This window comes from Solanum stenotomum, chromosome 12 (assembly GCF_019186545.1).
Source record: "Solanum stenotomum isolate F172 chromosome 12, ASM1918654v1, whole genome shotgun sequence".
NCBI lineage: Eukaryota > Viridiplantae > Streptophyta > Magnoliopsida > Solanales > Solanaceae > Solanum > Solanum stenotomum.
The window spans coordinates 28,358,376-28,429,808 of NC_064293.1; the positions used below are offsets into that span (position 1 = coordinate 28,358,376).

Genomic DNA, 71,433 nt, shown 5'->3' on the forward strand with positions numbered 1-71,433 from the left:
TTTGTAGTGGTGTTCTTTTTTTAAAATGACAAATACTTCAAAAGTACAAAAATTATGAAATAAAAGTATTTTGTCATCAAAGAGAAAATTCATAAACAAAACGTGTCAATTAAAATGATCTCATGATTGTAGATCTATTAATGAAAATTTGCAATCTTAGACATTTAAAGGGTTGAACAAGGACCCCTTTTATAAGATATGTTTTGGGCATAACAACTTCTTCAAAAAGTTTAGTGAATTCAAAATTTGAAATTTCAGACCAATTAAAAGATTATCACCAAAGGAAAATGATAGAAATTAATGGCAAAAAGAATTAAAGAAGGGGATAGGGTTACCTTTTCAGACTGAAAGAGAAATGGAGGATGTTTTGGAGGCCATTAGTATTGAAAATCACATGGACAAAGCTTGAATCCGGTGATTTTTATGAGCTTTTCCTTTTCTATTCGAAGCTACAGTAGAGGAGATGACCTTTTGCCGCTCTATCAAAACCACGTTGATAACCATTTCATCCACTGGAGCAAATATCTGCAAAAGAGGAAAAGAGGTCAGAAGAAATAAGGAAAAGGGGAAAAGTGCAAAAGATAGTGGAGGTCCACCTTTTGCAAGCTGAGAAAGATGAATTGTGGTATAAAGAGGAGGAAGATGTTAATGATCCTTTCGCATAAGAAGGAGGAAGGTGGAGTTAGTGAAAGCACCCAGCGGCGACATTGGAGAGGAAAAAAGAGAGCTCAATTTGAAAACCCTAGCTGCTAGGGTGATATTTAAGAAGGGATGGTTGGTTCAATTTTTGGATTGGGCCAGATATTTTTTTGTTTTCTTTTTGGGCTCGTTGGGCCAATTTTGTACGAAATTATTAAGTCAATGAAAGAGCTTCAAGCTCAGATATTTAACAAAAAATGGACTTTTATGGATTTGAAAATGAGGAAAAGACTATGCGGAGGTGATGAGAGTGGCACCACCGCCGTTAATCGACTGATTTGGACAAAAACCGACAGATCTCGTTAAGACTGGTTTAGTTAGGGTTGTTACGTTGTATTTAGACAAGAGGATGAATGTGTGAAATAAGAGTGTTTAAGGCTGATGAAGTTCGTGTAAGTGGGCCGGATCATTTAGACTTCTCGGAGTTGGGAATAGAATGACCTTCAATTTTGCTAAAACTGATAATATTTACAATCTATTGGGAAAAAAGAAGAAGACCAAAGCCCATACATTAATAACCATTCTCTATTTTTAGTCCTATAATTTGAATCTTTTCTCTTAAGTTTTTAACAAAGCCCTTGTTCTTTTCATTACAACCTAGAAATTTTAGCTTACTATAAAACCCTCTTTTCACTTCACTTTAAATTATCGGTGCCATCTACAACCGCCATCACACCATCAACTACAACCTCCGCAACTCCACCATAAACCAACATAAGTTTGATAAAGTTTCATCTGATCAAGATTTTTATCCAATATCAAAAAAAGAAAGCGAAATGACCCAACTCGAATTCAGTTCTTCGTTCAATCATTTTTCAGCGACAAAGCCCTAGTTATCCGAGCCCATTCTATCGACTCGGTAGAATTTATTCATAGTAAAATCATATTGATCACTGGTCTACCCCCATATCATTAACAACTAAGGTATATGGAAGACCACTCCCGAATTGATTGGTACAAACATTGATATTCTATAAGATGTTATGTCTAGAGTAAAATCTCAAAGCGTGACAATACAACATACAATATATAGTAACATAGGATTCAAATTAGGGATCCAAACAATATTAGTATTGCATCCGAAGTCTTTACAAGTACATGGAGTCATATGTGTTCAATTCATCAAGAGTTGCTTATCTCAGGCTATAGAGATCTTGATTTGAGAATCATTGGGTAATTATTCTAGTTATCGCCAAGCTATCATGACTTGTGGTACAAAGTATATTAAAGGTAACTTTCAAAGATTGGCAAGAGCAAAACATCATATCGTCATTTTTCCTATATAACAACACATATTATAATCACCATATGCTAAAACTATCTTCCCAATTTATTTTTTATTAAGACAAATTTATTTTCTTATTAGAACCACAAGGTTCAAATGCAATCTATCTGACAATTTTTACAAATTATTATAACTCTATCATTGTAATTATTTTTACAAAAGACCAGCAGATATGGTACATCGTATTATTTACAACATTACGATGTGATTCAATTATTTTCATCATTGTATACAAAATTTAAATTGTATATATTTAAAATATACACGTACATAATTGTTGAGGTGTATTTTTAAAAAATGAATATCAGCTAATAAATATTTTATTCTCCCTGATTTGTTATGAAGCTCCTCTTTCCAAAAGAAAAAGACTTGTGGGATCGTTTGGCATATGGAAAATAAGAGATAATAATGGATAAAATGTAAATTATTTTTTCTTGTATTTGGTTAGAGGTGTTAAATCGAAGATATTATCTAATTACACAAACATTTCTAATATATTTAATTTTTCCTATATATTGAAATAATTATATTTTATATCACTAATTAGTAATGTCATCCCTAATTTTAAGTCAAGTCAAACACACCAAGATTTATATTTTTTGCTATCGAATACACTGTAAAAGGGAGAAAGGCGAGTGAGAACAAAAGGGAAGCGAGCGAGATTTGTCTATGTATCTCAGATACATACAAATCACATTAGATACACACTGGATACATGTATATGTATGTATTTAGTGTGATTCACATGTATCTGGGTTATCAAATAATAGGAGAGTGGCGAGCAAGATAGGAGGGAGATGAGGGATAGTTGTCTATGTATCCCATATACATGCAAATCCACTTGGATACAGTATATCTAGAACAAATTACGCATAATTTTGTGTATCCCGAGATACGTGCATCTGAACGTATCTGAATGTATCAAAATCTAGTAAGATTCGTAATATTGTAAATTAATGTGTATTTAAATAATTATCCTGTTAAACTAGCAAAATTTCTGTAAATTATCCAATTAGATTAGTCTTGAAATTATTTATTTCCTCATTTAAATTAAAATTATAAAAAATAATAAGTGACTTGATAATAAATCCAAGTTGCTATGCCGTGTTTTTACCCAATTGCCCCAAGACAAGTAATATGCGGCCGATATCTTTCAATACAAACTGAAGCAAAATGATAGTTTATACGTTATTACATTCGTTTTATATTTTTATGTTGTATAAAAATATTTTATGAATTAATATTGGATGATATATTTTAATTAACATGTTGTTGGTGGTGCATTCATCGTCTTCAAATTCTGAATTCGCATCTATCCAGCCCAACAAGAATGCAGGAAGAAAGTCCATTGAACTCATCGAATTCATGCAAAAAAAAAAAAAAAAAAGGAAAAAATTAGCAGAAGGATGACTTACATTTAGGAACGAAAACAAAGAAATATTCAAAATAAGGCCTAAATGTAAGTAGGAATTGTCCTACAGACTTTTCTGGAGGGGGAAAAAACATTATTATACTTAGGCAGCGTTTGGCATAGATATTTCCAAAAATATTTGAGAAAAAACTTGACAAACATTTTGGCCATACAACTTATCGTTATTTGACAAATTTTCTAGCAAACAATTCAAATCCTCAAATACTAGGAAAAATTAGTATTTGAGCCAAGTTCTATTATTTGAGAACTTTTAAAAATTACCAAATGTTTTATATTTATAAAAACACCATTTATAGTTTTGGACTAAATTTCAATCCTAATTCGTAGTACAAAATTTATATAGTTTTTATTCTAGCTTTCTCTTTAAAGTTACTTTCAACTACAAGTAGTAATAGTTGTTTTTCGTATATAAATTAATGATATTTTTCATTTATTTTCTTCCTATTTTTTCGTATTTATATTAATTGTGTTCACTGTCATGACTTTTCACAAAACATATTCATTATAAAATGATAATACAAACTTATGATATTTTAAATAGTTTTGAAAATTTATGAGTAAAAACCAAATTTCTTGACAAATATTTTCCCTCAAAATTATGATCAAACACATAAATAAATTTCACTCAAAAATATCTTGTCAAAAATATTGAAGAATCTATGATCTAACGCTAGCTCAAATCACCTAGAATAGTAGTGATTTAAAAAAATACGGAAAGCTATCCTAAAATCATAAGAAGATTAACTAATTTTAGATGATAACTTTAAAATAATACAAATATATGTCCAGATTTAACAATATTTTTCTTTGGGATCTCCATTTAATATAACTATCAAACAAATATAAACATGTTTTTCAAAGAGTAGCGTATAATCACAAAATGACTCATTATTCATGATAGTTAAACACATATGGAATTAAGAAAAATTAAGGCTTAAGTCATATGCGGCCCCCTAAAGTTGTCCGCATAATTCACTTAGATACTTCAACTATGGCTAGTACCTATTAGACACTCTAATATTAAGGAATATTTACTTATTGAACACAAAATGATAATAAAGCTTTTAAAATGTGGTGTGTGTAATTCACGCACATTGTCTTGAAAAAGTAACCAATAAGACTTCAACATATGGCACATGGGTCCAATCTAATGAATTTTCATTTATTTTTAATTCCAACCTTTAATAATTCAAAAAAATGATAAACAAAAAGAAAGAAAAAAAAGTTTCCTCCCCCAACCCCACAGGAACCCACCCACCTTTCTTCTTCTTCCCCCGTCGGCACCTCCTGCGGCAACAACAACAAAAAAGAAAGAAAAAAAGCAAATCTCTCCCCACCCATCTAATTATTTGCCATTTCTTCTTCTTCATCCGTTGTCACCCACTATTTTCTATTCCTCTGAAGAGATTAACTTTTATTTTTCTTCTTATAATAAATTATGAGCTATGAAAATTAAGTCAAATGCAACTAATGAAATAAATTTTGAAGCATGATAGATTAATGGAGTGATTATTATGATTTTTGTGAAAAATAAGTTGACTTGATAAATTATTTTGAAATCGATGACGAAGAGAAATCGTGAGGATTCAAATGAATTATATCAAATTTTCTGATATTATTTTATAACTTTAATGGATGGTGGTGTTTGTTGATCGAAGTGACCAAAAATAGAGATGGATGGAAGTTGCCTTTATAATTCAGATGTCCGATTTTTTTTTCATTTTTGCAAATTCGATTAGCATTTAGCAGATTCAATTTTTTCTTTTTTATAAAAAGCGAAAAATAAAAATGAAGTACTAAAACAAAGTTTAAAATGATTAAAATGGGCTGAAGAAGAAGACAGTTGCTGGTATAGCCTATAGGGGTGGGGGTGGGGGTGGGGTGGGTTTGTTTTCTTTTTGGATATTATAAGACATCATTTTGGATAAAAGTTTATTTTTAATTATTTTAATTAATGCAATGCCAAGTGTCATAAGAAGGAAAAAAGGTACAAGTTTATTATTAATAAAAAAATATATATATAAAAGCTTGGGACCTGTTCACGCGCTTCAATGCAGTGAAATGCACTTATTTTGCCACATCAGCATTTTGTGTTTAATAGATACATGTTTTGAATAATTTAGGTGTTCAATAGGTACAAATCATAGTTGAGGTGTTTAAGTGAATTATGAGGACAACTTTAGGGGGTCGCAGATGACTTAAGCCAAAAATTAACCATCCAAAATTTAAGGGAAAAAGTGATGTGGTATTTGAATTTGGATAAGAGGATGAATGTGAGGAATTAGGGGTATTTTAGGCTGATTTAATTTGTGTAATTGGATCGGGTCATCAAGACTTTTCGGGGTTGGGAATAGAATGAGCTGCAATTTTGCTGAAAAAAATGACAATATTTACTATTTATTGAGAAAAAAGAGGAACCGAAGTCTATATATTAATTATCTTTGACCATTCTCACATTTTAGTTTTATAAATAGACTTTCTCTCTTTAAGTTTTAATGAAACCTCTTGTCATTTTTATGACAACTGAGAATTTTGACTTATCATAAAACCTTTTTTTTACTTCGACAAGATCTATGCCAATTGTCATTTGCAAAATTGTAACCGTTGCCGCACCATAGAGGTTGTAGTCGATGGTGTGGCGGTTGTTAGAAATTGATCATGTTAAAGTGAAATGGATATTTTTTTATTGTAAGCCAAAATATCTGAATTGTAATAAAAAAAAATAACGAGGATATCATTAAAGTTTTTTAAGAGAGAAGATCTAATTTGTAGAACTAAAAAGTGAAAATGGTCAAAGATAATTAATGTGTGGGTTTTGGTCTTCTTTTTTTTAATTAATTACGAATATTATCATTGAACAAACAAATATTAGTCGTTGATGATTTGTGTATATATTAGTGATCAACTTTATTTTATTCTGAATGACTTCTACTGAGTCAATAGAATAGGCCCGGATAACTAAGATTTTGCCTTTGGGAAATGATCAAACGAATAATTGAATCCCAAAGAGCTCAAAAATAGAAAGAATTTATTACAACTTTCTATTGCAATAATCCTATTTAATTATAAATTGTTGAATCAAATAAAAACATTTATTAGCTTTTTTGAGTTCTTTCTTCATATGTTCAATCCTTTCTTTAATTTCCTTTTGTATTTGTATACTTGCACCTTTCTTGTCTACATTTTTGGCTTGAAATTATTTTAAGTTGTTTGCTTTTTATATCTTAGAAGAATATCAACTGATTTCTCTCTATCAAATATAGTAAATTGATTGTATTATATTTTTAAAGATAGTAGGATATATAATTGATTCTGACTGATTTAGATACTTTGTGTCTTTATTCCTTTCTTGACTATCAAAACTATCATTCATATATGTATGCACAACTTTTATCAATAAGATCAACAAGCATTAGCTTTCAATGCAACTGTTTTATGGTATCGGAGCTAACGCCATGAGACTATTTGAGGAGAAATAAAGTGCAGGACTAAGCGCCTTTTTGGCACTAGTTCCGATATCACAAAGCAGTTGCAGTGAAAGCTAATGCTTGTTGATCTTATTAATAAAAGTTATGCATACATATATACATGATAGTCTTGATGACCAAGAAAGGAATAAAGATATAAGAGGTATCTAAATCAGTTAGAATCAATTATATATCCTACTATCTTTAAAGATATAATACAATCAATTTACTATATTTTATAGAGAAATCAGTTATGATATTCTTCTAAGATTACGATACTCCAAATAGCAATTGAAATTTCTTTCTTTACTTGTTTCAAGTACCTTTCGTTGATCTAGAATAAGTATTAGTAATCGACATTACCTTTTTGTAGCCTAATCCTTGCTATATATTTTCAATATTCTCTTTGTATTTGTTACATTATGTGAACGAGCAGTACATATAGAACAATGTTAAGTGTTAAAGTTCAATCTTATCAATTACGAAAGCAAAAATGTGTGATATTATGTTTATAGTCACTATTATGCATTATGACTACAAAATTTTATCTCGTGACTTGAATAATTGATGTTATTATCAAGTTGTTGTAATTAATGATGGTTATTTCATAACAGTGTAAGGAGGCGGCGGTCAACCATCCACTCTCGAGATTCAATTGGCATAGGCCATAGACAGAAAGGATGAAAAAAGACATAGGAATTTCCCCCTGAAACTAAAGGGGCCTCTCTCCATCCATAAAGGAAGAAGAAGGCAAGACTAAGTCATTTATTCTATTCTAAAAATGATAAATACTTCAAAGGTACAAAAATTATGAAATAAAGTACTTTGTCATAAAAAAATTCAAAAACAAAACGCGTCAACTAAAATGATTTCATAATTATAGATCTATTAATAAAAGTTTGCAACTATAGATATTTAAAGGGGTGAACAAGGACTCCTTATATAAGGTATGTTTTGGGCATAACATGACAACTTCTTCAAAAAGTTTAGTGAATTCAAAATTTAAAATTTCAGATCAGTGAAAAGATTGATCGCACAAAAGGAAAGTGAGAGATTAATGGCGAAGAGAAATAAACAGGGGAGACGGGGTTACCTTTTCAAACTGAAAGAGAGATGGAGGATGTCTTTTAGATCATTAATAGTGAAAATCCCATGGACAAAGCTTGAATCCGATGATTTTTATGAGCTTTTCCTTGTATATTCGGAGCTACAGTAGAGGCAATGGACTTTTGCCACTCTATCAAAACCACATTGGTAACCATTTCATCCACCGCAGCAAATCTCTGCAATGGAGGAAAAAGAGGTCAGAAGAAATAAGGAAAAGGGGAAAAGTACAAAAGATAGTGGAGGTCCACCTCTGCGAGCTTAGAAAGATGAATGACGGTATAAAGAAGAGGAAGACGTTGATGATCCATCGCATAAGAAGGAGAAAGGTGGAGTTGGTAACAACACCCAACGGCGATACTGGAGAGGAAAATAAGTAGCTCAATTTTAAAACCCTAGCTTCTACGGTGATATTTAAGAAAGGATGACCGTTTCACTTTTTGGACTGGGCCTGTTGTTTTTTTGTTTTCTCTTTGGGCTCATCGGGCTAATTTTGTACATAATTTCTAAGTCAATAAAAGAGCTTCAAGCTTAGATATTTAACCAAAAAATAATGGTATTTTATAATTTTGAAAATGAAGAAAAGACGATGTGAAGGTGATGAGAGTGGCACCACTGCTGTTAATCCACCGATTTGGACAAGAATCGACGGGTCTTGTTAAGGGTTGATAGGGTTGTTACACTGTAATTGGACAAGAGGATGGATGTGAGAAATGAGAGTATTTTAGTTGATATAGTTTGTGTAAGTGGGCCAGATCATCAGACTTTTCGAAGTTGGGAATGGAATGAGCTTTAATTTTGCTGAAAAAATGTAATATTTACAATTTACTTGGAAAAAAAGAAGACCAAAGCCCATACATTAATGACCATTCTCTCTTTTTACTTTTTAGTCCTATAATTTTGAATCTTTTCTCTAAGTTTTTAACAAAACCTCTGTTCTTTTCATTACAACCTAGAAATTTTAGCTTATCATTAACCCTTTTTTCACTTCACTTTAATTATCGATGCCATCTACAACCGTCGTCACACCATTGGCTACAACTTCCGCAACTCCACCATAAACCAACGTAAGCTTGATAAAGTATCATCTCATCAAGATTTTTTATCCCGTATCAAAAAAAGAATGAGAAATGACCCAACTCGGATTCAATTCTTCGTTCAATTGTTTTTTAGAGGCAAACCCCTAGTTATCCGAATTCCGAGCCCATTATATCGACTCGATAGAATTTATTCATAGTAAAATCATATTGACCAATGGTATACCCGCATATCATCAACAACTAGTGTATATGGGAAGACCACTCCCGAGTTAGTTAGAACAAACATTGATTTTCTATAAAATGTTATGTCTAGAGTATAGTTTCGAAGCGTGACAATACAACATACAATTCATAGTGAAATGAGATTCAACTAAGGGATCTAAACAACATTTGTAGTGGATCCAAAGTCTTTACAAGTACATGGATCCATATGTGTCCAATTTACCAAGAGCTGCTTATCTCAAGCTATGGCAATCTTGATTTGGGAATCATTCAACAACGTAATTACTCAAGTTATCGACAAGCTATCATGACTTGAGGTACGGAGTATTTTAAAGGTCACTTTCAAAGATTGGCATGAACAAAATATCATATTGATTTCTAACAATATACATATATATATAACTTGTTTGAACTATCTTACTATGAAAAGAAAAAAGAACTTCTGAGGCGTTGCCTGTGACTCAACATGGGTGAAGGGGGCAAAATTGTGCACTTTCGAAGCCTGCCAGTTTTACATACAGTATATTACCCGCAAGTTCATCTTCTTTGATAGGATATTAGATTAGTTAGCAATTCAAGTTCCAAAGATAGATGTGTTTCTCGTTGAACCCCTTTACTTACGATCTAAGTGTACTAAAAGAAGAACATTTTTTGTTGATTATCGAAGGACCAAAACAACTAGGTGTATAATTTTTTAGACTAATACTTAAAATCATTTTCTAATTTTCTATAAAACGACACATATTATAATCACCATCCGCTAAGACTATTTTCCAATTTATTTTTTATTAAGACAATTTTTATTTTTCTTATAAGAACCACAAGGTTCAAATACAATCTATCCGACAATTTTTACATATTATTATAACTCTTATCATTTTAATTCTTTTTAAAAAAGACCAGCATGTATGATACATCGTATTGTTTATAACATTACTATGTAATTCATTATTTTTTTTAATCATTGTATACAAAATATGAATTGTATATATTTAAAATATACAAGTACATAATTGTTGCACTGTATTTTTAAAAAATGAATATTTAATTCTCCCGGAGTTATCTTTTTTCTATTTGTGCAATACAATACATAATATAATAAATAAAATAATAATACATAAACGTAAAATAAAATATAAAAATAAGATATAAAATTCTTAAATAAAACTTAATCAAACTTGTGAGATATGTTAATTAAATAATTAGATATATATATTGGTAAATATGTATATATAGAAGAGATAGTTTAGTCTTGAAATAAATAATTTTTTGCTTCTGCTTTTTTTAATAAGCAAAATTTTTTAGCTTCTTCCCAACAAAGAAAAAACAGTTTTACTGGTTTGCCAAACACCTAATTTTTCAAAAAAAACAATTTTTTTCCCATCAAAATAAATATTTTGGACTCCCAACAACAATGCCAAACATGCTCTTAGATTCATATGTTTGCTACCAGATACACTGAAATAGGAAGAGAGACGAACGAAAACAGAAGGTAGACAGGGAGATTTGTCTATGTATCGCAGATACATGCGAATCAGACTAGATACATGTATCTTTATGTATTTGTTATAATTCATACCTAATACATAGGAGAGTGATACGCAAAATGGGAGGCAGACTAGAGAGATTTGTCTATATATCCCAAATACATGCAAATACACTTAGATATCGTGTATCTAAAACAAATTACACCCTAATTTTGACCTCATGTATATAAGATACATATATCTAAACGTATCTTAATGTACCAAAATCTAGTAATTAGATTCATAATATTATAAACTTGCGTGTATCTAAGTAATTAACTTTTAAATTAGTGAAAAATTTGTAAGTTGTTCTATTAAATTAGTCTTGAGATTATTTAATTCCTCATTTAAATTAAAATAATGAGAAATAATAGGTGACTTGATACAATAAGTAGTATCTTACAAGAGAGATCAGAAATTGATTCTCATATCTTCCTTTCGGTCAAGCATATTACATCGAACTTGTCTAGTGCGATTTATTGAAAAATTTAAAGTTGCTTAGTAATATATTGGAGGCACATACAGGATGGGTGAGTTGTGACCAGACTGGCAAGTGTTTGCCGTATTTTTACCCAATTGCCCCAAGACAAGTAATATGCGGTCGATATCTTTCAATATAAACTGAAGCAAAATAAGTAGAAAAGGTAAAGTAAACAGCTCCTAAAAACATTCAATCAACATCAGCAGTAAAGTGTTTTGTGGTCTGCACATAGAGAGACACCACTTAGGGATCCTTTCAATTGAGAAAAGAATCTGCATATTTCTATGTAAGTATTCTCTTTGTTATGGTTGGGTTTTGGCCATTTATGAAGTAGATCTCTGTTGTTAGAGTATTTGGGGTTTTGAGATTTATGTCTTTTTTATATCTGGTGGTGTGAATGTGCACTGTGGAACAAAAACAAATTGAATCTTTACATGTAAATTGAATTATTGAAGTTCATATATGTAAATTGAATCCAAGGTAGTGGTAAGGTATGCACCCTCCCAAAACCCCACTTGTGGGATTTCAATGGGTATGTTGTTGGTGTTGTAGATTTGTAAATTGAATTGTTGAAGTTCCTTATGTATCTACAAGGGTTTTGATGTAATTCATGATGTTTACCTGAAGAATTAAAGGCTTATAAATGTCATGACTGATCCAAGTATTTGATTTTAAGCAAGTTGCTTTTGTGTATTTTATGAATTGGGGTTCTAACATTATCAGATATATGGTGTGATTTAACTAATCAATTATGTTTTCTTTCTTGTTATCCTTTTTTTTTGGGTCAAAGGAACATAAAAATGACAGTTTGAAGGTGACTGGAGAATGTATGAATTTTCTCTGCCTGTACAAAGTAATTAGCAGTACTCTGCAAGTATATGTAGCTTCCTGATACATTCATCTCATGTTTGTAAAGGAGATCATTTTCAAGTATTCTTTTTCTCCCAATGTGCTAAGACTGATATACTGAAAAATTGATGCATTCTTCTATAAACTGAATGTTATGAAAATCAATTTCTTGTGTGCTTGAGGGAATTTTTTAAAAATAGTCTAGCCTGGTTTGATACTTTCTGCAATCTTTCTTTCTGTCTTGTTTATCTACAATTTATGGTTCCTCTGAAGCTCTTACCGTTGTTTCATTTGAACGAGAGCAACTTGATAAATAAAACCAGTTCACCTAAGCCATTTAAAAGATATTACTAGTAGTTAAGAACAGCAATGAAACAAGCAGAGTTGCACCATATTTTGCCGTTGTTTGACTATTCCACGGTAACTAATAACTTCCTCATTTCCCCTTTAAATTTTTTTAATTTTCCTATCGTATGTTAGTAAAACTTCAATCTAGTTGGAGCATTTTACTTTTACTTCGGGGACCACATATTTTGACATAATAAATCTCCACTCTTACTCTTGCTGCTTTCCTTGTCTAAATTTGACCTTTAAGTTTAGGAGGTAGATACTTTGGGAATAGGTCAAATGCTAAACAATAATATATGGACTTATCGCTTCTATTTTCTTGATTTTTACAATTTCATTTGATATCATATATAAGTTGTTTGATGTTTGCTTGATCAAATACACTTGTCTCATATAAAAAAGGAAATATGCATTGCACAGTTTACCAAAATTTTCCTGGATAATAGTTGCAATGAAGTAGGACTAGCTATTTTTGGTTGAGTTAGTAGTTCTCCAAGAGCACCCTGAAGTAAATATAACATGAAATCTTGTCTGGACTCAATCGTGGAGCTACTTAATTAGTTTAAGTGCCCAAAGAGATGGAATAACTCACCAAGCGCCAATATGTATTAACGAGTAAATTTTTATTTTATTTTTTTTATAAGGTAAAGGTTCATTGACTAAGTACCAAGAAGGTACCAAAACCAAAAGTTACAAAAGACTGCTGGGAATATTAACAAGTACATTTTTTAAAGATAAAATCATCAAATAGCACCTTGTGGGTGGCTATATGATCTGTCTTCTATTTTCTTTATTGGAACTGTTCTCATCTCAATAGGTGCTCTTGAACTTCCTATCAAATATTTCATGTAGAACCATATCTTAGCAGCCTTCTAACTACTTTCTGTTTCCTTTGCTATATCTAGCAATTAGCTGCTGTCCACTATGGTTGCACAAGGCTTCACTGTGGATTTAGATAAGCCACTTGTACACCAGGTAAAACTCTACAATCTACACCTTATATTTATTTTCTTCCGTCCTATTTTATTTGATACGTAACTTCGGAAGTCAATGGTTTTTTAACTACATTTCTTCTCAAATTTGTTAAAAATATTTTTAGTCCACCTAATAGTTGGGAGTTGGGACTATATTTAGCCACATTAATATGTTTACTCTTGGTCTTATGCTTTCTAGAAGTCTCTTAATCCAATTTCAAATATATATGCCACTACAAAATATAGAAACTTCTAGTAAGGATTCATATACCATACTCCATATCCCCAACTAGCTTAGGATTAAGGTGTAGTAGTAGTAGTTGTTGTGTAGTATTCTATTTGCTCCAATTACATGACACTCTTACCATTTGGGGCATTTCAAAATATTTGATGGAGTTCTACTGCTAAATATTATTCTCTATATTATTCTTAAAGTTGCAAGAATTTCAAACTCATTAACTATTTAGCTTTTCAACTCTCATATGATGCTTTCTCTATGAAACTCACTTTTTGGTCATTACTTCACTATTTTCCTCCACTCTCATTAATATAGTACACAGGCGAAATTGACATCCTAAACTCTGTATACAGTTAAGGAAGTGCATTCACTATAAAATGTGATGGAGGGTATTCTTATATGTAGTTTCTAAGAAGTTAATAAAATTAATGAAGCAGACCCTTCGGTGTGGCCTAGTGGTTTGGGCTTGGAACTTCCATGTTGGAGATCTCAAGTTCGAAACCCCTTGCCAGCGAAAGCAAGGGGTTTGCCTTCTGGGTCGAGCTCGTCGCACCGGGATTGCCTAGTGCGGGTTACCTCTCCTATGTGGTTTGTGAGCTATTGCATAAGAGCGGGGGTTTTACCCTGTGCACACCTAAAGGGTAGCGGCTGCGGATTTCCCTTGTCATCAAAAAGAATAAAAAAATGAAGCAGTGTCAAAATGTCTGCTGAAAAGTAGACCATTTGACTGTCATACTCCAAACTTTGTTTTTCTTTTTGGGATGGATGATGAATCTTTTATTTAGATCTGCACATGTGTCTGTAAGGTTTACCTTCTCTCCCTTGATCTTCTTTGCTGGCAATCATCAGGGTTTTTCATTATGTAATTAAGATTATTCCAGTACATACTAGCAGATACATTTGCCTTATCATTTCGTTTTGTTCCATAATGCATTTCTTTGTTCTACTTGTCAAAGTACACAGAAAATTAAAAAAAACAATGGCAGAAAAGAATAATATGTGGTGATGTATTTCCTTCTCATCATCTTTCAGATGGGAAATTATATATGGTTTTACTGTTGCAAGCACTTTTTCTTCTTCCTCTTTTTTTTTTGTTCGATAAAGTTTTTGCAAAGTCTTCTTTGTCATGTCTAACACGTTCCTTGGCCCAAATCTCTCTATTCTGACTGAAATTAGTAAATAAACCGTCTTATTACTGCTTGTATTTTTTGACTCCTCAAATGTGCTCTCAGGTTGGCCACCTTGGAGAAGCTTATCAAGAGTGGGTTCACCAGCCCATTGTCAGCAAGGAAGGTCCTCGATTTTTTGAAAGTGATTTTTGGGAGGTATAGTTACTGTTAGAATTATTCATTTTTCTTTTAGCTTGAATTTTCATTTTCCATACGTGTCTATGTAAGGCAAGATTGATATAAAACTAGCTAGAGTGTGTACCATACAAATACCCCACCCCACGTGAAATAATTCATTTTCACATCATCTCACTATGTACATAAGGTATTGATACCTTTAATTTGTGAAACAGTTTCTGACTCGCACAGTTTGGTGGGCAATTCCTACCATATGGCTTCCAGTTGTGTGCTATAGCATCTCCGTATCTATCCATATGGGTCGTACTGTTCCAGAGGTGGCACTGATGGTGGTTTTTGGCATTTTCATCTGGACACTGATGGAATACACTCTTCATCGTTTTCTTTTCCACATCAATACAAGGAGCTATTGGTTAGTGCTCTCTCTGTTCTTTTTTAGTAACCTGAGAAGGGAATGTTCTTTTAGCCCTCTGCTTCAGGTTCTTTATTCCTGTGTTCTTAAACTCATCTTTTGTTACAGGGGAAACACTATTCATTATCTTCTTCATGGCTGTCATCATAAGCATCCCATGGATGGTCTACGGCTGGTTTTTCCTCCTGCTGCAACGGCTATTCTCCTTGTACCAGTATGTTGGATTTAATATCTTAGCATCATTTTATATTTTAACCTGAGAACCTTTTTTTTTTGTAATTTCACACAAATCTAGAAGATCCCAGTTTCAAATGGTTAAAACCACTTTTCGTGAAATAAAAGATAATTACTCTCTCCATTCCTCGATTGTTGCTACATATGGTTTTCAGAGGTCAAGCAACGTATTGGCAAGGCCATTTTATCTGCCTAATAATTGAGGAAAAACACTAAAAAGAATTAAGCACTTGGAGGGTATACATCAGATATTACATGAAAATCCACTTGACAAATTCTAGTTTAATTTTGGAAAAGTCTACATGGCCATAGCAACTAAAGGAATATAATACTAGCCTACATCAACAGCTAGTCAAAGTTGGTAGTTCATATACAAAATGTTGAAGTTGAAAATCATAGGCTCTTATTATTTTCTTTCCCCAAATGACATTGATCACGACTATACTTATGCTGAATTTTGGGAGTGTGCTAAAGAACAATGATTATTTGCTTTTCCCACAACTTTTGATACTGTACTTTGTAATTGCAGTTCTGGAACTTGATCAAACTCCTGGCAACTCCCACTACTACTCCTGCTTTGTTTGGAGGCGGTTTATTGGGCTATGTTATGTATGATGTAACCCACTACTACTTGCATCACGGGCAACCAACAGTTGAAGTGCCTAAAAATCTTAAGGTAAGAGGATATGTTTGTTAACACCTCCCTAACTGCTTCATTGTGGTTTTTCAGTTAGTTTTTTGTGATGTCTCCTGACAGGTGTAATAATGTGTCAGTTTGAGAAGATGCTTTTTAGACCCTGCTGGTTTCTTTGTTTAACCTTTTCAACTACTAACAGGAGATTTGTTATACCATTGCAAATTATGTTTTCACTTGTGGTACTTGAGAGTTGAGACTATTGTTTCAGGTTATAGTTTGTGGTTCAATCCTGTCTTTAGGGTAATAAAGAAGCATCTACCTGGGGTTTATCGTGAGTTGGGGTTGGGGGGGTTGTGTTGAAGTGATATTTTCATCTCAATTTATGAATCTCGATAAGATGCAGTATTCTTAACATGTTCTATGATCCTAACTGGTGATCTTTTGCCCTTCTTTCACAGAAATATCACTTGAATCATCATTTTCGTATTCAGAACAAAGGTTTTGGTATCACCTCCTCCTTCTGGGACAAAGTCTTTGGAACGCTACCACATTCAAAATCAGCCAAGAACAGATGATTCCCTTTGGATAGGAGAATCACAGCACTAAGCAATTTTTATTAGAAGGGTTAGAATTATTATTTTTTCTTTGAAATCCAGTTCCAGTTTTTTCATTTTGCCACTATGTTCATGCTACAGTTTAATTGGAACCTGGCATTCCATCTTTGTGACAACTTGTGTAAGGGTTACGTAACCGTGCTGCGAAACATTGTGCTCATCAGTCCATCTAGGTTGTATTTATGTTTATGATTGGGCTGTATGTTGGCCATTTATTTGTACCTTGTACCAGTTTGGCAATTAGAAAAATTCTGTTTATGCATGGCAACAAATTCTCTTTTTTTTTTCTCTCTGTGTAGTAACTTGATTAACTGGATGTTAGAAAGGAAACAGAACTATTTTGTCTTCAAAAATAAAAAAAAGTATACTTGGAGGAGTGTGACAATTTACAAGTGGGAGTGCATCAATTCTAATTGTTTACACACACATCACAAATGTAATGGAATTATTTGAGCGTGGGATTATATTTTTTCATATCAAGCATGTGTATCATGAGGCATAATGTTGCTTCTAACCTAATCTTCTCTTTCCTCCTTCACATGAGAGAGAATACAAACACACGCTGTGAAAACAAAAGATATTTAATCCTCCCTCGTTTCAATTTGTCTGACCTACTTTCATTTTCAGTCCGTTTTAAAAAGAATGATTCTTTCCTTTTTTAATTTCAATTTTCCATGTGACATGTTTGATACTACAAAATTCAAAAGTATTCTTTATTTTCTTATATATTCTGTGTCAATTCAAAATAGGTCAATCAAATTGAAACGGAGGTGGAGAGTGTTGCCTGTAGGTACATTGAAAAGAAAAAAAGAGAAAAAGTTTTGGCACCATAGTAGGACCTCTAATTATAGTGTTTCTACTTTATGCTTCACAGCACCTTCCTCCATTGATTGAGAAGTTAAGCATGCCTAATTGAAACATCTCTTTAAATTCTCCTCTCTCCTTCCCTGTTTCTTCCAAAATAAATTTTTATTTTCAAATAGATACGCGTGACCAGACATAAATCTTAATTTCCATCTATATTATTGTCCAAGATCATGCCATGTTTCAACAGTCCAACACTATAATGTCTTGACCCTTGTTATATTCTTGCTTCTTGTCTCAGATACTAAATATTTAGAGGGAATTTTTATTGAGTCTGAATTTGGATTATCTTCAAATATGTCTTTCCCATGGAAGAAGTTGAAGAAGACAAGTATATCTCAATTGGTGAAGGACCATATTCATTCTCAATCTCCTTTCATGGTGGAGACTGGTTTCCCCTCTTCCCTTGTGGATCTTTTTGTCAAGAATCGTCGAAAGTTCATGAAATCCTCCAAGAAAAAGAGGGCTCCTCCAGTGGTGGCTGAACCCCCTTTAAGCTCTCTTTCGACTCCACCTTCCCCGGTATGTTGCATAACTGAGAGGTCTGAGTTAAAGGGGTGTCAGGAAAAAGATGAAAGATTTGATCTTGATGAAGTTGTTGATAAAACTATGGTGTTTATAGCGCTTCTGAAGGTCTTTCTGGTGGTGGTTTTGGTTTTAGGAACAAAGAAACTTGTAATGGGAATGACAATGTCAGCTTTCTTGTTGTACTTCTTTGAGTATTCGGGTAAACGCGTATATAGATGGATCATGCCTGTTGCAGGAGCACAAATGAGGAGTCTTTCGATGGTACAGCAGGGTTGGAGATCCTCTGGAGTCAAAATGGTTGAGTTAGAAGAAAAAGATTGCGTTTTTAAGACGCGATTACAGCAAGAAGAGTTAAGTTCCTCTGTGTCCAGTAGGTATGATAATCTGATACGTGAAGGAATAGACTCAACAGAAGAAGAATTGAGAAGTGACTTGTTGGAATCCAAGAGAAAGAAATCTCAAAAATCAAAGATCAAGAGATTTATCGCAAAGAAGTTCAGAAGGAAAACGATACCAATAAGCGAAAGTGATGTTAAAACTCAGGAAAAGGATAAACTTGATTGTCAAAAGAGCTCTGAGAAAGTGCTTGATGCAACCATTGTTAAGGTGTCTAGTATAGCCAGAAAAGAGCAGAGTTCAGCAAGTATTGACCTACTTTTGGTTGTTCTTGTTGGCCTTATCGGAGGCCGGATTTTCGCGCTTGTGTTTACAGTAACATGGTGCATGATGTCAAAACAAGTTTTGCTCAAAACTTTAGTTAGAATTTTTCAACTTATTTGTAGAAAGCTGTGAATTGCAGACCATTTAGATAGTTTAGTTTGCTTCTACTGAGAAGTGCTGCTTAAGCCTTGGCTGGAGATTTTTGTATTATGTCTTGTAAAGTTTCTGATACAAGAGATTATATTGCATTCAACAACTCCAAATTTTATATTTCCATCACTTAAGGCATTCATTTTTATTTTTTATTAAATTGCACAAGCATGTGTTAAAATAAAAATAATTTAGGTATTTTAGGAAAAAGAAAAGTTGGTTTTAATCCAGAGAGGAGGAAAAATTGAGTATTACAATGAATATACGTTGCTTAAGAACCATCGTCAATAAGCTGAAAATTTATCGAGTCAAACCAGATTTTATTCTTATATGTTTTCTTTAATTACATAAAGGGAGGAAGAGGGAAAGGGTCATGGCGAAAATGAACGAAAAGCAAGATAAGTGTGCTATTTTCAAATCGATCCATAAATAGCCTAATTTGTTCTGATAGATCGAAAGGAAGGGAATATTATGGTACTGATGGAGTTTAAACCTTCTACAGCCTAGATTTCATAAATGCTTGGAAAGTTGGTGCATTAACTTTTTTTTAAGATTTTTATTTGATGACTAATATTTATATAGGTTTCAAGTAATTCAAAACTTTATGTAGGGCTCAAATTTAAAATATTTTTGATTAATAATTAAGAAATCTTAATCATCTCGGTCAGGATTTAAATTAATGGGATCAGTAGCATTAAATTTATTGCCTTATGTGTTCGGATTTAATATTTTATCTTTTGATATCTTAAGAAGATTTTATTTTTAGAATCCGTATAAAAATCATGTGAATTAAATGAATCTTTAGGCAAAAGGCTACATCCATCCCCCATTACGCCCTATTTGATACACGAGTTCAGCGTAAATATTTATTTATAATGAATGTTTACACTTAAAGCAGATCATTTTAACCTTAGTTAACTAAAAAATAAGAAAGAAAATATGTCGAGTGGTCTAGTTTGACTTGGCACGAAGTTTTAGAAAATAAAGAAGACTTTTAATTTTGTGATCCTAAATTAAAGTTATGTAAAATGTACTAAATTGCCTTTTAATCTTGTGGTTTTAAACATGCAACGTGGAAAGCTGAAATTAAAATGTTACCAAAAAAGGAAAAAGATCATTCTTTTTTAAACGGAGGGAGTATCATATCATATATATATATATATATATAAAAGAACCATAGGCATGTCTACGTGGCGCCACCACAAACCAAGATTCCCTTTTAATTTATTTATTTCCAAAACTAACTCTCCCCTTTCATGAAAAGTTGCAACTTTTATGAAAAGTTGTGACTTTAATAAAAAGTTGTGACTTTTATGACAAGTTGTAACTTTAATGAAGAGTTGCGACTTTTATGAAAAGTTGTGACTTTTATGAAAGATTGAGACCTTTTTGAAGGGTTTCAACTTTTTCAAATAGTTGTGATCTTTCCGATAAGGCACAATAAACATTTGCTCATACTATCATTTGTTGTCTATAAATAGAGGGTTACGAAAATTCTGAACTTCTTCTTCTTCTTCTTCTTCTGCACAATTAAATATTTGTGTACTTTGCTCCTATTGAGTGGCTCACTGACACCATTGTTTTTGTATCAATACATTGGTGAATAGAATCATTTTATCATGAAGATCTATTCCTTTAAACCTCGGGTACTAGAGGACAATAATTTCCTTAAGGGGACACTATGCATTTAGTGACTCAATTTTTTCCTTTTCTTTTTTATTCTATTGTTACAAATCCTGACATATATTTTTACAGTCACTAATTTATGCTTATGTTATTAAGGATAAATGATGAGATGTTATCATTTTCATACATTATTTATGTTCCTTACTACGTAATCTTGTATGTAAGATAATATAGTGTTTTAGTTTTAATAACCAATATGTTTTAAGTATTATTTTATAAATTTCATGATATTAAATTTCCACACTAAGCGCGAATAATTTTACTAGTTAGTTATAATTAAGCAATAAACTTGTATATTGAAAGATATAGTGTAAATCATCATTATTCTTTAGTAAAAAACTATTTTTTTCCCAACGCGGCAAAACCATCTTTCCCCTCCAAGTGTTTGTCTAGGGAATAGATTTATTTCTAGAGAAAATAACATATTTAATCCTTGAATTATTGCTATATCTCAACTTTGGCCCATTTGTTATTGATCTAAGCACATTTAATTTTTAATCCGTAATTATATAAATAATAACTATTTAATGATTTTTAGACTTATATAAAACCCTCTTAAAAGAGCATTGAAGAAGAAAACATTAATGGATGAAATTTATTGTTATCGTGGTATTAAGCAATAACCTACTCAATAATTGAGTAGCATTATCATTAAATTCACATACAAAATTAGTCTTGATCAAAATGTAAAGATATAGGAGAAAGATTGTTTGAGCTATAATATTGCTTCATTGGTTCTTCAAATTACTTTAACCATCATTATCTCAAAAATTGTGGTGTGTGTGTGTGTGTGGGGGTGGNGGAGGAGTTAACCTAACAATGTCAACTTCAAGTTAGATTAAAGGACTAAAATTTCCTATTTTATTTAATTAAAAATTAAATGTGTTTAGAATAATGATATAAGAATTAAAATTGGATAACAATAACATAAATCAATGAAATTTCGCAAATCAAATATAGAAAGGTTATAATAAAAATGTATGTACGTACATTTTACCATTACCTCGTGAAGGTAGAGAGAGGTCTAGGACTAAAAGTGCTTTCTTCTTCTTCTTCTTCTTATTCTTCTCTTTTGTATTTACATATACCAATGAAATTTCACAAGTCGGATATGGAGATGATACAATGTAGCAGACCTTACCATTATCTCGTGAAAATAGATATGTTGTTTCCAAATGACCCTCACTCGAGTTCAACAAATCCAAATATAATGAACTAAAATTGGTATATAGCGATAATATTATACCAATTTTTCTAATTACTTGTCCATTTTGACAAATCATGAAAAAACAATTTTTTATTTATCTATTATACCCTCAATTAATTATTTTGAAAAATGTAGAACTTCTTGACAATCTTAAGTTTTTAATTCATCACTTCATAATTAATAGAGCTAAAATGGTAAATTCATAATGTCAAATTATTATTCGGGCGGGGATCTTGAAGGCTTCCTTGCCGCATGCAATGCGGGAAGGGGTTCCCTGTCTGGCCCCCACGAGCAGGAACATCAAAAATAATGGAAAGGCGAATACATGTACATGCTGTAACGACATATTCCAAAATACGTGATTCGATTTGATAGGCTGCCCGCAGAAAGGAAAGAGTTTACCAATCGCATAACAATTCATTCTTGTGTGTAGCGTCGTGGACCCATGTCTCCCGAACGAATTCAGAGGTTGTTTCTCTTAAGACGAAAACGTATGAGGTAATGCTTATTCTTCTCCTTGCCGATACTCATGAATAAGACAAGACTTTTCCTTATTTCCTATCAAAAACAAATAATTATTTTCTTAATAGGTCTGTAAATTTAAAAGTGAAAAAATAATTAGTAACAAAGGAATACTATTTTCTGTTCTTCTTTTTTCTCTATTGTATTTACACCATAGTCTATGAGTCCATCACATAAACCCAAAACCCCTAATAACTCCCATTATTATAATCTTTTCAAATTCCCAAAACCCCTCAACCTCCTTCTTCCTTTTTCTTTCCCCACAACAATCTTTCCTTTATTTGTACCCCTTTACCCCCACCCCCTACCCCTTCTTCAAACTTCACAATTTATGCATGTCACTAATCACATTTGTGTATCTACCTGGCGAGTATTAGGTACTATCTTCTTCACCCTTTCTTGATTTTTTGTTATCATTGCTAGTAATAGCTACTATCTTTCTTGGTTTCGTGTTGATGGGTGTTTGATTCTCACTTTGTAACCCTTCCTCTACCCCCAATTAATTTAAAGGTACAATCTTTTTTCAGCCATTCTTGATTCTCTGTTACTATTTTGCCTATCTTGTAAAGTAAGTCTTGTGGCCCTTTTTTTCTTTTTGAGGGTATCTTTCAAAGATAACCACTCAACCCACAAGCATAACTTTTTGTTTGTTGGTTCGTTCTGCGGATTCTTGAACTCTTGTCATCTGAGTGAGAACCCAGAAACTGATTTTGTTTTGTAGTGGTGAAAGAATGATTGGTTAATGTGTTGTTATAGATGTAATGGGTACTTTAGAAGCAGAGTTTTCGTTAATCATATAAGATCCCTGCTATAAATGCAGTGTGTTTTGATACTGTGTGTGTATGTATTCTATGGTTATTGCTTGGTGTAGAAAGGGTATATGTATTCCATGGTTTTTTTGTCTTGATAATGTTGTGTGTGGTGAAATTAAAAAAAGAATCTATTTTTGGACTCTGAACATGCTGCAGTCGAAAAGTCTAAACATGTTATGATTTCTCTAGTACCTGATTAGCTGTTGAATCAAATATTAACACGTGGATGGAGATTGGTTACTTCTCCTGTTTCTGGCTTATTGTCAATGGAATGAGTATTCAAATCTAATTAGGGAATTGTTGGTATTTACTAGATTACTGTGTTCTTGGCGTTAATATGCTTTATATATGATGCACGATGGAAATTAGTACTGAAACACTTTTTCAGTGTAGGAGTTGAATTGTAATAAGTATTCAATTCTCCTGGCAAAGCTATGGAAAATGGAAAAGGCCCAGCGAGTGGTCCAAAGAAATTGCCTTTCACGCCTAAGGCTATTATACACCAGAGATTTGGTACTAAAGCATGCTATACGGTCGAGGAAGTTCAAGAGGTCGTACAAAATGGATGTCCTGGTTTAGTGATCCCTCAGAGAGGTCCTTGCCTCTATCGCTGTTCTCTGCAACTTCCAGAATTTTCAGTAGTCTCTGAAGTCTTCAGAAGAAAGAAGGATGCCGAGCAATCTGCTGCTGAGAAGGCTATACAACAGGTTTATTCTTACTCTCTGCTCTTGAGCTATTTAAATATTTGACTGACAGGAGTGAGACTTCGCCATAGGAGGTGTGTTTTGGTGATGTCAATGTCATGTGATGGCCAGTGCTAGAATACTGTGTGTTTTGGAGCATTGTCTGACATTAAGGGTGTCCTGTATTAAATGTGTTCTTTTAGTTACTTATGCAATCCATTTTTTTGTCGACAGTGGTGATGTTGAAGTTGAAGTTGATTGACACTCTTTCTTATTTCCTTTGCATTCCATAGAATTAGTTTCTTGGAGTATCTCCTCGGATCAGATAGTTTTAAACGCTGCCTTTATTGTTGACTACCACAATGGCCTCACTGTTTGGGGATCTAGAATAGGTTTCAACTCAAGGAAACAACTTTTTACTTTCTCTTTTGCTGATAATTCAGGTTGTAGAATTCAACCAACTCTTTATCATAAATTCTTCATTTCACTTAAAGTTTATCTATGCTAAGCATGCACTTATGATGAGTACTGCAAATGAAGTGAGCAGTTGATGATTTTTTTTTCTCTCAGCTTGTCTCATAGATATTCAAATGTCTATGAGAAGGTCATCACTAGCTCATGCTTGTCACATAGATATTCAAATGTCTATGAGAAGTTCATCATTAGCTCATGTTTGTTGCTTATCTGGAATTCTGCATGCTCTTGTGATCAGTTTTAACATATGAAGTGGACAAGTTCTGATTTTTGTCACAGCATTGAATCTTAGATTTTCAAATGTCAATGACAAGCTAATGCATTGACCACTCGTGGTTGTTGTTTATCTGCAGCTAGGTATCCAGCCTAAAGAAGATAATCTCACTGTGGAGCAAGCATGGGATGAATTGGTTGGTCGACTATCATATTTGTTTTCAATTGAGGTATGCAACTCTATTCATGTAAAATGTGGTGATGCAATTTTTTTTGGGGAGTCGGCTGAATTATTACATAGTTTGACTAGCCATGGAGATCAAGTGAGAACTTTGACTTATATACATGTTTATCAGCATAAGAAAGTATCTAATGAAATTATAGAAACTTGTCTGTGAAGCTGGTTTCTAACAACCTACTATGTTTTATTAGCGTAGTTGGTAAATGACATGTTATGCATGCTAGAGGTTGTGAGATATCTAATGCTCATAAAGGTTTATTAATTTTTTTCTGTTGCATTTTCATTGAATATGATTACTGACTTATTTGTGTGAGTAGGATTAAATGATGTGAAAAGTTTGACTAATAGGATGTAGTTCATGAATGCAACTTCTCTGCAGCTAATGAACTACCTAACTGATGTTAATTTACGGTTCATTTTTTTCATTTCCGGTTGTTGATGAAAGTTCCTGCCTGCAATTCACCCGCTTAGTGGTCACTTCAGAGCAGCGTTGGCGAGAGAAGGTCACCTCAATGGATTTATTCCTCTGGTAGCTATTGCCACATTTGATGCAAAGATCAATAGCTTATGTAAACATATATCATCTGAAATAGAGTCAAATCCCTTGTTGGTGATGTCACTTATTATTGAAGCTGCAATGAGATTAGAAGATTCCCTCTTGGTCTCTGAAGAGAAGCTGTCATTGAAGAGGCTAACTCCACACCCTCCTGAGATTATACAATCTTTACTAAAGAATGAACCTAATTCCCCAGAGAACATTTCATTTGAAGCAATACGTATTCCATCTTCAGCAGAGAGGACTGTGGAACTTGTGATACTTAATGCCTCTTCTGGCAAGTATTACCTGGATGTTATTGCAAAGGAACTAGGGGTTAAGGATGCTTCTAAGGTTCTGATTTCAAGGTGAGAAAGAGTATACACAGAGCACTGTGCTAGTATCTTGTTTGGCCAGTAGAATGTTGTAATACAGTCTGCTTGATTTATAGCAATCAGAAGTTGATTTAAATGAGTTCAGTCTAAAAACCGTGAAGGTTGAACTGATCATTTTTAAATCCTGTATCGGACTATGCTTCTATCTAGAGCTTTCTAATAAATTGTATGGTTTCTTCTTCCATGCTGCTATGGTATATACTCTATGCATCTTGGAATTTATGTAGTTAAGCTAGACAACAATCTTGTATGACCAAAACTGAGAACATTCCCATAAATTGGTTATATATGGGGGATTGGAATTTTTTTTATGGTTGGTTCAACGTGAGCTGTAAGGTAGCTTTGCGGATATGTAAGAAAAGGCTTGATTAAATAAATAATTGTTTCCATTTGACTCAAGCATTTGCTATATCTTTCATGATGAACCCTTTTTATCTGTTACAGGACTATTGGCAAAGCTTCCTCAGAAACGAGGATGTACTTCTGTCCTTCAGAGTCTACACCAATTGGTTCATCATCAGAGTTATATATGAAACAAGCTAGTTCATTTAAAGGATATGTCAATACCATCGCGACTTACCTATCTGGTCAAGAAATATGTGGTGATGCAATTTTGGCGTCTGTAGGATACACTCGGAAATCTACTGATCTTTTTTATGAAGATTTATCCTTGCGTGCATATTACAGGTATGTCCGTAGCATCATTTTTGAGATTTTAGGCAGCGAAGTCTGGTTGAATCAAAACTTAGTCTGGCTTATTCTAAACCAGATTGACATGTAGGATATGTTTGAATTGTGATGGCTGTTGTAGTAAGTTTCCTCCCTTTGATCTGGGTGTGGTGAGCCAAATAATGGAGACAGCGGATTTGCATGATGAGTTTAGGGTGGCCAACACTCACCTGAAGTCACAATGTTGTACTTCAGGAATTTCTGTTCTTTCTTATTTTTGTGTTTGCCTTTTGGCTTCTTTATTTATCCGTGATGCTCAGTTTCTATTGTTGATTTTGCATAATTATTTCTTTCTTCTTTTTTCATGCATAGTAGTGGGGATCATTTTCTCTTTTCTCTTTTTTTTTTTCCTCTCAAGAGTACTTGCCAACAAGATACCCAGTGGAATTTACAAGTTGTCAAGAGAAGCAATACTTGCCGCAGAACTTCCCACTGCTTTCACAACAAGGAGCAATTGGAGGGGTTCTTTTCCAAGAGATATTCTTTGTACATTTTGCCGCCAGCATCGATTATCTGAACCTGTCTTTTCAAGCGATTCCATTGAACCTCTGCTGGATTTACCTGGACGTAAAAGATTGAGGGATACATCATCAGTTGAAAACGAAACTAATGAAGGGGGTCTTGCTGCTACTGCTGTAGCACAAGAAGGGTGTAATCTAGTTTACAGATGTACAGTGAAGATATACTCCAAGTGCCAGGAATTGATTCTGCTGTGTTCACCAAAGGAATCTTATAAGAAACAGATTGATGCAATTCATAGTACTGCCTTAAAAGTTCTCTCATGGTTGGATATATTTCTTGATAAAGTTGATATGTCTGTGGAAGAGATCACATCATCTGCAAAGGGATTTGATATTCTTATTTATCCTCAACAGTTTGTTAAGGAGTTCACATTATGTCAAACTTTGCCCAAATATCGGTGGGGCAGTGCAACACGAGAAGGAAGTTTCTTGTGTCCTAGCTACTCTAATGTACAGAATAACACACTTGAAGAAGAATTATCATCTGGAATGACTCCATCTAGTGGTTCTTTGGTGTGTGTGACTTACAAGATATATTTAGCCACGGAAAGGGAATGCATTATGGAACATCTTGAAGGGTCTGAAGAGTTTGAGTTTGAAATTGGCAGTGGAGCTGTATCGCCTGTTCTTGAAGCAGTTGTAACACAGATGTCCATTGACCAGTCTGCATGTTTTACTATGGAATTGCCTGCCAAAGAGATTGTTCTAGCAGTGGCTCATGATTCTGCAAATATCATTTCATTATTGTCTTCAGGTAAAGTGTGGCATCTGTGTCATTTTATTCTGATTAGTTTTGCCCTATTTGTATTGGTTTCTAATATAGAACATGCTTTCCGCTGATCACTTATCGTGTCCAATCCATTTAAAGTTTCTGATGTGTTCCTATAATCTAAAGTTCCCCCTCCTCTCTGGACTCTCTGGAGGCAGGTACTTGCTTAATGAAATGTGAAGTCACTTTGCTGCGTGTGACAGTACCCCTGGAGGATAGAATGGAACAGGCCTTATTCTCTCCCCCATTATCAAAACAACGCGTTGAATATGCGGTGCAGCACATTAGAGAATCTTGTGCTGCCTCTTTGGTATTAGCCTTTTCAAATGATTTTACAGTCTCTTTAGATATTTAAAGGGCTTGTTCTGATCTGTAGTCCATTGCAGGTTGATTTTGGATGTGGTTCTGGAAGTCTGCTGGAGTCTTTATTAGCTTATCAAACCTCTCTTGAGAAAATAGCAGGTGTTGATATTTCACAGAGAGCTCTTGCGCGTGCTGCAAAGGTCTGATGCATTCACAGCCCTTTGACACTGTTTTTTTTTTTTTTGATAAAGGTAACATTTGTATATCAATCATAAGCTCAAAGCTGGTATAAAAAATTTACATCATATCCTCCGTCCACACGTGTGTCGGGCATAAACAAAAGATAAAGAAAAGAAAGAAGAAAAAAGAGAACTATCCCTAGATCCTCCTTTCACCTTTATAAGGACCCTAGAATGTCTACAATAGCCACAGGGTCATCTATATACTCTGAACTACACCAATAGCAAAAAGTGATAATGCAGTTCATTTTAATTATCAAAATTCCTAGAATTCCTTTCTTTCCATATGATCCACCAAATTACAGCTGGGACAATTTTCCATCTACTCTTGTCTGTGCTGCCACTGCCCTCCATATTCCAGCTTTCTAGAGCCTGTCCTGTTCTCCCTGGAACAGTCCAACTTATACCTCTGAAGCTAGTAAACAAATTCCACAACTGCCTCTTGGGCACATTTGTATTCCCCTCTTCATAAGATTCTCTTGTGTAAGTACAACCTCTTTCACCACCAACCAAGTAAAAACTACCACTTTATATGGTATTTTAACCTTCCATATATGCTTCCAAGGCAGAAAGTTAACTTGGGATCCCATCTGATTCATATTTCTATATGCAGAACTAACAGTGAATGAACCTTTATTATGACATTTCCATTTAAGAGTGTCTTCTCCTTCCTTGAATCCTAAGAACTGATCAAGTGTTCCATAAAATTCAGCCAATCGTTCCACCTCCCAGTCTTGCATCAGTCTTCTGTAGGTAAGGTTCCATCCATGTTCAGACCAAACTTCATAAAGAGTCGACTCTTGTTGTTGGTTCAGGTGATGAATATCTGGGAACAAGCGTTTGAGGCTTCCATTCCCTAAGCAGTTATCTTCCCAAAACCTGATCTTCCTCCCATTGTTCACATTACATTCAGTTTTTGCATAGAAACCATGCCATCAGTTTCTAATTGATCTCCACAAACTGGTTCCATATGTGGATGTCACTTCCTTAGTCTTACAGGGTCCTTCCTTCCCATATTTGGCCTGGATCACCCTACCCCACAAAGATTGTTCTTCTAAAGGAAATCTCCACAACCACTTCATGAGAAGACTTTTGTTCTGCTTCCTAAGATTTTTGATTGCCAGTCCTCCCTGCTTCTTGGATAGTAGCAGTGTCTTCCATTCGACTAGGTGGGAAACCTTTATATTCCTTCTCACCGTGCCACAAAAAATTCCTTCTCAGAGCATCAATTCTTTCTTCCACCTTTGCTGGAAGGGGAAAAACTGACATTAAGTAACAGAGTTAATCAGCACTAATCTACCACCTCTTGATAAATATTGAGACTTCCACCTAGACAATCTTTTCTCACATCTTTCCACACTGCTTTTTTGCTATCCTAATCTCTCTGTAACTGTCCTATAACTAATTCTTTTACTGCATTTCTTTTTCTTGGCAATGATAATCAGAGCTTGTGCATTTTCTATCTTAACCGTGTAGGTTTGAAACTGAACCTGTTATTCAAGTGAGAAAATTCCGGAACTGCAATGGTCATCTTCTGTCAATCCAATATTAAGATATTATCTTGTGTCATCAACTAAATCCAATTTAGCCTATGATTTCAGTGTGACATTGTACCATTTGATAGTTAATGACATCATATTTGGATTGCCAAAGCTAGAAAGATGTTTCCTGGGCCAAAATGTCAAGGTCCCTTTACCTGTCAAAAGTATCTATATGACATATGTACACACTGAGGCATGTGTGTCTATTTCCTTGCTATATACCTATGTTCATGATATAGGTTTTCTATTTCCGTATTCTGGCGTTGGAAGCTCCGAAGTAGATAATATTCAATCTATGGTGGTATATGGTTATAGAGTCTGGGAAAATGGTTTCATGTAATGAATTGCATGGAAGTGAAAAAGATCTTTTCTCCTTTTTTTCTTTTTGGAATGGCAAGCAACTTCATACCACCATCAATATAGGGTTGTTTTTAGACTATCAGAACCGTTAAACTAATGAGGTCAAAAATGTCAGCTCAAGATGCTAAGAAATTTCTGAAGATCTTAAAAAAACTGCTCCAATTAACTTCTAAATTTTTTGCACTGATGGAGCATAGTTCTATACTTTTCTGTCTTACCACATGCAGAATGTATATGATGTAGATAGCTTTTAGGATTTCCTCAGTTATCTCTCGAATTAGTCTAGGTGGGAACTGACTTTTTGTAAGGTTCCTGGATATGGATACTGATACACTTTTTAGAACCTGATGTGACCCACTGCAACGTGTGTTTTTGTTTATATAAAATGTTAATCATCAAAAGAAGGCCCATCACATGCATTGCCGGTGCCAAATTATTATTTAGACTTTTATTTATGCTTTCACCTAAGATTATTCTTAACTTCCAGATACTTCATTCAAAACTCAATGGAAATATAGAAGCTGAACAACCAATCAACAGTATCAAGTCTGCAATACTATATGATGGTTCGATTTTGACTTGTGATTCTCGGTTGTGTGGATATGATATTGCAACCTGCTTGGAGGTAATCAGTTTCTCTTCTATTGATTGTTACATAGCTTTTAAGATTTTTACTGATTTTTTTTTTCTTTAAAAAAATCAACTTCCAGACATTTCTAGTTTCATGAAATATTTGTGTAAAAATGCTGATGAACTTTATATCCATCCCCAAAATGAAGTCTATGACTGGTTATATGTACAGTATTTTTCATTGAAGCAACTGAGTTGATCAGTGGACTCTGTGATATGATCTGTCAACTTGATCGCTGTAGATGGTTTAGTGTGTTAGATATGATGTACTCATGTATTAGTATTTGAGGTCAGAAGGTAGATATTCTGGAGCAGTAAACAATATGTGATCTGAAGTGTTTATTCAGAGAAAGCTGTTTTCTGAACCTTGCCAGACTGGTATAAGTGGCATCTTCAAAAATTCTATGTATTTGATTTGTAGCAGAGAGCAGACTGATTTTTCTGCTTCCTTGACATATGAAACTGGCAGAGATATGGCACATTCATTCGCCAACCAGAAGAGTACAGAGCTTAGCACTCATTATGAGGGAGGAAGGGAGGGAGGGGAAATTAGAAACTGAGTTTTCATTATGGGTTGCTAGATCATAGTGCTGGCAGATTTCTTCAATATTTCTACTCCTATGTGATGACTATATTGGAGCGGGTGGTTCTTATCGTTATGATTGGTTCAATTTAATCCATTTTAGTTTCACTGTGAATAATGATGTGATGATATTTTCTAGCGGTTTATTAGTGTCTATCCACTTAAACACATAATCTCTAAGTTTGAAGAAATTAGTCTTGCTAGGGAGGTGAGTGATGCATCAATGATGCTTTCAACGTTCTTTATTGGCACTTATGTTGTCCCAATTAAGTGTGAATTTTGGTGCATTCTGCTCCGTATTTTTCCTTTCGTTACTTATTTCTCTTTATTTTTTGATATATGGACCAATCTCCTCATGGTAAATAGACTTGGATGTTATTCTTTGCTTTCAGCTTTCGTGTAGCTAATATTTTGATGAATTTTATATGGTTTACACAAGATTATTTATTTGTCCAACATTTAATGTGTCTCTTTTCTTATTTGTGTTTATCTATGTTATATATGTATCTGATAGTCTATTGAACAGAGGTTTCCACTTCAAGTGGTCTTGCCTTTCCGTATGTGTTTATATGATCCTAAGTTGAGCCATCTCATAGAGGTTTCCACTTCAAGTGGTCTTGCCTTTCCATATGTGTCTATATGATCCTAAGTTGAGCCATCTCATCAGCTTAAGTGGTTAAATGAAACTTTGCTTTTTCTGCAGTATATATTTTTGGGTTGTCTTTTCTTTCTTCCATAAAATCTTTAAAGCATTAACACATTTTTTATCGTGAAATCTGGGCATTTTGATCAACTATAGGTGATTGAACACATGGAGGAACATGACGCATGTTCATTTGGGGATATTGTTCTCAGTTCATTTTGCCCACAGATTCTTATAGTCTCCACTCCCAATTATGAATACAATGTGATTCTCCAGAAATCTACTCCCCAATACCAGGACGATGACCCAGATGAGAAGAGCCAGCAGCAGTCATGCAAATTCCGCAATCACGATCACAAGTTCGAGTGGACTAGACAGCAATTCTGTCAATGGGCATCTAAGCTAGCTTTAAGGCATAATTATGATGTTGAGTTCAGTGGTGTTGGGGGAGAGCCTAACAAAGAACCAGGATTTGCCTCCCAAATTGCTGTTTTTAGAAGAAACGATAGCAGTCCCGTGAATGCAGATTTTACTGAACACTATGATGTTATATGGGAATGGAGTAGTAGCAATAATTCATGATCTTAACTGTAGATGCTTTCAAACACACTCATTTTTGCTGCATTTTGGTTAGTGATGTGGACTCCAGAAGCTATTGAAATTCCCTTTTAACTAGACTAGGTTTGCTTCACAATTTTCTTTTGCTTATACCAAGTGCCGACTGTTGTGGGAAATCATACTTTGTATTCCTTACCTAAATGTGCTTGAAATGTCTAGTTGCAAGATGCAAAATTATATTAATTGTTTAGAAAGGTACAATACTCTTTAACACTTGACTTGAAAGTTTTATACTTGAACTTTAGTTTTGTTCCATTTTTCTTTCACCTTCACTTGTAGAGATGGCCTGTTGTGAGGTCATACTCATAGTTACAGACAAATCTGGTTGAAGAAGTTTCTGTTCATCGATAGGACCATCCTTTTTGTACTTGTACCAGTTGGCCCAAAAGACATAGTTACCAAAGTTGAGCAAGCTAAGGATTGCTAGGAACCAATAGAAAAGCTCGATGTGGTTCTTGTTCATGTCTCTCCCTTGAAGCCATCCTTGCTTGTTTGAAGTGAGCTTTGAAGTGATTGAGTTGATGAGCTCGACAAAAGCTGAGCTCAAGTAGTAGCCAATGGAGAGTGACAGAAATGAGAAAGACGTGGAGAGAGATCTCATCCCAGCTGGAGCCTCGCTGTAGAAGAATTCCATCAGTCCAACGAGTGTGAACATGTCTGCTATCCCAAAGATTGCATAATGAAAGGAGAGCCAGAAGAGGCTGGTGAGATGGTTGTGGTTGTTGAACTCATTCTTCCTCTTCACTTCCACGGCTCCTGCAATGGCCATGGAGATAGCTGAGAGGACGAGCCCAACCCCGACCCTCTGGAGGTGTGTTATGCCAGTTGGGTGGCCAGTGATCTTCCTCATTACAGGAACAAAGAGGAACTCATAGATGGGAATGAGAACGGACATGAATACAAGAGGAATGACCGGAATTGAAGCAGCAGGTACGTCAAACTTGCCAAGGCTAGGATCCATTAGAGTCCCTTGTTGTATTGAGATTGTTTGTAGCTGTGCCAAACATGTGTTCATGATGATAGTACTCAAGAGGATCGGCATCATCCTGGTAAGGATTTTCACTTCCTCCACCTGAGTAACAGTACAGAGTCTCCATTTTCCTTGCTTTTTGGTGCCCTCTGTTTGAACTGCAGCTTTGTCTAGTACACTGTCCATGATTAACATGACAACATAAGATCAACATAAACATGAAAACCTTTTGATCTTGCATTGAACATTAAACACTTGCCTGAATTGTTGGGTATGTGGAAGGCGCTGTTCGGTTAAAGGAGAAACATTTCTGTCCTGCATCTCATATAGTTTATGCTTATCAGTTGGTAGTTGCACAGACCAATTTCGAGCTGCTGCTACCAAAACCTGCACAAATGCAGCTTTGCTTGATTGAGACCTAGCATTAAGGGTGTCACAATGATATACGAGACGAATAGAGAAAAACTCATGATTGAACTGCGTGTCCAGTCAAACTATTGTCACATAAATTGAACGGAGAGAAAGTAATAGTATATCCCTCACCTGTAAAACTCTAAGCAGGGGACTTTCACCAGGAACTCTCACTCTATAAAAAGGCTTCCCCATTGAAACTATACAGAGACCAGCAAAACAGCAAACAATGGAGATAATAAACCCTTTATCCCATCCAACATTTGTATTGACCCAAACCACAATAGTAACTCCAATGGATGCTCCAATAGTTATGCTTAACAAGAACCAGTTGAAGAAACTGGAAATGTTCTTGCTGCTCTGTTTCGGGTCGTCCTGTTCAAATTGATCGGCACCTAATGCCGGAATACAGCCCCGAATTCCCCCTGCTCCCAATGCCGTTAAGTAAACTGAAGTGTATAGCAGCAGTGCCTTTCCGCCATGAACGCAAGTTGATTCTCCACAGGGCTGTGGTTGAAGTTTTTGGAAGTGGGATTGGAATATCAATAGTAAGTATCCCTGTGAAATAACAAGGCGATTACTATTAAACTTTTCGTAGGCGTTTGACCATAAGATTTGGGAGCTTAGTTTCAAATCAACATTTGTTTATAAAAAAAAAAGACCCATAATTTAAAATTTTGCAAAAATAGACTCATGCTCGATGTGAAGAGATTGATTATTCGTGACCAGAGGCGGACCTAGAGGTTGCTGAGGGGGTTCACCTGAACCCCCTCGGCAAAAAATCACGTTGTATATTTAAGGTATTTTTAAGAATTTTTATCTCTATATATTTGATTTTGAACCTCTTAAATGTAATATTAGAGATTGGTTTAGTGGTTGAGGCGTTCAAAACTCACATTGAGCTTCCAAGATCAAATTTTAGGCGCTACTCTTTTTTTTTCGAACCCCCTTAGTGGAAATCCTGGATTTGCCACTGTTCATGATTGTACTATGTGGGAGAATTCGTGATTTATTAATTTGGCGCATTAGGATATCTCAATGGCCGATACTTTGTTTATGAATTATGAATTTGTTCATTAGGTAAGATTTTATAAGAGTTGGGAAGTTTTGATGGTTTTCATGTTTATAAAGAAAAATTTCAGTGTCAGAGTCAGAATTTTTCACTAAGGAGGTTAAATCGAAAGAAGTAGACACAAAAACTAGCCGAAGGAAGTTCAATATTTACGTATAAACATAAAATAGTATAATTTTCCATTGAAGGGGGTTTGGTCATAAGTGGGCTTCGCCTCTCAAAAAAATACAATTTCACAAATCTAAATTACATATTCAAACAAAATTTCAACTTCAAATCATGTTTGAACGATCCTTAATGTCTCTAGATTTGCATCCCATGCAACTAATATACTACAAAATATACTGATGAAAATGTAATTTTACCAATAATTGGAAGATGCCAAAGAGCAAGGTAGTGTTGAGACGAGTCATATATGCATCTGAAATGAAGCCTCCCAAAATAGTGAGCAAGAAAGCAGTACCCAAAAAGTTTGTTGTATTAGTTGCTGCACCAGCTAAATCAAAATGCATAACTGATGCAAAATATACAACAAAACTTATCATATTTGCCACAAATCCTATGTTATCCAACAACATCATTCCTGCAAAATCACATCAAATTAAGTGTGTTATCGTAGAAAATATTTTCTAGTGTTTGGTTTCCCAAAGGTAAAATTATGTACCAAATATGAAGAAAGTGGGGGTAAAGCCTCCTTGTCGATGATTCTTTATGGGGATATAAGCGGTCTCTCTTACACTTTCATCCGATCCCTACAAAAAAACGCATTACAAATTTTATCAGAGTTGTATTTTACTAAACTAACTTTATCTGAATCTTTTTTTTTTATTAACAAAACTTACCATTGTGAAGACTGATTAGCACTCAGTTGTTCGATAGATAATGCAAGATGCACTAAATAATATAGTAGTTTAGAGAGGTTGTAAAATATGTCTATTATATATAGTTATAGTAATAACTATAAAGAGTGAAAATGTATCTTTTTAATTGAGCTTGGGGTGGAGCTAGATGGAGTCTAGGGGTTAGGGTCGATAGAAAATTTATATTATTATTTATATATGGTTATAATTATTTCATACGTAAATATAGTAGATGTTGAAATTCCTTTGGTTTGTTCGTGTGGTTACTTTTCATATTTTGAAATTTGAATCATTTTAGTGAAAATTCTGACTCCGCGTAATAGAATAATAACCAATCAAATTGAATCTTCTGCCGTTTTTAGGTTTTCAACCAAGGATATAAGGACAAATACAAAATATGTAATTACAAAAGTTATAAACCGGCCTTTAATACAATTAAAAGAAATTCAACAAAACTATTCATGATTCTATATAAATAAACTCCCCCCNNNCCCCCCCCCCCCCCCCCCCGGTCAATTTCTTTAGAGTTTTCGAGTAGAGGTGGAGCTGGAATTTTGAATTTATGAATTTTAAATTTTTAAAAACACGGTCTATTAGATTTTTTATGAATTATTTACACATATTAAGTGGTGTTTTTGATAAAAATAAATGCATAATTTGAATCAAAAGTTATTAGATTCTGTCGAACCAGTAGGGGAAATTCTAGACCGCTGAAAAAGGCTGCGATTCATTTTTTCATTGTCTATGATTATGTGATTTTATGAATATTAATTTGATCCATGATGTTAGTGTCACGTATTTTTGTTTTTTGAATTGCATGTTTGTCCATGAAATTAAATCGAATGAGGTGTCAAGAAAGATACAGGAATATTTTTATTTTAATTTGGAAAACGATACTATAAAATAATGCAGCAGCAAGTTGGAAAAAAAGGGTGAAAAATTGACTTATAATATTACTATAAAATAGGTATGGCCTGTATTAGACAGTTAGGTAAGTGATTCAAACTTTAAATTTTGAACTGTGAATTCAGCCATAAAAGCTTTAAGTTTTCAGAAGGTTTAAGTTTTATTCAAAACTAATAAAATTATTCGCGTTGCGCGCGGAAATTTAATATCACAGAATTTATAAAATACTCCCTCCATTCCATATTAACTTAAGCTTTGAGCCCTTTTCCATTTTTCAAATTAACTTAAGTTTTCAATCTTCAAGACTATTTTTAAAATATTTTTCCAATTTTACCCTTTAAGTTAGTATTGAAATTAGTTATTATAATTAATGTTTAGTTATTTTTGACAATAATTAATAAGGGTAAAAATGGAAAATTATGTTCAATTTATGTCCTAATCTACTTTTCTTAAAGAGTGTGAAACACCTCAAAGCTTAAGTTAATATGGAATGGAGGGAGTAATATTTAAAATCTATCGGTCATTAAAACTAAAACACTATATTATCTTACATACAAGATTACGTAGTAACGAACACTAACAATGTAAAGGAAAATGATAATTAATACATTTTATTATTTATCCTTCAATCAATCATCTTTAATTTGATTTTATAATTTATCATTTTTCCTCCAGGAAGTGTTACTATTTGATATTTTTGAGAACTTAGATGAACATCAACATGATATATTAAATTTTCTAATAAATAAATAATCTTTATTTGTACTAACAAATACTTATAACAATAACTTTGCAGAAACATAAACAACAAAGTTTAAAACATATACTCAAAAACAACAATTAATATCATAAGCATAAATTAATGACTTGTAAAAAAATGTATGTACTAACAAATACTAATAACAATAACTTTGCAGAAACATAAACAACAAAGTTTAAAACATGTACTCAAAAACAACAATTAATATCATAAGCATAAATTAATGACTGTAAAAAAATATACTAGGATCTATAACAATAGAATGAAATAGAAAGGAAAAAAACCAACTGAATGTACAATGTCTCCTTAAGGAAATTATTTCCCTCTAGTACCCGAGGTTTAAAGGAATAGATCCTCTCAGGATAGAACGATTCTATTCACAAGTGTATTGATCCAAAAACAATAGTGTCAGTGAGTCATTCAATATGAGCAAAGTACATGAATATTTAATTGTGCAAAAGAAGAAGAAGTTCAGAATTCTCGTTGTTTTAAAATGAGAGTAAATCCCTCTATTTATAGACAAAAAAGAGTAGTTTGAACAAATGTTTATTATGTCTTATCAGAAATGTCACAACTCTTTGGAAAAGTTACTACCCTTCGAAAAGGTCACAACCTTTCATAAAAGTCACAATTTTTCATAAAAGTTGCAACTCTTCATAAAAGTCTCAACTTTTCATAAAAGTCACATCTTTTCATGAAAGGGGAAGGCTATTTTTGTAAATACATAAATTTAAAAAGAAATTCTAGCTAGTGGTGGTGCCACGTAGGCGGGCTTAGGGTTCTCTTTTATATAAATACTAGGTAAATTGCCCGCGCTTCGCACGGTGGTGAACTATGTCAATAATCTACTTCTCAACATTTGGTAATATAAGTATTTTCTAGTGGGTACAGCCCTACGATAAATTGTCAAGAATATTTTATCCAAAGATGAAATGAAATTTTTTTTTAATCTTAAGATCAAAAAAAATTGATTCTAAGTGTTTATGCATTTTATTATTAATTTTTCATTTTACTGTAGTTATTCATCACCAAAGTCTTTAGAAAAGATATGTAATTGTTTCATTGTCTATATTTGTATTTCAAAAAGTGGTACAAACATTTTATTCATCAATTGTGAGAGTTTTTCTCCTATTCAAGGCCCCTACATACATAATCTAAATATTATACATCTTATATAATTAGTTGTGTACTTGATAAGTTAATTAAAATTTAATACATCTCTTGGAGTTCAATGAAATAACGTATGTTGATGTCTTGGTAAGTCCCTTATTCAAAATCATTCGCAGTCGATGGCACTACTTTGATAGCCAAAAGGCATATTTTGTTGTTTATGTTTCGATCAATAGGGTTAAAATTTTATATTTTTGCGACTTTTAATCTAATGTTGTAAGGAGATAATTATTTCTTTAATAATTGATTAATATGGATTCATCCTACTTTTAGGGGTAATTCATTGACTCCAATCCAACATTTGATTGAGGTTGAGTACAATACTTACCGTCCCACTACATTCCTTTATTTTTTAGATGTCACTAATTGATTGATTGCCCTGATAAGATAAAAAGTTGAATAACTAAAACTCCAAGGTAGTGTGGAACCACCATAACTTCTAAACACTCAAAAGTCCCTTCTTGGACATCACATCGATCTTTTAGCTACTGACACCAATAGTCTAATGATTACATCAAACTCTTGATTAACATATTTTTACTTCAACATAATGATCAAAAGCACAAGCATAAACAACAAAGTTTAAAACATGTAGTCAAAAACAAAAATTAATAGCATAAGCATAAATTAATGGCTGTGAAAAACATACCAGGATTTGTAACAATAGAATGAAACAAAAAGGAAAAATCGAGCCCACTAAATGCACATTGTCCCTTTAAGGAAATTATTCCCCTCTAGTACCGAGGTTTAAAAGAATAGATCCTCTCAAGATAGAACAACTCTATTCACCAGTGTATTGATACAAAAACAATTGTGTCAGTGAGCTATTCAACAGGAGAAAAGTACACGAATATTTAATTGTGCAGAAGAAGTTCAGAATTTTCGTTGTTTTAAAATGAGAGGAAATTCCTCTATTTATAGACAGCAAGGGTAGTGTGAATAAATGTTTATCGTGTCTTATTGGAAAGGTCACAACTCTTTGGAAAAGTCACAACCTTTCATAAAAGTTACAACTTTTCGTAAAAGTTGCAACTCTTCGTAAAAGTCGCAACTCTTCATACAAGTTGCAACTCTTCGTAAAAGTCGCAACTATTCATAAAAGTCACAACTTTTCATGAAAGAAAAGACTAATTTTGGAAATAAATAAATTAAAAGGGAATCCTGGTTTGTGGTGCCACTACGTAGACGGGCTTAGGGTTCTCTTTTATATATATATATATATATATATATAATATGACTATTTAAGAAAATATTAGAAATTACAATGATTAACAACTTAAAATATTTAAAAGAGATTAAAAATCCCAAACAAAAATAAACTTAATTGACTCTCAAAATTTTAATTATGTTACATAAATGAGACGGAAGGAGTATAACATAAGAATGGTGCATTTTCATCGTTACATAACAATTAATTTAACACTACAATATGTTGCATCTTTCAAATTTTGAGATTCAAATGAATCTTTCTTTAGCCATAATTTATTTTATAGGTTTTCTAAATATTTTGAGTTCTCATTTATTCCAAGAAAAATCATTTAACGTTGTAACATACCAACTCTACTTGTTTGGATATTTTTATAATGATAACATTAGTTGAGCTTAAAGAAGGAGACATGGTAATTGGTAAGTGGTTATTCATATATAGCCGATCCGATTCGATGTCAACTTATTTGAAATTGAGACGTAGATGTTAATTGTTATTGTTGAGTGTTGACTAATGACTATATCAGACGCAGAATGATTGTTCTGGCGTGCGTTTGGACTAAATTATTAAAAGCCTTCATTTTTTACCATCTTATATATTAAAATACATAAGCTATTGCAAGTCATAACACGGCATTGCCACTATATTTTCTTATATGCAAAATGATAAGATCTTAACACTATACTTTATAACACTTTTTTTTTAATTCCGTCCGATGTCCGTGTTCAGTATTAGGGTCTAACTGAATTCAAATTCGTATAATAAAGTCACATATTTGAGGTAAAGCTTCTCTATGAAAGGCCACTTCATATTCAGGATCGAATATGAGATCTCTGGTTAAGGACGATGAAATACTTATAAATTAAGAGGTTATTTGTTCTTTCAATAGTCCTAACTTCCTTCAATGGAGAATGAAAAAGAAAGACTTCATGTAGTGATGTTTCCATGGCTAGCCATGGGACATATCATACCTTTTTTTCATCTATCCAAGTGTTTAGCTCAAAGGGGCCATAGAGTCACCTTCATTTCAACTCCAAGAAACATTGAAAGAGTAGTTAATAAAGTTCCCTCTGATCTTGCTCCCCTGTTGCATATTCTGAGTTTTCCTTTGCCTAAAGTCGAAAACTTGCCGAATGATGCAGAATCATCAATGGACATACCTTACCAAAAAGCTCAGTTCTTGAAGATTGCTTTCGATTTGCTGGAAATCCCACTAACTAATTTTCTTGAAAGTTCATCTAATCCCAAACCAGATTGGATTGTCTATGACTATGCTTCTCACTGGCTACCTCAAATTGCAGGCAAATTAGGCGTTTCTCGCGCTTTTTTTAGTCTCTTTACTGCTGCAACTATGTCCTTTTATGGACCTCCTTGGGCTTTGTTAAATGATGAAAGGTCAATCCCTGAGGACTATACAGTTATTCCAAAATGGATTCCTTTAGAAACGAAAGTCGTGTATAGGCTGCACGAGATTAAGAAGAATTTCGAAGCACCAGCTGATGAATCAGGTACCTCTGATGGAGTCCGATTCGGTGCTTCAATTTATGGAAGTGATGTTATCTTGTTTAGAAATTGTGTTGAGTTCGAACCCGAATGGTTCAGCTTGGTTTCTGAGCTTTATCAAAAACCTGTAATATCCATTGGTGTTCTTCCTCCATCTGTAGTAGAAAATGAAAAATTCGACAGCAATGATACGACGTGGTTAGGAATCAAGAATTGGCTAGCTAAGCAAAATCAAGATTCTGTTGTTTATGTTGCACTTGGAACTGAAGCAACACTAAATCAAGAAGAGCTGAATGAGCTAGCTCTGGGGTTAGAAAAATGTGGATTACCATTCATTTGGGTATTAAGAGATCAGCCAATACATAATCAAGAAGATTCGCGCATTCAGCTTCCTGATGGATATGAAGACAGAGTCAAAAACAGAGGTGTAATCTACAAAGGATGGGTACCACAGACAAAGATACTAAGCCATTCGTCAGTTGGCGGATTCTTGACTCATTGTGGATGGAATTCGGTCATAGAAGCGCTATGTTTTGGGCGGGTTTTGATTATGTTCCCGGTGTTGAATGATCAAGGATTGAATACAAGGTTGTTGCAAGAGAAAGGAGTTGGTGTAGAGATACCAAGAAATGAAAAAGATGGTTTTTTTACTAGTGATTCAGTGGCTGAAGCTGTGAAGTTTGGTGTGGTGAGTGAAGAGGGTGAGTTGTTGAGAGCTAATGCAAGACAAATGAGTGGTTTGTTTGGAGATAGGAAGAGAAATGAAGAACTTATTGATGATTGTGTTGGTTATTTGATGGAAAATAGGATAAGCATATCTAAATAGATATGTCCACAATAATGAGAGTTAAATAGAAGCGGGAATCTTAATTGCCCAATTGATTGACTATCTAATGTTTATCTGGGTTCGATTCCTTACCTTGCAATCTCGTCTTCTGTTCCCCAAAAAAGGAGTTAAAATGGAAGAAGTCGCAATCGAATTTTTATTTTTTTTCTGTCATATTACACCTTGTTTGGGTGGTTGTTACCGGTTGGGTTGTATTGTATTGTATTGTTAGTTTAAAAATAATGTTTGTTTTGATTGTTATTTAAATTCCATTGTATCGTATTGTTTAAATCCATCTTTAGGTAACGACGAAAAGACTCATTTTATATAACGACCGATTTGGTGTGATCGTTTTTACCTACTTTTCTTGTAAGTTTAACACTCAAATTATAAATGAACAATACAATTTATCCAAACAATGTATTCATTAAAATAATACAGTATAATACAATACACTACAATACGATATATTATGATATAATACATAACAACCATTCAAACAAAGATTAGTTGTAGCAAAATGTATACTCCTTCTGTCTTATAGTAACTTATATGTCAAAAATACTGCTCTAACTTTCATTCAACAGTTGGTTTTATACTCCGTCACACTATAAGGTCTCTCATATCCCTTTGTTTACAAATTTGTGCCGACCACCTGCTCGACCAAATGCTCAGCAGGAGTTATTGCATGTTCTCGGCCACTTATGAGTCCTCTATTTGGTCTTCACCCACATATTCTATCTCGCAGTCTTGTAGTGCCAGTACAGCTGCTTCTGGAACACCTTTAAGTTTTGGAAGAAGAAAGGGAAGAGTTGTTTTCATGGCTGTATCTAATAACAGAGCTAATCATAGAAAACTTCCAAAGAACCTTAGAAATCCTCGACGACCCAAGATACCACCAGATATGGACTATAGTTTTAAAAGGGTCTTGTACGAGGAGGATGAGGGAGTTGCAACTGAGGGTTGTTCTGATGGAATGGATGAAGAATTGAAGCTGGAAGTAGAAAAAGGAAGGATGTGTGATGATGATGAGGGAATCATATGGGAGTCTGATGAGATGGAAGCAATTTCATCTCTTTTCAAAGGGAGGATCCCTCAGAAGCCTGGAAAATCGGATAGAGAGAGACCTCTACCTCTGCCCCTTCCTTACAAGATTCGACCTTTAGGACTTCCTACACAAAAGGGATTCACAAATCGTTCAAGGCAATCCATATCAACGCAAGTGTACAAGAATCCTACTTTCTTGATTGGTTTGGCGAAAGATATACAAGGCCTTTCAACTGAGGAAAATGTATCAAAGGTTCTCAGTAAATGGAGTCCATTTCTTAGGAAAGGATCGTTGTCGTTGACAATCCGAGAGTTGGGTTACTTGGGGCTTCCGGAGAGAGCTCTTGAAACATTCTGTTGGGTGAAGAAACAACCCCATCTTTTCCCAGATGATCATATTCTTGGTTCTACCATTGAAGTTTTGGCGGGGTCAAATGAGTTGAAAGTGCCATTTGATTTGGACAAGTTCACTGGCTTGGCTAGTCGGGGTGTGTATGAAGCAATGTTAAGGGGTTATATTAAAGGAGGAAGCCTGAAGCTTGCTTTGAAGCTTCTTTCAATGGCTAAGGAATCTAACAGAGTGCTTGATACTGGGGTGTATGCTAAGCTAATATTAGAGCTTGGTAAGGATCCTGATAAAAGCACACTTGTTTTGGTATTATTAGAGGAGCTTGCTGTGAGAGATGATCTGAATTTGACACCACAGGACTGTACAGCTATCATGAAGATTTGCATTAGGCTGGGAAGATTTGAGATCGTGGAGGGACTATATGACTGGTTCAGGAAATCTGGTGGTAATCCAAGTTTAGTTATGTATACTACTCTGATTCACTGTCGTTATTCAGCAAACAAATATAGAGAGGCAATAGACATGCTATGGGAAATGGAGGCTTCAAATTGCCTTTTTGATCTTCCAGCTTATCGTGTAGTTATTAAGCTTTTTGTTGCTTTGAACGATCTCTCAAGGGCTGTACGCTATTTCTCTAAACTTAAGGAAGCAGGTTTTAGTCCAACTTTTGACATATACTGCAGCTTGATCAAAGTTTATATGGCTTCTGGAAGGGTGGCAAAGTGCAAGGATATCTGCAAGGAGGCAGAGATGGCTGGATTCAGGATTGACGAACATACATTGTTAAAGTTGCAACAATAAAATTTGTTGCATCTTATGATGTATTTTCATGTGATTTAGAGTTCCTGTTGTTTAAATTCATACCTTTATCCCACCCCTCTCCTCACTTGCATAGTAACTAGTGGCATCTGTAGGTTCTTGTAACATTTCCTTTTTCCACCTTAGGTGTCTTATAGTGACGTTGCAATTGAACTTTTTATGATAAGTGGACAAGAAAAACCAGTATCATTTGTTCATAAGCTGGCACTTTTTCTCTTGAACAACTTTTCTGGTCAGTTTGCACTGCAATGTTAATGTCAGCATTGTGTTTGATTGAGCATCTGAAAATGTTCTGTGAAACTGTGCTGCAAAACTTGGAAAATAAAGTCACAAGTATTTACTCCAAAAAACTGACAAACATTGGAAGCTCATTGGCCAAAAGGGGAGAAAAGATTGTTTACACATTAAATATGCCCCAATTTACAACAAACAATGGTAAATAAAACTAGCCCCATTCACACACTAACTGTGCTAATTCTACTACTCAAAAGGGAAGTCAATGAGCTATTTGATTCCCAAAGTAGAGCTAAACATATGGTTAAACAAAACCAAAATGAGTACAAACTATATAGACGAAAGGTCTTCATATATAGTCTTGATACCAGGTCTCTCGGATATAGAACGAATGCATCGCACAGCTATACCAAGAACCTCCTTCATTTGCTTCTCCATTGCTGGATTTCCCAACTCAGGTGACAACACGTTATCAAAACAATCAGAGCTACGACCTTCTGCCACCTTCAACCTTACCCAATCAGTCAAGTCTACTCCACCATCTTCGCCAGAGACAACATCACCTGCACATTTCCCACTTAGCAGCTCCAACAAAATAACTCCAAAAGCATATACATCTGATTTGAAGGAAGGCAGTGGTTTCTTTGACGCAGCCAACTCAGGGGCACGATAACCTAACACTCCTGCATCAAGAATCTGTTCTATTGTGCCAGCTTGAGTCATGAGGCGGTGAAGGCAGTAATCTGCAACCCTTGCATTAAGGTCAGGCCCATCCAACAAGATGTTGGTTGCTTTAAGGTTTCCGTGTGGAACCTCACGATCAAAATGGAGGTAGTTCAAGCCACGTGCAACATCAACTGATATTTTGAGTCTTTGGGGCCAGGTTAGTGGTGGACCTTTTCTACCAGGTCGATCTACAAACGTGCAGCACATTAGAGAAGTATATTGAGAATGACCACATATATAATTATCAACTGAATGAAAACATTTAGTTAGTCAAATGAATAGAAAGCAAGTCCATTTGAAGGACTCAAAAGAAGGAAAATGTATCATATTCTAGCTGATTTCTAACAAAGTTAATCATAAAACAAAAGCTAAACATCACAATTTTCAGATCCATTAAGAATTCAAAACATACAGAATTTCAGCTACCAGAAATAATAAGTACCATACTGCAAATCCCTCACAACCTATGTAGTGACCATCACGAAGAGCACATGGTGACGGTGTATTACTACTTGGTGTGAAAGTTACATAAACAAAAGAAATGCATAATATATTGGGCTCTAGATGTACTAAAGTATTACCACATCAAACCAAGGACTAAGTACTATCGTTCACACAAATTCCCACTACAGGATCACACAGCAATGATTAAAGTGCTCATACATAATGTGCATGGGAAAACCATATGAATTGTAAGATATATCACAGTCAGAGGAAAATGACTAGATTAAAGAACAGGGACACAAAGCCTTTACTAAGTATTAGTAAAACATAACATGAAAGTTTAGAGTACATGAAGCTTACCATAGAGGAAACTTGCAAGACTTCCAGGAGATATATAATCCGAAAGAATGAGCTTCTCATGCTGTGTGGGACCCCAGTAGTAACCTCTTAATCCTACTACATTAGGATGCCTAATATTGGCAAACTTTTTAGCCTCCTTTGCGAAATCCTTCCTCTGCTTCGCCACTCCTTCTCTCAACCATTTCACAGTCAGGAGCAACCCATTCTCCAGTGTTGCCCTGTATGATGTACCATGGCTGCTTCTGCCTAAGACTTCAGCCGGAGCCCTGGAAAGTTCCTCAGGTGTAAAAGAGATTGTATCATCAAGGAAGTACAGCTCTCCAGCCAGACGATCCGGAGACTTCACATCCAATCTTGCAAAAGTTTCTGCAGTATACGAATCTCCAGACTCTGGTGACCAAGAGAAATGGCTACCTTTTGAAGGGGAGAAACCAGTTATAGCAGCCATTTTCTCATCTGGACTAATTATTTCTGATGATCCTTTCCGTGAAGTCATAAGATCTTCAGCTGAAACAACTGCACCACCAGCACCCTCCCTACTGCTAAAGCCAGAAGGATTTGATGTGGCTTGGCGATGAACAACTTTTTCAGTAACACGAGGATGACGTTTCCTTGAAGCTCGTATATAATAAAAGAAAATGGCAAGCAAAACCAAAATAATAAGAGCAATTACACAAGAAACTATTATTACCACCTTGATGATAGTTTTAAGTGATTGACTTTTCTGGTTTTCTGGTGAAGCTTGGCCAGATCCTGAAGGAGGATTTGGAAATTGAAGTTCGGAGTTTCCAGGGTAGAAAGATGATAAAGGAAACTTTCTCAAATTATCAGGGACAACACCAGATAAGTTATTGAGTGATGCATTGAAGCTTCGGAGGCCATCAGGCAGGTTCATCGGCAGAGGACCAGTAAAATGATTCTGTGAAATGTCTAGAGAAGTGAGTGAACCAACTTGACCAATCAATGTAGGCAGAGACCCAAAGAAATTATTTCCAGCTATATCAAGTACTTGAAGCGCAGTCAACAAACCAAACCCATCAGGAAAAGAACCAGCAAGCTGATTATGAGAAAGATCAAGAACGCGGAGGTTGGGTGCAGCAGAGGGGGCAGCGAAATCAATATTTCCAACAAGTGCATTGTTTTGAAGGTGAAGTTCTTCAATAGTGGGTAACGTTAGCAGAGAAGTGAGAAGAGGCCCATTCAGCTGGTTGAAACTCAGATCAAGGACTGTGATCTTGGGAAACTGTGTGATAACTTTTGGGAGAGATCCAGTAAGAGCATTGTGAGAAAGGTTTAGGCGATTTAATCGCAGAAACTGAGCTGTAACCTCAGGGATGTTTCCAGTCAATTGATTCTGGCTGAGGTCAAGAAATTCAACATTCCCCCATTTCTGAATTCTAGTTAGATTCCCCTCTAACTGGTTTTTGGAGAGATCAAGAACTGCAGTACTACCTGTCACCAGTGGAAGTTCACCAGAAAGAGCATTGGAGGATAAGTTAAGAACACGCAGAGTTGTTGATGTAATCATGCTTATCGACCCTGTAAAATGAAGGGACTGAGTAAAGCACACTAACAAAATGATCGGAAATTAACTACTTTGTTGTAACTCAAGTTCAACACAACGAAATACTATTTAATTTGCAAAATGAATTTCAGAGAGCAGTTTGGAATATACCTGTGAGGTTGTTTCCACTTAAATCCAATTCTGCGAGAACTAAAGTATCTCCTTTCAAAAGATCATTTGGAACGAAACCAGAAAATCTGTTGTTGCTGAGTTTCAGGACCTGAAGATCATAAACAAAATTGAAGCCAGGTAATTCCCCGGACAGCTGATTATAGCTCAAATCCAGAACCTTCAAGTTTCCAAATGCCTGAGCTTCACCGCCACTTACTAGTGACCCCGTAAGCTGATTATGGCTAAGACTCAAGTACTTGACTGACGAGGATATGCCTGGTAAAAATTTCTCATGTTGAGAAGCGGAACTCGCGAGTAAATTTCCACTTAAGTCAACATAAGTTGCAGTAGTAAGCAGTAAGAACTCTGGATCCAAAGTACCATCAAGCATATTTCCATGCAAGTCAAGAACTTCAAGGTTAGCCATTAGCTCAAAACCTTTAGGGATTTTCTTTGTAAATCCATTAAGAGAAAGATTGAGGTATACTAAATTATTTAACTTGGTTAAAGAAGAAGGAAGTAGCCCAGAAAGAGAATTGTGACTCAAATCCAAAGATTGAATTGACATGAGCTCTGAAATAGTATCAGGGATTGGACCAGAGAAGTTGTTACCAGCAAGTGACAGATTCTTCAAGCTTCCTATTTTCCCTATCTCTGGTGGTAAAGAGGAGTTGAATAGATTGTTTGAAATATCCAGATATTCAAGACTCTTAAAATCACCAATTTTCTTTGGCATTTGTCCAGCAATTGAATTGTTAGCCATAGAGAGTTTCACAAGCATTGTGAGGTTAGCAAACACACTCAAATCTGCATCAGCAGATAAACCCATGTTATCAAGGACAACTGCTGCAACATTACCACCATTGCACATTATACCATTCCAAGATGAAGGGCAACCATTGAAATCAATGGACTCCTCATTCCATGACTGCAGTACATAACCAGTTGGATCGTGGTTGATACCCTTCCTAAATTCAAGCAGGGCCAAAATGTCCTGGGAAGGAAGCTGCCCCATTGCAGAACCAAAACAAAGCACAAGCATCAAAAACCTAAATAGGTTCATTGCAACACCAGAAAAAGCTTTACTAGCCCAAGTGACAACAAACTCACTCCCAAAAATACAACTAAATCTTCAACCTTCCAAGAAATCCAAAAGGAGCAGCTTTAAGTATGAGAATCACTTTAAGCAAAACCTCAACATATGAAAACCGTCTTTCACAACAACCATCACAGTTCAAAGCAGTAAAACAACAGGGGAAAAAAGTACAGAACTTCAACCCAAAATCACCAAAGTCCTCCTTCAACAGCAATACAAGACAGATACAACTAAAAATAGAAACTTTTCTAGGTATACAAGCTGAAAGGAGACAATGAGTGACAAAATCAAAGTACAGACTGAACTTTCAAATATTCAAGATAGCAAAACAAGTTCAGCATTCCCTTACCAAGAACATCAGCTCAACTAGAAGAAAAACAAAAAACGAAGAGTCTTTTTCAAAGATTTACTGCAGAAATTCAACTTCTTGCAATGATTACAGCTTCATGTTATCTTGGAACCTCAAGTTCTTCAATGCACTCAACTGGTGGCCTCAAAAAAAATCTGCATTAAAGTACAAGAAAATGAAATGGGCCAGCAAAGTATTTAGCCCTTTAGAAATCTTGACAAATGAAGTTCAAGATTTCTATCTGCTCAGGTAAAAAACCAAACTACAATGGTAAAACCCTAGTCTTGTTTTGTATATGAATGAAAGAGAAACCTCACAGCTCCCAGAAATGGCAGTGACACTCAACATTTGTCTTCTTGCAGACATATATTTTCTCTCTCTTACAACTCATCTTCTCTCTCTAAAAAAAAAGGACATTTTTGTTGGAGAACACAATAAAGCTCCCTAAAATTATGTTGTGTTTTATTTATTGGAATATCTTTTTGGCTTTTTGTCAATTTAAAGAAAAATCTAGTACTTGAATTGTTATTATTTTACTAAAAAATTGATATTATAAATTTGGAGCTACTAGTATTTACTTTTATGGGCAATTTGTGAGTAGTCATATCATGATTTTTTCTATTCTTTTTTATTTCAAAATGAATTTTATATCGCATTTCTAGATTATATTTTAAATGATTATTGTATTTAAGAATAGTGTTCAAGTATTCAGATTTGTAGTTTAGACCAATTTGCCAAGTAAAATTACCAAATTTTGAAATTCAATATGAGATAATACAATGGTGTGAATATATCATAGTTAATTCATTTTTTTGTAATCAGATAAATTCTCATACTTTCACTCATGTCTAAAATTATTCAAACATCACTTAAAATTTGATTTTCCCATGATTTTCTCGACCTTTTAAAATATTAAAAAAATTAATCAAAGTTTTCGATGACTAAGTATTTCTTCTATTTAATTTTACTTGTCCATTTTAGCGAATTAAGAAAGTTTTATTAATTACAGTATATATAATACTGGTCAAATTTAGTAATAAAACAAATATTTAATTAAACTTTTTTTTAAAGAGTGTGTCAGATCAACATGAGGTCAAGTAATATGAAACGTGAGAATACTAATTTAGCTTTTCATTTCCTTCAATCTTCTGAGATTAATAAAAAAATTATTTGCTTAAAAAGTTTCATTATTTTAGAAAAAAAAAAAAGGATAGCGGGAAATGAAATTTCAGTAAATGGTGAGGCTTTTAAACCGCGAAAAGAAGATTAGGAATCTTTATTTATTTTATTGTGGACGTGAAAAGTTATTAAATTTAGTTAATAAAGATATATATTGTTGTAGTCCTTTTATTGGGAAGTGATGCTGTCTTAGAAGCATGACAGATTCTGGTCCTACATATTCTCCTTTGACTATGTTTTACTGTTGGTTTGGTCATAAATATTTTTTACTATTTTCTAAAATTATTACTCCCTCCGTTTCATTTTATGTGGCAACATTTGATCGGGCACGGAGTTTAAGAAATAAATGAAGACTTTGAAATATTTATCAAATTGTCCTTTAAAAAGTACACTCACTTTTCTCTCTCCTCATAAATGTATTGGAGTATTATTTTAAGATTAAGTGGGACCAACAAGGGTAAAAGAGGAATTGCACCTTTAAATACTTACCATATAAGGAAAGTGACATTTTTTTTGGGACTGACCAAAAAGGAAATGTTGCCACATAAAATGGGACGGAGGGAGTACTATAATTTTTTAAATTTCAAAATTCAGTTTCACATTTTTCATAGTAGGAATTAGGGGTGTTAAATAGACGGATTGGATTGAAATTGAAAATACTAAAATAGATTGAAATAGAAATTGGATTGGATCATGATTCATTCAAGTTTACTTTTGGGCTCAAATGGGCTAAAAATCGCATTGGGTCATGACCCGTCCAATTTGATTCGCGTAATCTCAATAATTTTAACATATTACTATTATTTAATTTTTATAACCACAATTCAAATTTCAACTCAAGAAAATAACAACTATAAGTTACAAATAGATAGATAAATCCTATAAGATATAAAATAGATAGTAATTTATGCATTTAATATGAGAACACATATTACACTAATGCAAATATGAGTTTAAATTGAAGATTGAATTGGGTTCAATTGAAAATTCTTCAAAAATGGGTTAGGGCTTGAATAAGTTGAAATTAAACTCAATTCAAATTATCTTGTGCTCAACCCATAGAATTCTGGACGGATTTATATATGAGGTAGTCGTCTAACATTTTATACGAATCACTTTCATAATGAGAAATATACAATTCTAAATGATAAAATTGAGAGGTGTATCATGTCATTTTCCCTTAATAATAATGGTAAATTAGTAGGCAAGAGCACATACAGTTAGGGAAAACAAGTTATTGTAATAGGTTTTTTCAAAATTAGTGATCTCAAAATTGTTATTTCACTCTCAATGATATGGAATAAAAATAACACTATAATTATGAGATAATTAATTTTGAGATAAGTTATTCTGCGATTTTATCTCAATCGAACACAAGATAAACTCATCCTAAATTAATCTCGAAATTAATTATCACTTATCTCTCATATCAACGGACCCCTAAGTGATAAATTATCTCTTAATTTCAAATTAAACAAATAAAATGAATATTTACTTTTAACATATGAACAAATAGAAATAGATGAAAAAATATATTCATTTTTCGGCTATTTTCTAATTTCTACCTTTTCTCAAACTTCATATATTTTTAACGCCACTGTAAAAAAAAAAGGAAAAGAATTAAAGTTATATATATAAAAAAATTATATCATTAAGTTGTCTACTTGTCTTTATCAATTGTACCATGTCATTTAACTTATTTTTATAAATACAAATCACATAATTTATATGTAATTATCTTTTAAATAATATAATAATTAAAAAAATCTTTATAATGATAATGTACCTTATACCTTATTGTTAAAAAATCATTTATATAGATTATCCATAAATTTGTAAAGTAATTGGTGAAATAGCGCATGAGTCATCTATATAAATTAGCCATCATTACTAATCATGATCAATTTATAAAAACTTCCACAAAGTAATGAGAGATTAATTATGGCTTTTTGACCTTCCTTTTTTCTATTTTTTATGCAATCGTCAATGGGGAAAATATAGTAATAAAGATAAAAATTGTGACACAAGTTTTACAGCATGCCTCAAATAATTTTTTGTTACTAGTTGTTACTTTAGCTTGAGATTTAAAGTTGTTCTTTCATTGTCTTTAAAATATATTTCTTTTTGTGTATTTTAATTTATGTGATATGTTGTCTTTTTTAGTCCGTCAATAAAATAATATTACCTTTTTATAATTAGAAACGATAAAGATCTAAGGTTTATCTTAAATCACAAATTTTAAAAGTCTTTATTCTTTCTTAAATATTGTGTCAAGTCAAACAATATCACGTAAATTAAAGGAAAAAAAATATTAATAACAATACATTCAATGTAATTCCATAAATTATGCATAAAAAAATATAATATTGAACTCTCATGTGAAACAATAGTTGTGGAACGACATCAAAATAAATACAAGGGATTGACAAACTAAAATCATTGCATTTTGGATATGGAAAAGCTCTTGATAGGGAGCGCTTTTCTCTGAATGAGGCGTTAAGCGCGAATCCGAAATAGTTAGTCTCCAATGTCGGTATTGCTCCGGGTGGGAAACCAAATCTTTTAACAAAAAATAAAAAATCATTGCATTCAAGAGACAACATATATAAAACCAAATGATACCCACGTTAATAAATCTTTGCAAGAACCATCACAATCCAAACATTATGACATAATTAATTCAAAAATTGCATGCAATAGAGGGAATTAGTTTGATAATTGTTGGTGTTGGTGTCTCCCTCTTTGTCTTTGGCCAATTGATACAACATTATCTAACTCCACCTTTTGTTGTTTTCCTATGGATTACTAGCACTAATCACAAAGCTATATATCAAACATTTGTTATTGTAAAAGACACTTGTGTCTCATTTTTAAAGTTATCATTTAATCATAAATTTTAAAGTTAAAATTTTGAAACTTGAAAATATTAGTTTTTGAAGTTGTGTTTGAACATGCATTTTACTTGATTTGTTTTTGAAAATTTTAGAATGACAATCCCAAAAATTGGGGCTTGAAAATATTTTAAGATCATTTTTTTCAGATTTCATTGTCAACATATACTTAAAGGTAGATTTTCAAAATTTAATCTAAAATTTATGGTGAAACGCTAGTTCAATTATGGACGTTTATGTCATGAGCTCATGATGATACTTTCTCTTGTCACTATCCTTAGACTTTCATCTTCTTATGAATCACTACTATTTTCATTTCAAAATAAGTTGTGTTTCAATTAATTTTTTTTATTTTGCTCCAAGATATATAAGTGGTGTTTTAGGGTTTCAAGAAGGGATTGATCTTATCCTTTCAAATTTTTCCTTGTTTTAATACGTAAAATAGCTTTTTTCTTTGACATATTTAATTAAGGATAAATTAGTAAAAATCACTCCTTATTTCTAAAAAAAAAAATGCATAGTTTCTTAAAAGAAGTGGCCAAGCTAAAAACACTACTTATTTTAAAACGGACTGAATAGTTCTTTTCGTTGTTAATGTTATGTTTTTCCTAGATCACTTTTGCCCTCTTACTTTTTCAAAGTAGACTTTCCTCCTCCTTTTTGCCCTTTTGCCTTTTTTGCATAGGTGGAGGAAATGATGTTCCTTTTATCTTAGATTCTTCTGTCTGATCCACATTATTTAAAATTATCTTTTTCACCTGTAAATCAAAAAAATGACACTATTTGTACTCTCATAATTCAAACTGAATAACTTTCAAACAATTCAAAACTTTATTGGAAAATCTTTAGATATAGATTAAATATGCATGACTTTGCACATGATACCTTTTACCTCACAAATTAAAGGAATGCACATGATGCATTAAAACAACAATAAATTGATGGTATTTCCTTACTTTTAATTTAGAAATCAGGCCCCTACAAAAGAAAGTAAACAGACTGGTATGTACGCAAATCTTATTGTATACTATATATGTAGTTTTTTTTTTGTACAATCTCCCAGATAGAGATACAAATTCCTTTGCAAAAATTAGGCCTTATAATATGAGGCAACAATATATATATATATATATATATATATATATATATATCGTCTTTCAACTAAATGAGTAAATACAGATTAAAATTTGTGTATACTTACAACTTACCAGCAGCCTGTTGTACAACAGCAGATTAGTTTCAGAAAAAAAATTCAGGGGTAGGATTAGGATAATGATACCTGAGATGTTCCATGAGAATTACTATTTTATCCTGCTTATGATAATAGGTACTATTATTTAGTCCCATATAGAGGGTGGGTTAAAATAATCCCAGATTGAGCTTTTCTGGATGATATTCCAGGGAGACAAAGTCGTCCTTCTACTAATCGAACCCTCAGTTCAGGGGCCTTAATTCGTCAACATGTTATGAAGCCCAGTGTTGGTGTAGGATCAGCTCAACAGCAGTCTCAGTACCAAGTTAATTCCCTGAGACCTTCAAATTTCATGTCCAAGTCAGAGCACCTTTACAAGATAGTATTACTATCAGCAGAGAAAATAATGTGAGCTCAATGACTGATAATGCTTAAATGACATGGATATCATGGAGATTAATAGCTGAAAATCCAGTCTTTATGATAACACTGAAATATGATAGATCAACGTTAACTATAATTAGTGGCAAATCGTTGTTTACATATTTAACATAGGTGTGTATCTATCAAAGCAAGTAGAAAGTAGTCAAACAGGTGGTTCATCACCAAATAACTATGCAGAAGTAATTGGTATATGAAATTACTGCAGGAAAATCAATTCTTGGATTGTCTTAAGAATTAGACTATTTGATATTTAGTATGCTACTTGACTGAAAAGACTGAAGTCTTAAATGCCTGGTGTTCATTTGGCTTCCCTTCGATGCTCGTATAGCTCTTTCAAGACGACATGCAGAGAAGTGGACAGCAATCATGGCCAGAAGGAAATTCCTTTAGTCATCCTAAATGACGTTAAGTGAAGTAAATACAGCCATACAGGCCATTAGACTTAAACAAAAGTTTGTGTCTAAACTACCTCTTTTCAAATGTAAGATAGGAACTAAGGGTAATGCACGTGCTACAGTGGCCGGGACTAAGGGACACAATCCAGTGAGAGTGAACTAATATATAGACATAGTTTAGATAATGTAAACAAAGAAGGATGATGCAATTGACTTACAAAAGGAGATGACTCTTTGGACTGGTGCTACTTGGAGATTCACTGGATGGGTAATGGAATGTGTGAAGATGGTTTACTATTACATCATGATAATGGGGAGCCTGCCCCTCAGAGCCTTTCAATGCAACAAATGAACTAATAAGACAAGGGGATCCCCTATGTCCCCTTTTCTTTTTGCTTTGGCCATGGAATACCTGAGTAGAAGGTTCAATGAAGTAAAGGAGCAGAAATTATTTAAGTTCCATCCTAAATGGTCCAAACTGGGAATCACCCATTTTTCATTGCAGATGACCTGTTACTATCCTCAAGAGGAGATTTGGAGTCTGTCAAGCAACTACACATATGCTTTCAAGATTTCTCAGAAACTTCAAGACTACAAGCAAATAGTGCAAAGAGTGTCATTTATTTTGGTGGTGTCCCTCAGAAAATTCAGGCTCTTATCTTACCACACCCGGGATACACTTAGGGAGAGTTGCCCTTTAAATACTTTGGAATTCCTTTGTCTAGCAAAAAGATCTCATTGATCCAATGGCAACCTCTGATTAACAAAATGGTGGCTAGGATTACTTCTTGAACTGCCAAAAGACTATCTTATGCAGGGAGAGCACAACTTTTCCAAACTGTGTTATTCGGCATACAAGCTTACTGGGCACATATGTTTGTATTACCCTCTAAAGTAATTCAAACAATTGAAGCTTTCTGTAGAAGCTATCTCTGGTCAGGTACTAATACTGTAACCAAGAAAGCATTGATAGCTTGGGATAAAGTTTATCAAGTCTATAGGAGGCCTGGGGTTGATGAATTTGAAACTGTGGAACAAAGCAGCCATCTTCAAAGTATGTTGGGATAGAGAACACAAGGCTGATAAATTGTGGATCAAATGGATTCACACATATTACATTAAAGGTCAGTTGTTTGTGCAAGCACAAGAGCCACAACAGGCAAGTTGGATGGTGAGGAAGCTCTTTGAAAGTAGGTAGAACCTGCACATATGGCCTAGTTCCTACAAAACTGGAAGCATGATAAAGAAACTATACTTGCAGTTGATAGGTGACCAAGAGAGGGTAATATGGAAGCCTCTAAGATTTGGTAATGATGCAAGACCTAAGACACAGTTCACCTTACAGCTAATCTTACATGGGAGGCTTTTGACTGTGGACAGATTGCTAGCATGGGGAGTGACTATGGATAGAAAATGTGTATATTGCCACACTCATGAGGAAACTAGAGATCACCTGTTCTTGCACTGTCAAACTACTAATATGGTCTGGGATTGTTTAGTCATATGGATGAGAGGATTTATGCATAGATACACCAACTAGGAACAACAAGTACATTGGATCAGTAAACAGTCCAAAGGGAAGTCACAGGCAGCTCAGATCTTCAAACCTATATATACTGAATTTGTACAGTGCATCTGAATAGAGAGGAACATGCACATTTTTAGAAGAAGCTGAAGGAGACTACTAAGTTGATTAGGGAGATTGCCTATATTTTCTGTAATAGGGCAGGCACTAGAACAAAATTTGTAGCTCATTCCTTTCTTTTGTAGAAAATTGGATCCTAGTATTGGTAGGTAGTGATGCAGTTTTGTTTTTCCTTTGAGATAGTCAGCTGTGTATAAAGCTGGACAATGGAACTTGTACAGACTACTTTGGTGATTAATGGAAACTGTTAGTTACCAAAAACAAAAAAGGAGGAAATGAAAAGGCGGTGGTCTCTTTGAGTAATACACCTCATACTTGCCTTTGCCCGGTCATGACTTCTCAAGTGAAAGTGAGTGAAACAAAGTAACAGGTCAGAGAAAGGGATGTACAGTGGATAGTAGCTAGTGAATGTACACAATGTGTCTCCCCTCTCATCCTACTGACTTTTTTAGCTGGAGAAAAGAGATAGGAGTTAACAAAATATAGTAGTCTATAGAATCATAATATATAGTTGTCAAAATGTTGATACTTGAGCAATGTGGAGAAAAAATGAAGTATAATAAATTAGGCTAAATCTAGGACTGAATTAGAGAAGCTAAAAGATATAACACAGTACCACCAACACTAGCAAGAAAAATTGCCTTGAAGTTAGATGTAGTTTGCATTAAACTCTGAAATGCACTAATGATCACAAATGTAGGAACCTAGGAGATTGAAATTTGTCCACAGAAGAAAACTTATCCATGTAAACTTGAGAAATCAAAGACTGATGTATGTATGCCACATTTCCACCTGATTTATAAAATCCAATGGATCAAAATTGTTAAGAAACATAGGGATGCATATGGATCACAGTGTTGGAAGTACCATTTGTCCATTGAATTTTCAATCAGGGCATTTCCGAAAACAAAATAAAGGATCCACCAAGAGGCAGGGGAAATACAAGAAGTACAGCTTCATAAGAGTTCATAACGTAGCACCATCCCTTAAAAGCTTAAAATTATTAACGTTTGAGGTTAGCAGAAGTGTGACAGTCTCTTTTTCTTCACAAGTGGGCATTGATCTTCTTTGTATCTAAAACATTATGTTAGCGCTAGCTAAATATGCAGTGTTTATAAGGTTTTCTTTAGATTTAAATGTACATATTGGTTGGAAGCATAATTTTATGTGAAGAAAAAAAGAATGTATGCATATAACTTTTGCTCGCCACTTGTACACGAAATGAAGTTTTATCTTTTCCCAATGTGTTCTGGTATTGTTAAAATTTTTGTTCAGATTTCATGCATTGTTTTAACGGGAAAAGGCATAGATTTCCCCTTAAACTTGTTTCGAAAAGTCAGTTACACGCTTAAACTATTATGACGACCTATTACACACCTTTACTACTTAAAAGTGAATTTATTTACCCCCTAAAACTGATGTGGCAAAATAATTTAAAAAAAAATAAAAATAGGTGCGTCAGATTTATTAAAGTAGAAAAAAAAATCAAAATTCAATTAGACCCCACCCCACTCTTCACATCTCTTCTTCTTCACAACCCACCCTCTTCTTCTTCTTCAACAACCCCACCCTCTTGATGAAACACATTTTTCTCCTCTTTCTTTTAAGCAAAAATCTCTCCTTCTTCCTTCTTCGACTTCTTCTCAGCTTGCTTAGCAAAGTACTTATCATCAATCTAAGTTTTGTGGGATTTGATTTGTGTTTGTTAACAAAAGATTTCTTAATGTCATCGGCGGGATAAAATTTTGGGGTTTCTTAGCCGTTGCAGCTATGGCGGGATTTTTTGAGAGAAACGGAAGAATTTTCCACTCCATAAATCAGCTCCATGTTTCAATTAGTGTTATTGGCAGCCATTGTTAAAATTTTCATCTTATTGTAATTTTGCTATGAAGAAATATAATTATTAGAGAATTTTAATAATTAATTGGAGATTAATTAGAGTAAAATATAGTTAACAAAAGAAAAGTTAATTAAAAATAAAAAAGAATATAATTTTTTTTAATTTCTGACATGGTGCTAACATGACACTGATGTGGCAGCAAGTGTAATACACCACATATTTGTGAGAGTGGTGTTACACGTCTAAGGGATAAATAAATTCACTTTTAAATAGTAAAGGTGTGTAACAGGTTGTCATAATAATTTAAGTGTGTAACTAACTTTTCGGGACAAGTTTAGGGTGGAATCTATGTCTTTTCCCTTGTTTTAACTGGTATAAAGTTCCATTCATAAACTGGTGCAACTAATCATTACAATGTCAATGACAACCGTGTACACGCAAAGATGCCCAAGTCAGCACCTTTACAAAATAGTAACACAATGTGAGTTCAATGTCGGAAAAGGCTTAAATGATACAGATATCATTTTTACTGAAATGAATCATGTCACAGAAATTTCAAACACAGGATATATAAGAAATTTTCAGCTTTTGTTTCTGGTGCAAATACAGTCAGCTCAGTCTTAAGAGAAATTACTTGTTATGAGGACTTTGCAACCACAAAATAGGAGAAGCAAATTGGATGGCGAAGTAAGTTACATATGTAAGGCACTCCCCTTCTGAGATCTTTCAAAGTAAATAAAGAAAAAAGAGAGGTAGGGAGGGGTTGGTAGGAATGGACTCCTAACACAACTAAGCAAACAGTAAACACTTCTTTTGGAAGCATTCCACACACTTAAACCAGTATAAACATAAGTGTTGGCAGAAATGAGATTGTTGATGTCACAAAAGTTAAAGGAAAAAAAAACAGAGTGAAAAAGGGAATAGATTGAAGACTTCAATATCTGCAGTGAAGAAGCAAGTGAGATTAATAGCTGAAAATCCAGTCTTTATGGTAACACTGAAATATGATAGATCAACGTTAACTATAATTAGTGGCAAATTGTTGTTTACATCTTTAACATAGGTGTATATCTATCAAAGCAAGTAGAAAGTGGAAGTCAAACATGTGGTTTATCACCAAATAATTATGAAGAAGTAATCGGCATATACAAATTATTGCAGGAAAAACATTTATACGATTCTTGGATTATCTAAGAATTAGACTACTTGATATTTAGTATGCTACTTGACTGAAAAGATTGAAGCCTTAAACGACTGGTGCTCATTTAGCTTCCCTTAGATGCTCTTATCGCTTTGTCAAGACAACATGGAGAGAAGTGGACAGTAATCATGGCCAGAAGGAAATTCCTTTAATCATCCTAAATGACGTAAAGTGCAGTGAATACAGGCTTTTTAGACTTTAACAAAAGTTAGTGTCTAAACTACCTCTTTTCAAGTGTACGATAGGAATATAGGGCAATGCGCATGCTTCAGTGGCCAGGACAAATCTAGGACGGAATCAGAGAAGCTAAAAGATATAACAAAGTACCACCAACACAAGCAAAGAAAATTTCCCTTTGAAGTGAGATGCAGTTTTGCATTTAATACTAAAATACATTAATGATCACAAGAAACCTAGGAGACTGAAATTTGTCCACATAAGAAAACTTATCCATGTAAAACTTGAGGAATCAAAGTCTGCTGTGTATGCATTCCAACAGATCTATTAAATCCATCAGATCAAAATTGTTAAGGAACACAGGTACCACTAGTCCATTGGATTTTCAATCAGGGCATTTCTGAAAAGAAAAAATAAAGGATCCACCAAGAGGCGGGGGGAGGGGAGATTTCCTCTTTTATTGAGACAGCAAGACAACAAAAAATGAAAAACAAGAAGTACAGCTTCGTAAGAGTTCATAATGCTAGTACCATGTCTTAAAAGCTTCAGAATATTAAAGTTTGAGGTTGGCAGAAGTGTAACACAATCTCTTATTCTTCACAAGTGGACATTCTTCTTTGTATCTAAAACATTATGTTAGTGCTACATATGTTGCTGCTTGAAAGCAAGGTACAACTCTGAATTATTCACCTTTTTTAATCTTAGGAGAAAGTTCACTTCTTAGTCACTAAATATGTAGACACTAGCGAAAATTTTGTTTGAAACTTTCAAAGGACAGCTTCAAAGATGACACTCTAAAGAACAATGGGTAGCTCAATAAGAACACTGACACAACCAACTTCAAATGAGCACAAGGAAACAGTAAACTGTTGCTACCACTAATATTTTGCTAGTGGTAGAAATAATCTCTTTGTTTCTTTAACAGATAAGGATTCTCCTTTCGACACACTAAACAGACAGATAGAGACGCCTTTGCCAGAAACATTAGATCATTATCCAACAATCCATATTGTTGTCGGAATAAAGCAAGCAACTTTGTCAACGATAATCAAGAGATTAGAGAGCTTGCGGAGAACCTTGGACTTAATTATGATGATTATGCTTGGGGGAGAAATCCACCTGAAGGGGGAAAAGGAGGAAGAAGTGACGACATCAAAGTAGCGCTAGATAGCGGAGAAGATGATTAGCATATTGTACTAGAATTAAGATTGGCGCCATAGAGCTATTATGTCTTTTCTTTAGACTTCCATACTTGTTATGAAAAAAAATTGTAGCCTTTGCAAAATTATCATCCTATGCTCTATGAACATTCTCAGAAAATCAAAACAGCTACCAATTCTACTAAAACCAGCTGTTTAATTCATTTAACTTTGATAGATTTTTGATAAGTTAACACATTCTCTTTATACTACACTTAATATTCAAAATTATCATCCTATGCTCTATGAACATTTTCAAAAAATCAAAACAGATACCAATTCTACTAAAACCAACTATTTAATTCATTTAACTTTGATAGATTTTTGATAAGTTAACACATTCTATTTATACTACACTTAATATTATAGACTTAACCAAACAAGGATATGCTTCTCTTCAACTAAAGATTGTCATTAATTACTGGAAAAAATCTAATTATAACTATCTTACAACTGATATGTTTGCACTTTGAAATTTTCAGTTCTCTATAACAATTCGTAAGGGAACTCAACTGCCACCAAAGCACAAGTTCAAAACCCCAAAATAAAAACCAAAAGGCAAACTCAAAACAACAGAAACTATCAAGATTGTGAAAAGAACAAATTGGAAACTTCAAATCAAAAACTTAGACTTTTCCATACTTCACTCAGAAAATCAAGAGAACAGTTGCATAACTATTTCAGACTGAAGAGAGCCAAGTTTAGAAGAAACAAGAACAAAAGTTGAGCAGCAATGGTTCAGGGAATCACATGTATAGCCCTTTTGTTACAGAATGTATATAGATCTCTTTCTTGATATTGTACAAAGATATAGATAGATAGCATATCTTTAGGATTTCCTCTTTATTTCTTCCCTTAGTTAGCTTCTAATATTATTGTATTTATACATGTTTACCTATTGAATAAGAGACAAGTTATTCTCTCCAATTCCTTGCACATGGAATCAGAGCCAGACCCATTCCAATTTGTTGTTCACCGATGATGGGCCCCCATTTAGAAGTCTTCACACTCTAGTTGAAGTCTGGGCGTGCGGGGGAGTGTTAAGAAGTCCCACATCGGTAGAGGAATGAGAATTTGGTCTCTTTATATGGATTTGGACAAACCTCCCCTCATGAGCTAGCTTTTGGGGTTGAGTTAGGCTCAGGTGTCATATCTTTACATGGTATCAGATAACCCTGATACTTTTTCTAACTTTTAGCCACACAAAGCACCATCTCCAGTTATTGTAGCGGATGGATTAACTTGTACCACTGTTCCATTACCCTGTCATCTGTCTTAAATCTCCCAAAATTGGCCTTTAATTTGATTTATGTTAGTAAACTTACGAGAGACCTTAACTGTTATATCTCGTTCTTTCTAGATTATTGTTTGTTTCGTGACATTGGAATGAATAAGGTTATTGGTAAAGGACATGTATCTGATGATCTCTACATCCTTGATGAATGGGTGCATGCTCAGGTGTTATTTCTCCATTTGAAGCACATTGTCGATTGGGACATCCTACACTACCTTTGTTGAAGAAACTTTGTCCCAAGTTTCAAAATATTTCTTCATTGGATTGTGAATCATGTCGATTTGCTAAACACCATCGCACCTGGTTAAGTCCAAGGGTTAATAAGCGAGTAGAGTCAGCTTTTGAGTTAGTTCATTCTGATGTTTGGGGACCATGTCCTGTTGTTTCCAAAACTAGACATAATTTTTTGTTACTTTTGTGGATGATTTTTCTAGAATGACGTGGATATACTTTATGAAGAATAGATCTGAAGTGCTTTCCCATTTTTGTGCGTTTTCTGCTAAAGTTAAGACTCAATTTAATACTACCATGTGCATACTAAGGAGTGATAATGCTAAATAATACATGTCAGAATCATTTCAATCGTATATGAGGCAACATGGGATTCTCCACCAGTCATTTTGTGTTGATACACCTTCTCAAAATGGAGTTGCTGAAAGAAAAAACAGGCATCTACTTGAGACAGCTCGGGCACTATGGTTTCAAACAAAAGTTTCTAAACAGTTTTGGACCGATGCAATCTCTACAGCTTGTTTCCTGATTAATCGCATGCCATCTACTGTGCTTGTAGGTAATGTACCCTATAACATTCTTTTTCCAAATAAGTCCCTATTTCTGGTGGAACCTAAGGTATTTGGAAGCACTTGTTATGTTAGAGATGTTCGACCATCAGTTACCAAATTGGATCCCAAGGCCTTGAAGTGTGTTTTTTTGGGATATTCTCGCCTTCAGAAAGGATATCGTTGTTACTCTACTGAACTTGGAAAATATTTGGTATCAACTGATGTAGCCTTTTCGGAGGCTACACCATTTTTCTATGCACCTCCCATTTCTACGAGTCAGGGGGAGGAAGATGAGTGGTTAGTGTACCAAGTTACCAGGGCCATACCAGAACGATCAAATGATGTTTCTCATACATCGCCTGATTCTTCAATTGAGCACCAATCTACTATTGTGCCTTCAGTGCCAGTTCGATCAGCTCCAGCAAGACCGCCCGTTGTTCAGGTTTACTCTAAGTTGTGGGAGACTAATGATACCTATGCTGCACCAACTCCTTCGTCATCAGATCCTCCTCCAAGTGATCCTATAGAAAATATTGACCTTCCTATTGCTCTTCGCAAAGGTACACGCACTTGCAAATCCATATATTCCATTGGTAATTTTGTTTCCTACGGTCAGTTATCTCCCGCATCTAGATCTTTGATTTTATCTCTGGACTTTATATATGTACCCAAAACTGTTAAGGAGGTTTTGAATCATCCTGGATGGTCTATAGCAATGCTTGAGGAAATACATGTCTTAGAGGAAAATCACACATGGGATCTGGTAGACTTACCTAGTGGAAAGAAAGCAGTGGGAAGCAAGTGGGTATTCACAGTCAAAGTTAATTTAGATGGCTCTGTGGCGAGACTTAAGGCCAGACTTGTGGCCAAAGGGTATGCTCAGACTTATGGGGTGGATTATTCAAACACCTTCTCTCCGGTTGCCAAACTCACTTCTGTCCGCTTGTTCATTTCTCTAGTTGCTTCTGAGAATTGGCTGTTACATCAGTTGGATATTAAGAATGCGTTCCTTCATGGTGATCTCCATAAAGAGGTTTATATGGAGCAACCGCATGGTTTTGTTTCTCAGGGGGAGTATGGAAAGGTTTGTCACTTGAAGAAGTCCTTGTATGGCTTGAAACAGAGTCCTCGAGCTTGGTTTGGAAAATTTAGCGAGGTAGTTCAGGAGTTCGAATTGAAAAAGAGCAAATGTGATCATTCAGTTTTTTACAGGAAATCTGCTGCTAGAACTACTCTCCTTGTTGTATATGTCGATGACATTGTCATTACTGGAAGTGATTTTGCAGGTATCTCTTCTCTTAAGTCTTTCATACATACTAAGTTTCATACAAAAGACTTGGGACAACTTAAATACTTCTTGGGAATAGAAGTATCTAGAAGCAAGAAGGGTATTTTTCTATGTTAGAGAAAGTATATTCTTGACCTACTGGCAGAAACTGGAAAGTTGGCTGCCAAGCCTTGCAGTACTCCAATGGTTCCTACTGTGCATCTTATGAAAGATGATGACTATCCATTTGGAGATCCAGAACGATACAGAAAGTTGGTTGGGAAATTAAATTATCTCATTGTGACTCGTCCAGATATCGCCTTTGCAGTCAGTGTCGTTAGTCAGTTCATGTCCACACCCACAGTCAGACATTGGGAAGCTTTAGAACAAATCTTATGTTATTTAAAAGGAGCCCCTGGACTTGGTATATTGTATAGCAATCATGGACAGTTCACATTGAGTGTTTCGCAGATGCAGATTGGGCTGAGTCCAAGATTGATCGCAGATCTACTACTGGTTATTGTGTTTTTGTTGGTGTAAACTTGGTGTCATGGAAAAGTAAGAAACAAAACGTTGTATCTTGGTCCAGTGCAGAATCCGAGTATAGAGCAATGGCACATTCTACATGTGAAATCATGTGGATACATCATCTTTTAACAGAAATTGGATTGAAGCATTCTACTTCATCAAAACTTTGGTGTGATAATGAAGTTGTGCTTCATATTGCTTCAAATCCGGTATATCATGAAAGAACGAAATATATTGAGGTTGATTGTCATTTTATTCGTGAGAAGATTCAGGAAAACTTGGTATCTACAGGCTACGTGAAGACAGGAGAACAAGTAGCTGATTTGTTCACGAAGGCATTGCATGGAGCTCGAGTAAATTACCTTTGTAACAAGTTGGGCATGATCATTGAGGGGGAGTGTTACAGAATGTATATAGATATCTTTCTTGATATTGTACAAAGATATAGATAGATAGCATATCTTTAGGATTTCCTCTTTATTTCTTTCCTTAGTTAGCTTCTAATATTATTGTATTTATACATGTTTACCTATTGAATAAGAGACAAGTTATTCTCTCCAATTCCTTGCACACCTTCTAACAAAATTAGCCTTGAATATGAAATTGGTTGACACACAGTGGGAAAATGGCTCATTCACATGGTTTAAGGGAGATAATAAAGAGGCTTCTTCAAGGATAGACAGATTTCTTCTCTCTTCTGAATGGGATGGAAGTTTCAGTAACATAAAACAAGTGCCTTTGCAAAGGTTGGTTTCTGATCATGTGCCTATTGCACTTCAATGTGGTAGCTGGGAGGTCCCAAATCTTATTTCAACTTCCAGAATTGGTGGTTGACAAAAGAAGGTTTTGTGGACAAAGTTAGTGACTGGTGGAATTCTTTTGAGTTCTTGGGAAGACCTGATTACATCTTAGCCTCCAAACATAAAGCCCTCAAAGGAAAATCTCAAGGAATGAGTAGGAGTGATCAAGGGAATCAGAAACTTCAAAAGTCAAGATTGCTAAACCAAATGGCAGATCTTGACTCACTTCTGGACTCAAGGATCCTGACAGAAGAGGAAGTTGCTAAAAAAGTTGAGTTATATTTGGAATTGGAAGAAGTCCAAAAAAATGAGGAGAGTGTATGGAGACAAAAATCAAGGGCACTATGGCTCAAGGAGGGCGATAAAAACACCAAGTTTTTTCATCAATCAACAAATGCCCATAAGAGATACAACCATATTGACAAACTAGAGGTGCAAGGGGAAACTATTGTGGAACCAGCAAGAATAAAAGAAGAGATAGTCAAATTCTATAGTAAGCTTTATATAGAGGAGGTAGAATGGAGGCCTACTGTAAACATCATCAACTGTCCTAGAATTAAAGAAGCTGAAAATGAAATTTTTCAGGGAGAATTTGAAGAACAAGAAGTTTATAACTGTCTTAAGATGTGTGCAGAAGACAAAGCCCCGGGCCCAGACGGTTATACTATGGGATTTTACATCGAGTGTTGGGAAGTTCTGAAGCATGATATCATGCAAGCTTTCCACAACTTCCATTCTAAAGAGATGTTTGAAAAAAGTTTCAATGCTACCTATATAGCCCTGATACCCAAGAAGAAAGAGGCAAAAGAGTTGAAAGACTTCTGACTAATTAGTCTAGTAGGGAATTTCTACAAATTGGTCTCCGAAGTCTTGACAGAAAGGTTGAAGAGGATGGTGGATACATTGGTAGATTCACAACAAACGGGCTTTATAGGAGGCAGACAAATTATGGATGTTGTGTTGATAGCTAATGAGGCAGTTGATTCAAGAATTTCTCAAAAGAAACCTGACATTCTATGTAAACTTGACATTGAGAAAGCCTATGATCATGTCAATTGGAAATTTATCTTGCAAGTTCTTAGGCAAATGCATTTTGGTGCTAAATGGGTCAACTGGGTGAAGTTTTGTATCTCAACAGTGAAGTTCTCCATTCTTGTCAATGGTGGCCCTGAAGGTAGGTTTTCTCAATGCTCAGCTAGAGATTAGACAAGGGGACCCCATGTCCCCGTTCTTGTTCATTTTATCCATGGAAGGTCTTAACATCATGGTAAAGCTGGTCAATACTAGTATCAATACGTTGATGACACTTTAATATTTTATGGGGAAGTAGAGGAACAGTTGAAGTACTTGAGAATGATACTAGTTTTGTTTGAGGCCATCTCAGGCCTTCACATCAACCGGAGGAAGAGCCACATTTATCCCATCAATCAGGTTCCCGATATGGAGTTGCTGACTGTAATCCTAGGTGGTGAAGTGGGTAACCTACCAACAGTATACTTAGGTATGCCTTTAGGAGCAAAATCTAAATCCAAAGGAATTTGGGACTAAGTATTGGAGAAGTGTGAGAAGAAATTGACAAGGTGGAAATCTCAGAATTTGTCCCTTGGAGGTAGACTCACTCTGATTAATGTTGTCTTGGATGCTTTGCCTACTTATATGCTTTCCCTATTCCCAATCCCTCCCAGAGTCATTCAAAGGCTGGACAAAATCAGGAAATCTTTCCTTTGGCAAGGGAATAAGGAAAAAAGCTTTTCATCTAGTCAAGTAGAAGGAAATCATCAGAAGCAAGAGACTACGGGAACTTGGCATCAGGAATTTGAAGCATCATGGCAAAGCTTTGAAGCTTAAATGGCTCTGGAGATATTCACAGGCACCTCAATCACTATGGAGCAGAGTCATAAAGAGCAAGTACGGGGAAGAGGACAGTTGGATCTCCAAGGAGGTCAATACTCCATATGGAGTCAATCTTTGGATGACTATCAGAAGCCACTGGTCTTTTCTCAAAAATCACTCCCACATCAGAGTGGTTAATGGGAACAAGACTAGGTTTTGAAAAGACAAATGGATCGGGACAAGGAGCTTTAAAGACGTGTTCCAAGATTTATTTGTTATAGCCTTAGACCAACATAAATCAATTGCCGGGATGTGGACAAAACAAGGGTGGGACCTATATTCAGAAGAATGTTGAATGATTGGGAGATACCTAGACTTGTGGAACTGTTTAACCAGTTGGAGAATTTTCAAGGGCTACAAGAAGGTCAGATTGCCTATGGTGGAGTGGACATGTAAGTGGAGGCATATAAGGTCAACTCAGGGTATAGGATTTTGAATCAGGTACGCCACATATTACTAACTGGCCTTGGAAGCATATTTGGAAGACTAAGATACCTTACAAAGTATCTTGTTTCATCTGGCTTCTAGCTAAAGAAGCAGTTTTGACACATGAAAATTTGATCAAAAGGAATATTTCTCTCTGCTCTAGATGCTTCCTTTCCGAAAAGGAAGCTGACACAGTAAACCCTTTGTTCCTAGACTACAGTATTACAGATCAACTATGGAAGATTTTCATCAATCTTAGAGGCATAGCCTGGACAATGCCAAGCAAGACTGCTGACACTCTTTTTAGCTGGGAGGAAGCAGGAGCTGGTGCAGGAAACAGAGAGAGATAGAGGATCATCCCATCATGTATTTGGTGGACTATTTGGAAGGAAAGAAATGACAGATGTCTTGAGGATAAGAGGATTTTAGTACAGGATATTAAGCTAAAATGCCTTTTGCTTTTTTGTGTTTGGTGCACCAAACTGTATTCTAGTGTCACTGAATCAATCCTAGATGTCCTAGGCACCATTTAGGATTGGTTTCATATCTGGTATATTTTGTATCTATTCCATTTGTAAATTGGTTTTTTCGGTACTACCTAACTACTGGCTTTAATACAAAGTTACCTTACTCAAACAAAAAAACTTCCAAAGAAAACAACAACAACATACTCGGTATAATCCTAGAAGTGGGGTCTGGGAAGGATAAGATGTACGCAAACCTTACCCTTACCTTTGTGGGATAGAGTCATAGAGACGTTGTTTCCAACAGATCTGAGGCTCAAAAGGAAAGTTATTCAGAGAAGGGTTGCAAGAAGAAAAAAATGACAATGAAATATCAAGATGCAAAGCAAAATGAAGCAACAGACTGTAGAAACACATAGAAGAATAACAAAACTACACAATTACTAAATCCTACTACTAATAAGTAGACGAGGATCTTTTTCCAGGCCATGCTGTTATTGTTTTAGCCAAATAAATATAGCACCTAATAGTTCTCTTGTTGCAGCTTTCTAGTGATCTTTTCTCTAGTTTGACTATACTTGTCAATGCATCCACTGATTTATTTTGGAGAACTGGATGGGTTTATACTATAGTGCAGCATCGTGTGGCAATTATGTTTAATGGTATAGTCTGATCCTTTGTTTTGTTCTTGCTTAGTTTTTGTTCTGTTGTTTCCTTATTGTCTTCTATTACCACTTATGCCTCTGCTAGGAAAACTGAGAGAGTTTGTTTTTTCTACTATAGGGCAGGTTGTTCTATCAGAGTGGCTCATCGGAAGTATGGTAGCTGATATATTGAGTTGTGAGGCCGTCAGCATGGTGGTTTGACTATGGATTACATATAGAGGAGCAAGTACTGGTATGAGTTTCAAATTTGGGGATAGTAGCCCTGTGAGATCGTTATTTCAGAGTTTGGTAGGACTCTTGCGTGTGTTGAAACTCAGTCATTTTCAGTACGGTGGAATAAGGTTTGACAATTTGAAGATGGGAGTTGTGCATTAGTTGAGACAAAGTATTGAATGGAGAGGCTAATGAAGCAATTTTAGAGCAGGAAGGTGTTTTGATGTGTGTTCCTGGTATGGATGGTTCGACTAGATTGTACACACAAATAGGTCCAAGTCAGCACCTTTACAAAAAAGTAGTAGTAATAGCAACAGAGAACACAATGTGAGCTCAATGTCTGAAAAGGCTTAAACGAGTCGGGTATCATTTTTTCCTGAAATGAGAATCATGTCACAGAAATTTCAAACACAGGATATATAAGAAATTTCAGCTTTTTCTTCTGGTGCAAATGTTGGATACAGGCAGCTCAGTCTATTGAGAAATTCATAGTTATGAGGACTTTGCAATCACAAAGAAGGAGAAGAAAATTGGACGGCGAAGTAAGTTACATATATAAGGCACTCCCCTTCTGAGATCTTTAAAAGTAAATAAAGAAAAAGGAGAGGTAGGAGGGGACTGGACTCCTAACACAATTAAACAGACAGTATACATTTCTTTTTTTGGGGGGCATCCCACACATTTAAACCAGCATAAACATGAGTGTTGGCAGCAAAGAGATTATTGATGTCACAAAGTTAATGTACATAAAAAAAAGAAAAACCGAGTGAAAAAGGGAATAGATCTGGCCCTGTTGTGAAGAAATGAGTGAGATTAATAGCTGAAAATCCAGACTTTATGATTTTTGAGAGGGCACTGAAACATGATAGATCAACGGTAACTATAATTAGTGGTAAATTATTGTTTACATATAACATAGGTGTCTATCGATCAAAGCAAGTAGAAAGTAGAAGTTAAACAAGTGGTTCATCACCAAATAACTATGCAGAAGTATTGGCATATGAAATTATTGAAGGAAAATCAGTCATACAATTCTTGGATTATGTAAGAATTAGACTACTTGATATTTAGTATGCTACTTGACTGAAAAGATTGAAACCTTAAATGGCTGGTGTTCATTTGGCTTCCCTTCAATGCTTATATCGCTCAGTCAAGACAAGTAATCATGGCCAGAAGGAAATTCCTTTAATTATCCTAAATGATGTAAAGTGCAGTGAATACAGGCCATTAGACTTAAACAAAAGTTTGTGGCTAAATTACCTCTTTACAAATGTAAGATAGGATTATAGGGAAATGAGACTAAATCAGAAGAGCTAAAAGATATAACACAGTACCACCAACACTAGCAAAAAAAAAAATTGCCTTGAAATGAGATGTAG

General features: G+C 34.5%; 7 protein-coding genes across 9 annotated transcripts; 5 read left to right on the forward strand and 2 right to left on the reverse strand.

Moving 5' to 3' along the window:
* Positions 1–11,341: 11,341 nt before the first annotated feature.
* LOC125848529 (dihydroceramide fatty acyl 2-hydroxylase FAH2-like) lies at positions 11,342–17,133 on the forward strand. Its single transcript, XM_049528413.1, has 7 exons — positions 11,342–11,542; positions 13,359–13,428; positions 14,898–14,990; positions 15,188–15,384; positions 15,493–15,598; positions 16,148–16,294; positions 16,714–17,133. Exons 2-7 carry the CDS (start codon positions 13,378–13,380, stop codon positions 16,828–16,830), a joined length of 711 nt encoding a protein of 236 aa, XP_049384370.1. The 5' UTR covers positions 11,342–11,542; positions 13,359–13,377; the 3' UTR covers positions 16,831–17,133.
* Positions 17,134–17,742: 609 nt separating this feature from the next.
* LOC125849430 (uncharacterized) lies at positions 17,743–19,213 on the forward strand. The gene has a single exon (XM_049529513.1). It carries the CDS (start codon positions 18,031–18,033, stop codon positions 19,051–19,053), a length of 1,023 nt encoding a protein of 340 aa, XP_049385470.1. The 5' UTR covers positions 17,743–18,030; the 3' UTR covers positions 19,054–19,213.
* A 3,525-nt stretch (positions 19,214–22,738) lies between these two features.
* LOC125847827 (small RNA 2'-O-methyltransferase-like) lies at positions 22,739–32,901 on the forward strand. Of its 3 annotated transcripts, none has more exons than XM_049527532.1 (10): positions 22,739–22,863; positions 23,692–24,005; positions 24,809–24,898; positions 25,355–25,812; positions 26,284–26,526; positions 26,927–27,843; positions 28,017–28,168; positions 28,245–28,361; positions 30,789–30,926; positions 32,314–32,901. In XM_049527532.1, exons 2-10 carry the CDS (start codon positions 23,733–23,735, stop codon positions 32,737–32,739), a joined length of 2,814 nt encoding a protein of 937 aa, XP_049383489.1. In that variant the 5' UTR covers positions 22,739–22,863; positions 23,692–23,732; the 3' UTR covers positions 32,740–32,901. The 3 variants fall into 3 exon arrangements, with proteins under 3 accessions (XP_049383489.1, XP_049383488.1, XP_049383491.1); XM_049527531.1 differs by having other exon boundaries at positions 22,746–22,863; positions 23,687–24,005; XM_049527534.1 differs by lacking the exon at positions 22,739–22,863 and adding an exon at positions 22,895–22,996.
* Positions 32,902–33,016: 115 nt separating this feature from the next.
* On the reverse strand, positions 33,017–35,809 carry LOC125847828 (protein NRT1/ PTR FAMILY 4.6-like). The gene is made up of 4 exons (XM_049527535.1): positions 35,594–35,809; positions 34,289–34,714; positions 34,005–34,132; positions 33,017–33,923 (listed from the first exon to the last, which is right to left on the reverse strand). Exons 1-4 carry the CDS (start codon positions 35,807–35,809, stop codon positions 33,017–33,019), a joined length of 1,677 nt encoding a protein of 558 aa, XP_049383492.1.
* A 5,045-nt stretch (positions 35,810–40,854) lies between these two features.
* LOC125849282 (UDP-glycosyltransferase 91C1) lies at positions 40,855–42,685 on the forward strand. Its single transcript, XM_049529339.1, has one exon. It carries the CDS (start codon positions 41,036–41,038, stop codon positions 42,458–42,460), a length of 1,425 nt encoding a protein of 474 aa, XP_049385296.1. The 5' UTR covers positions 40,855–41,035; the 3' UTR covers positions 42,461–42,685.
* A 351-nt stretch (positions 42,686–43,036) lies between these two features.
* Positions 43,037–44,797, forward strand: LOC125846518 (pentatricopeptide repeat-containing protein At2g01860). Its single transcript, XM_049525974.1, has one exon. The coding sequence runs from the start codon at positions 43,128–43,130 to the stop codon at positions 44,655–44,657; it is 1,530 nt and encodes a 509-aa protein (XP_049381931.1). The 5' UTR covers positions 43,037–43,127; the 3' UTR covers positions 44,658–44,797.
* Positions 44,798–45,019: 222 nt separating this feature from the next.
* Positions 45,020–49,961, reverse strand: LOC125846517 (LRR receptor-like serine/threonine-protein kinase GHR1). The gene is made up of 3 exons (XM_049525973.1): positions 48,115–49,961; positions 46,440–47,978; positions 45,020–45,823 (listed from the first exon to the last, which is right to left on the reverse strand). Exons 1-3 carry the CDS (start codon positions 49,175–49,177, stop codon positions 45,240–45,242), a joined length of 3,186 nt encoding a protein of 1,061 aa, XP_049381930.1. The 5' UTR covers positions 49,178–49,961; the 3' UTR covers positions 45,020–45,239.
* Between the last annotated feature and the right edge of the window lie 21,472 nt (positions 49,962–71,433).

Bases quoted from the DNA above. Each gene is read 5' to 3' on its own strand.
- LOC125849430 (XM_049529513.1), top strand. From the start codon at position 18,031: ATGTCTTTCCCATGGAAGAAGTTGAAGAAGACAAGTATATCTCAATTG.
- LOC125847828 (XM_049527535.1), bottom strand. From the start codon at position 35,809: ATGATGTTGTTGGATAACATAGGATTTGTGGCAAATATGATAAGTTTT. The intron at 34,133-34,288 runs GTGAGGGATATA...GCATTTGTGCAG, and splicing joins CCCTGCTTAGAGTTTTACAG to GTTTTGGTAGCAGCAGCTCG. The intron at 33,924-34,004 runs GCAAGTGTTTAA...AATCATGGACAG, and splicing joins CCACATACCCAACAATTCAG to TGTACTAGACAAAGCTGCAG.
- LOC125848529 (XM_049528413.1), top strand. From the start codon at position 13,378: ATGGTTGCACAAGGCTTCACTGTGGATTTAGATAAGCCACTTGTACAC. The intron at 13,429-14,897 runs GTAAAACTCTAC...ATGTGCTCTCAG, and splicing joins ATAAGCCACTTGTACACCAG to GTTGGCCACCTTGGAGAAGC. The intron at 14,991-15,187 runs GTATAGTTACTG...TTTGTGAAACAG, and splicing joins TTGAAAGTGATTTTTGGGAG to TTTCTGACTCGCACAGTTTG.
- LOC125847827 (XM_049527532.1), top strand. From the start codon at position 23,733: ATGGAAAATGGAAAAGGCCCAGCGAGTGGTCCAAAGAAATTGCCTTTC. The intron at 27,844-28,016 runs GTAAAGTGTGGC...CTCTGGAGGCAG, and splicing joins CATTTCATTATTGTCTTCAG to GTACTTGCTTAATGAAATGT. The intron at 30,927-32,313 runs GTAATCAGTTTC...GATCAACTATAG, and splicing joins ATATTGCAACCTGCTTGGAG to GTGATTGAACACATGGAGGA.
- LOC125846517 (XM_049525973.1), bottom strand. From the start codon at position 49,177: ATGAACCTATTTAGGTTTTTGATGCTTGTGCTTTGTTTTGGTTCTGCA. The intron at 47,979-48,114 runs GTATATTCCAAA...TTCATTTTACAG, and splicing joins AAGTGGAAACAACCTCACAG to GGTCGATAAGCATGATTACA. The intron at 45,824-46,439 runs GTAAGCTTCATG...GCACGTTTGTAG, and splicing joins TCTTGCAAGTTTCCTCTATG to ATCGACCTGGTAGAAAAGGT.
- LOC125849282 (XM_049529339.1), top strand. From the start codon at position 41,036: ATGGAGAATGAAAAAGAAAGACTTCATGTAGTGATGTTTCCATGGCTA.
- LOC125846518 (XM_049525974.1), top strand. From the start codon at position 43,128: ATGCTCAGCAGGAGTTATTGCATGTTCTCGGCCACTTATGAGTCCTCT.